Consider the following 70779-nt stretch of genomic DNA (forward strand, 5'->3'; position numbering starts at 1 on the left):
GATCATCTTAAAAAAATTGCTATCACAAAAAAGTCTTTAAGTGCCATGTAATGTTTATAAAATGTCTCCTCTTACTCGGTTTCAGTGTTGTTAGATTTTCTGGCCCTTTTGGACCATATTTACTAAAACAGAATTTTTTCACTTAAGCCAATGCTAAGGTGGCGTAAGATGTGTTTCACACTTCATTACCTCTCATGAACAGACTTGATTCTACTGAGTTTGCTATTTATTTGCTTGGATGTGTTCTTTGCTTCTAAAGGATCTTCGTAAAGTCAATTGCAACATGTTTTCAGCAACTCTGAAGTGTCGTTCAAAAAGCGCTCAGTATTCTCCTAGAAGATTTGAATAGTATCGTGTGATTGTTTTCTTATCAATTTTGTTTTCAAACACTTAATATAATTCACATTCTTGACAGCTTTTTGCAATTTCACAAGTTCAAATCTAAAGATTACTTAAAGTACCTGAATATTTCCTTTTGTTTTTCAGTTTTTGTTCAGTGCTTTTATTCAGCAGTGAATAATTTATTAATAAGCCCATAAATATCTCAATGCATGTTTTTCTCAAACACATAAACAAAATGCTATATTTCTCACGTAAATAACTGCATAGATACACTTCACAATCACACAAAAAAGATAAATATTCCATTATAAAATTTTTTCCATGAAAGGCAGCCCCAAATTGTGACCCTATTAACAGTGTATTGATGTTAGCAAGGATTTATACATAATTAATATAAACAGAATATATACTTAAAATACATAATCAATGTAAAATGTAATTATTGTCAACAGTATTGAAACCATCAAATAAAAGAACATCATAATTAAGAAACTGATATTAGTATAATTAAACTGATAGATGTATTAATTCAAAACGAAGAAGGAATATTGAATATGTAATGAATATTTCAGATGATTTCTTGGTTAACAAAAGTAAAAAAAGAATGTTTGAATTAATACTTTAAAGTTTTAACAAATCAATGATATCATAATATTGATAATAATGATTCAAATTTCTTCCTTTATATTTGTAAATACAGCAACATACAGTGGTTACGTATTTTAAAGCGTAGATATGGAAAAAATCTCATTGCTTGAGAAGTATGGAACTATACTATTTTGTAAAGAGTATTTAATAACTTGATAACTAAATATTCCTCTACTATTTTCTGAGAAAATAACCATACAATAAAACAAGATTACTGGAATGGTAACGTAACATGTGTAAAGTATGTAACAGACAAATTCCTCCTTCAAATAAGTATTTACACTATATTTTCATATGATATAGCTCAAATAACATAAGTTTATTGATTACAGTTTATTGCATCATGTTTTCCAGTTTTAGTTATATCTTGCTTCCAGAGATGTCTGTTTTAGCATAAATGAATGTATGCAATTTGGCTAAAATACCTAATGTAGAAAAAACACTATTCTAGAAAACACTGGGAGACATTAAAACCAGATCAAAATTGTCTGATCTATATTTTCAAAATAACTGATGTAAGAAAAGAAGGTTATTGAAATGGTAACATAACATGTGTAAAGTATGTTACATACTGTAATAGTCAGTCTAGCTGACACTGGTAAATAAGTGTACAATCACAAAACAACTGGGTGAGAAACTATTTCAGACCAAACCAAACATGTACGATACATAAATCATCTTAATAGACCAGTAACTAGTGTGAATTGGTACACAAATGGCAAAGACATGAATTCCGTCAAGATTTGTTATGATCGCGGAAATGCGTTACAATTGCAAATTATGTTTCAACAAACAAACTTACGGCAGCTATTCATAGTCATAGATATTTACCATCATCAACAGAGTTCATGCCAATAACAATCTCGTTCAATAATGTTGACAAATGTATAAACTCTGGATTGCTTACATTTTACTCGTCAAACTTTTGACGGAAACTAGTTCCTTCCATGCCAAACGCTGTGAGAAATTACCAACAAGCAGCACAACTACCGTTAGTAAATATTAAATCCCATAAGACTGCCAATTACAAAGCTGTAACCCTTAAAGGGATCCGTTCCGTGTGGACCTTGTTATCGTGCTTTTACTGGACCTTTGACGGATCTATCTCGCATGACGGCGATTTGATACAGACGATGATCGTGACGCGTAACGATTTCATTGGCTAACTGGAGCCGCTGTGCGCGCTGATTGGACAGCGCTATGTTTGAAACTTTTCTGGCGGGACTATTCACTCTGGGGATATTAGTACGCAAAAGGCTATAAATTAAGCGAATGCTGTCAAGTTTTCAGTTTTTCCACCGTTAAAACGGGTAAATGGTTGAAACCCGTAGGTCATCAGAGATAGGTCTCTAGTCCGTCAAACTTCACTGGTTCCGTCAACCGTCAAGGTATACCGTCAAAAGAGCATTGATAACATTGATTTCTACATGGCAATACTAAACGCCGTCAATTTCGCAAATGCCGTCAAAAGGTGGTTGCCGTCATTACTGTAAAATCCGTCGAAACCTGTGGACGCCGTCAAAATAAACGTAAAAAAAAACGTGTACATCTCCTTTGCCAAAGTGACATTTTCATAACATTTTAACAATCAAGAACCTTGAAATACAGACGTTTACAGCTACAGTGACACTACCAAGGGTTATGAAATATAAAACAGAACACAATAACGTATTAATTACATGATTTAATTCAACATCGTTATAATGATATAGCAAATATTTCAACATCATTAAAAGTAATTGAAACGAATAAATCTTTCTATTGAATTACGTCTCTACCATCAGATATACGTACAGGTTACAAGGTAGTAAAAGCCATCCATTAATAAAAGCTCTGTCGTCCAATAAAAAGGATCTACACAAACCATAGGTTTTGAAGTAGTAAATGCCATCCAATTATATAATTCAGAGATCAGGTTATTACAGTAGTACATTCTAAGAGCCATCCAGTACTAACTGTTATAGCGCCATCCATGACAAAGACCGGGTACGATTACAATACTGATTCCTCCTAAACTACATTTCCAAACAATATAGCTCATATAATTGTTATGTTATTGATAACACTTAATTATATCATTTTATTAAATTTTAGTGGTATCTTGTTTCCTGAGACGTTGGTTGTGGTAGTGGTTAATTTTATGCAAATTATCTAAACATACCTATTTTGGAGTAAAATATTTACCATCAGTGTTACAAAATGCTACTGAGGAAAACAATGAGAGACTTTCAGAACAGAACTGTTTGGTTCATTTAAATTGATTTAAAACTTAGAAAATATTATTTTCTAATACATTTTTGTCATTTTGTAACATTTTCATTAATATTCATGAATATGCAAATTAGTTAATTAACATAAAAATACTGCTATTTTAAGGCCAATGTCTTAGCTCCATTTTGATTTTAATTGTTTTATCACCAAAACTGACCAAGATATGACCGATTATCATCTATATGGTTGTCCTTTCCAAATATGAACGGTTGCCATGGTAACAGTGAAATAACATATAGTTTAGAAATTTTTCATGGGAACATTATTTATTTTGAAAGAGTTGATCCAGCCGAACAATTTTGTACTTATGAAAAAAGTACCCAAACTATGCCGCCTCAAATTTCAACGTTTTGAAACTTTAAGCCTTTTTTCTTCTTACACGCTCGGAATTTAATTCAAGCTCGAAATCAGTTCATTGAGATTTCCATTTTCGACAGATTCGATGTTCAATGCTGGCTCAATAAAGAGCAAGATCCGAACTCGATGCAAACTCGAAATTCTTCTTTTTGAAATTTTGAATTTCGATCCTCAAGCCGTTTAAAATTGACTATTGGCTGAAAACAAAATCATATTATGGAGCGTCCTCTAATTTATAAATCCGTTCATGTGTGCAGTTTAGCGGATGAGAAGAAATCAGTCTTTACCGTTAAGGAGCTTAAATTCCGTAAGAATTGACGGGAATATACGAGAATGTTCGAGTCTTTCCGATAACGAAAAAAAAAAAAATACTATAGTCATCTGCGAAATGCTTAAAAAAGACCATTTTCTTCTTCACCTAGAAAACTGAAGTTAATATGAATCAATAGCTAAATGAATATAGATTACTAAGTCGTTTGCAATGGTCTTCAAGGGCAAATAAGAATCTATTTATTTTTTGTTAAACAGAAGAAATTTCAGCAAATTATCCATATTTTACTATGTATCTAATTGTAGATAGACAGACATTAAGTATACGCAAAAAAAAAGACCATTTTCTTCTAAATTCATTTTAAAAATAAAATATTTATAAGAAAGACAATGCATTGAATATTATCACATTGTTTGCAAAGCTAAAATACCTATAATACTTTTTCCATTAATCTAAATGAAGTAAAGGATTCCTTCTTTGAGCTATATAAAATATATTTACTCGTGCGAAAAATCGATGGGTCTAATTTTCCCATATGCTTATCTCGAGCGATCAACATCTTATCTCGAGCGATCAACATCTTATCTCGTGCGCACGACATCTAATCTCGAGCGATCAACATCTTATCTCGAGCGATCAACATATTTTCTTGAGCGATCAACATCTTATCTTGAGCGATCAACATATTATATTGAGCGATCAACATCTTATCTCGAGCGATCAACATTTTATCTTGAGCGATCAACATATTACCTCGAGCGATCAACATCTTATCTCGAGCGATCAACATATGATCTTGAGCGATCAACATCTTATTTCGGGCGATCAACATTTTATCTTGAGCGATCAATATCTTATCTTGAGCGATCAATATCTTACCTCGTGCGCACGACATTTTATCTTGAGCGGTCAACATATTATCTCGAGCGATCAACATTTTATCGTGAGCGATCAGCATATTATCTTGAGTGATCAACATCTTATCTCGAGCGATCAACATATTATCTTGAGCGATCAACATATTATCTCGAGCGATCAACATTTTTTCTCGAGCGCACGTCACATCAGTATATATTAAGGACCTTTGTTTGAATTCAGATCATTAGTAAAAACATACGGCTGCCACCGTTTTCTTTTTGTTACGATTATACTTATAACCGTTTCACATGTTTGCAGGGTTATAGAGTTAATACGCAAACTGATAAAAAAGCAGCAAAAAGACAGTGATGATCCAAAGAAATAAATTTAAGACCTTGACAAAAAATTAGTATGTAGGCATCGCCCATAAAATAAATTTTTTTCTTGTTTTCCTTTAATTTATGCATGCAAATTTTCTGCGCGAAATTATCTGTCGAACTGAAATTGTTGCTATTCTAACATGCAGAATGCATCACATTGGTTATGTTCATTTGATTTTGAAGATAGGATGACCAATTATATGCACTGCTCTCAAAATAGATGCGATAAAATTGTACATGTACTTGTGGGAAGTTTAAGTAACATCGGAATAGGCGCGACCCTAATTAACAACGTGTCCGTATGTTTTACTGATGACCTGAATACACACATAAAGGGCCTAAATATATATAAATAAGATGCCGTGCGCTCGGGATAAGATGTTGATCACACAAGATAAGATGTCGTGCGCACAAGATAAGATGTTGATCGCCCATGACAAGATGTCGTGTGCACGAAATAAGATGTTGATCGCTCAAGATAATATGCTGATCGCTCAAGATAAGATGTTGATCGCTCAAGATAATATGTTATTCGCTAAAGATAATATGTTGATCGCTCGAGATAAGATGTTGATCGCTCAAGATAATATGTTGTTCGCTCAAGATAATATGTTGATCGCTCGAGATAAGATGTTGATCGCTCAAGATAATATGTTGTTCGCTCAAGATAGGATGTTGATCGCTCAAGATAATATGTTGATTGCTTAAGATGATAATTATGTTGATCTCTCGACAAAGATGTTGATCGCTCGAGATAAGATGGCGTGCGCACGAGACAAGATGTTGATCGCTCGAGATAAGATGTCGATCGCTCAAGATAATATGTTGTTCGCTCAAGATAAGATGTTGATCGCTCAAGATAATATGGTGATCGGTTAAGATGATAATTAGATAATATGTTGATCGCTTAAGATGATAAGTATGTTGATCTCTCGACAAAGATGTTGATCGCCCGAGATAAGATGTCGTGCGCACGAGACAAGATGTTGATCGCTCGAGATAAGATGTCGATCGCTCGAGATAATATGTTGATCGCTCGAGATAAGATGTTGATTGCTCAAGATAATATTTTTATCGCTCAAGATAAGATGTTGATCGCTCAAGATAAAATGTTGATCGCTCGAGATAAGATGTTGATCGCTCGAGATAAGATGTTGATCGCTCAATATATGATGTCCTGCGCACGAGATAAGATGTTGATCGCTCAAGATAATATGTTGATCGCTCAAGATAAGATGTTGATCGCTCAAGATAATATGTTGATCGCTCAAGTTAAGATGTCGTGCGCACGAGATAATTTTACCTTTAAAAAACATATGTCCTAAACATACCACCGTACTTGAGGGAAAATGCTATTTTTTCTTTATAGAACTTCTATAAACATGTTTTCATTAACAAGTATTTTGTTTATGTCAGACACATATTTGGCGTTGCTTCCTTGAACGATATAAAAAAGAGTTAAAAGTAAGTATTATCTACCTTTGTAGTTGTAGTACGTTTTAATTTAAGGGCAATATGGTAATACACATATTCATAGTGTTTGACAATACTGACTCAGTTGCTCAAAACTTTCGTTAATTACGTAATTATTTAACGATGACATTTTAAGGTTCTTTAATCGTTTTGTTAATTTTTACTTTTTTCTGTTTGGTTGTTCAGAATTGTTTACAATATTTTTTTTGTAAAATTAGCCAATGTACTTTAAACTATTTGTTATTTTGTTTCGTTAAAATAACCTGTTGTTGGTGAAATGTTAGAACAATGTATCTCTTAAATCATGCACTTAAACAACGAAACTAACGCAGATTTAATTCACAGGAGGAGATACTTTGAAATATTTATTAAAAGTTAGCGAGGAAATTCAAGGTGGCAAACATGCAAAGTTATTTCAAAGCTAATTTCAAAACATAAGCATTTTACAAAATGTTTTTGAAACACATATATGAAACTTGTTTTGTGAAGTTTCATAAACATTTAATTTTAGTTTTGAAGAACTAACAACACCAATACCAAACCCTTAGTCTTCAGTGTCGAGCATACTGTGAAGTATAAAAAATAAACTGATATAGGATAGGGTTGCAGGAAGAAATATTAGTATTTATAAACACTAAAAAAAGTCACTTCAATTTTACTTCCTGATCTTCGTACTGAACTAAGGTTTAAATTCGAATCATTTTTTTTTGGAAAAGAAAGAGATACTAAATAAGAGAACGACAGGGGATACAACTTCTCATTACTTTAAGGAGACATGTCGATCTTTGTTTGAAAATAATTTGCAACAATATACGCGATCTCCCAAAAAAATCAACAATCAAATTTTGAAGCTTCTCACAATAACAAACAAATAAAAACTATACGCAAATGCAAAATGTCCAGCAACCAACCGTCCTAATCTATTCATAACAATCTCTATAAGTTCAAGTTCACAAGTTTCTTTATTTACTGAAATACATCCGATTTTGACAAATATTTCAGCTTACAACTTATTCAAAGTGAATAGTTAATAAGGCCCGGACAATAGTAATTCAAAAGTTCAATCTTGTACAGTGTTCTTTAATTTGTATAAAACTAACGCATTTCCCAGGTACGATCTTTGTTTAACCTACATTTATCTTGCATAAACTGTTAATACTAATGAAAATGTAGTAGTGTTCGTAGTTTGGAAATATGGTGAACACAACCATATAAAATTTCTTCTGTTTATTCGTTGGACAAAGTACCAGTATAGTACACAAAGAAAACCTATCAAAAAAGTAAAATCAGGAACACGAAACACGAATAAAAATACAACAATAGCAAACATGAAAGTATAGATTTCACAAAATACACCTTTCGCGGTTATTACTAAATTCTAAAAGAACAAATGCTAAATAAAACAGCTTACCAGAAACGTCTGTTAAAGGTACACTTAAATACCAATAGAGAAAGGTGTCCAAAGGTAAGTACGTTTTACCAAAAAGTAAAAAGGTAGTTCTAAAGGAACTTGTGTTCATTAGCAAATGATTCTCAAGAATGACGTATAGAGGGCCGTGCAAATAATAGTTCGCGCCACAAAGTTGTAATTTGTGCAATAGCATAACTGACCAATGCAAACGTCTCCTATATTGCGCGGTCTGGTAAGGATCCATACTGTTCGCTTTCAAACCCTACTGCAGTTAGAAAAACTGTTGATGAACAATAAAGTTCCTGACCAGACTTCGAGGATGCGCAGGCTAGTCTGGATCCATGCTTGTCGCAAATGCACTATGTTTGTTTTCTCATGGTACGGCTCAATTCTGGTTCAAATCGTGAATATATTCTTCTAGGGTGAGTTAGCGATTTATAAAGATGATGATGTTCAAACATAGAGCTAGATGCATCCCAGGAACTAATATGTGCAACCATAGAAAACATAGAACTGAATATCTATATCATATGCATATGAGTTTGTCTTTTGCATTGTTTGGTGCACATGCTCTGTATAAATTGGTTTTTAAGATGTATATTTCTATTCATTTGAATTAAACCATTTGCTTCACAGTGCCTTTTTGAAATGCACTTAAACATCCATTTTATAAGGATTTGTTTTCAATGAAAAAACTAAGAACGATATTATGAATATACTTATATACTTAGGAACGTATATTTCTCTTGAATTGTACATTAAATTAAAAGCAAATCATCGACGTTTTTCAAATATTTATTTATATATATACCTATCACTACCTATTCAAAGTACGTGTGTTTAAATCAATGTTTTGTTAAAATGATCTATCTTGAATGGAAAAATAAAGAAAAAGTAAAGAAAATTATAATTTTTACAGTATTTTTCACAAGTGAAACTTTAACTTTTTGTTAGCTTATGTGAAAATCAAAATGGAACAATTGTTTAGTTAACGATTCGTTTAAGTTAACAAAAGTTTTCAGCAACTGAGCCACTGTTGCTATTATTTTGATTCGTGACAAGCAAGTCTTATGAGGATGCTGCTATTTTCGCCAATGAGAGTAAATTCTTTTTATTTTGTAGCAGTCTAGCTACTATGACTTTGCTTATGATCTTATTACTTGAACTAAGACTTGATCGTTAATGAAAAATATATATTTACCCCTTTTGTTAAGTAAGTTTATTGGATTGTACAGAAAAACTGAAAATAGGATTTTTATGTTGAAATACTTCGAAATGTGGTTTAATTTAGTGTTTGATACTATTGAAGTGTTATTTTCATAAATTGCAAGGTAGGTTTTGAGAAATTATCTTTAAATAATAACTTATATTATCATTATAAGAAATCTATGAAAAAGTCAGAAAAAATAACCAGATAATTAGGTTATAGTTGACGACCCAAATGCTATTATGTGCATGTGCATTTTCTCAGTACGTGGTTATGAATTACACCGTCTCGAAAACTGCTTATTACAAAATGAATTTCCAAATACTTATTACCATTACTTTGAAGCGAAAATGTATTTGAAGACAATTGTCTAATTCCATCAGAGAGCATAAGCTTTACTCAGTCGTCAAATAAACTACTACTGTGACATTGTGTCCTGATGTATAATGTTGCAATGTTCAGATCATTTTAATAGTTTTCGGCTAGATTTATAACAGTGTTATTTAATGTGCTTTCAAACAATCTATTGCTTATTGCAGTTGTTGATGAAAGACCTAATGTCAAAAGAGGCATGGACTGAAACAGACTTGGTATGTTTCCATAAATTAAGAGCGCTAATCAATGAAGGTATTATTATCATTTTCTATGGAGTCTTTTGTATGACCTAGCCATGGATCGAACTCCAACCACCAGCATGCGAGTCAAAGCTAGGGTTGGTTTAGAATTAGGGTGTTTGTACAGTACTCATGTACATACTGAAGAGAATATTGTTCCTGTGTTATACATAAAAACGTAGCCTGCTTCCTTGATTTCTTACCAGTGCTTAGGATAAAGTACGGTGGTTTGCAATCTTAGATAAAATCCACTCTCACCGGGATTCAAGCCTGTTTAATACATAATGGATAATGGCTCGAAGCTCATGAAACGGATACTGGTTAGCTTGTAAAGTGATTTTTTTTTCAATTTTTGTTTTGAGATGTAAATGTAACTTTGAAGAATATGTTTAATTACTTGCTTGTTTTCGTTTTATAGGGAAAAGTTTACAACGTAATGTTTAGTGCAGTCGAGGTACGTATCAGCGTTCCAAATTCTGTCTTTCAATTTAACAAAAGTGTTTTATAAACTTGTACTTTGTGAAGGTGTCGTTTATATTTGTAAAATCACTGTTGTACTTGTGATCGTAAGTTACGCAATTTATTGCATGAAGTATGTTGCGGGTACCAAAAATGTGCATCCACTTATCCACCAGTTTAAAAAAGTTGTAAATGGTTTTTCAGCAGTACCTACTACCATTTTTCCATAAAAGAAATAATGCAATGCATCTATTTTGTAAGATCGATATCTTAACGTTTATAGAAAGCCGGGAGTTTGAGTATGACTATATTTGTTTTACAATAAGAACGGGACAGAAAAGATATTAACGTGTATTATGCTTGAAACATCTATCATAAAGAACGTCTGTGTAAATACCACACATGACCGCTAATTCAATTCTGAAAATGGTTATTTTCAATTAAAACAGTATTTTTGTTAAAATTTGAATCTACCCTTGTTAGAACATATTCTTCATCTTTAATGCAGACTAACTTAACGAAATTTGAGACATATATCAAACATTGCATTTGTGTCAATATCACACAATATCATTAATTCTTCGAGTTATTGTTTACAACAACATGAACTTAACTTCTAACGTGAGTAAGTAAATGTTTAGGTAACTCGAAACCTGATTGACTTAAGTATTTTACTCTTTCTCTTGCGACTTCACGTCTTCAGTAATTATACTTTATTCCAGCTAAACATTCCGCTAGAATTCCGTAAAAGATACAGGAAAGAAGTGACAAAAGTAAGTATGTATTTAAAGGTTACGTAATTTTCATTGATAGTCGATGAAAGTCGATGGCAATCGACGACATTCTCTACTATAAATCTGTTTATCTGGTCTAAGCAGATGTAGCTCCACTGTATCAGATGAAGGTCAGTTTTGCTGGTTTCAGTAATAATGTAAAACTGAACACTTACAAAGGTTTTCATCGAAACCGGAACTTGAATCCGGGCAACTAGTATTGTGGTTTAACCTACAAGGCTTTCAAGTAATTATCTGAATGCGCGCAAGCAGTATGCAGTGCATGTGTATCACGTATTGGGACAGGGTTATACATAACCGGAAGACTAATGCAATATATTAACAACTGTTTGTCATAAACTGCGCATAAATATATATAGTCCTAAGACAAGCTACCTATAAGTAATAAAGAAAATTCAAACAGGCTTTGGAGAGAGGGGTTGGCACATATTGATTTTAATTCAAGTTCATGCAGCAATAACCATAGTTTTTCCTGTAGGACTTATAGAATGAATCTAAAATATACCATCACACAAAGAAACATCGTCTTATATTCGGCTTTTCAAAATCGGCAGACTAATGGATTGAGTAAGTTTTTCTTTGCAATCGAGCAATTTGTGTTCGGAGGTTGGATTTGAAAATTTGATTAGTAAATTGACTATGCTTTTTGCAGGTCTAAAATCCCAATCCATGGGAAACTAATAAGGCATTTTTAGCTCTGATAATTGAAAATTGCAATGCGTGATCAAAATGAATATACATGTATATGAATTTAAGGACTGTTATGGTAAAAATGTATCTTTTTGAAAATTTGAATAACTGGCTTCCTAACTTTGCATTTTCTCAATGTCACTGCAAATCAACATCAAACTTTTTAAAGGGTAAAATGCACAGAGTAAGTAATGTTGGAATCGATGTTCGATGCCATGAAATACAAGGAAGTGTTGTTCAACGACATGAAATGGTAAGGTAGTAAAGATGTTCTGCGACATATTTGATGGATAACATTCTTACTTTTACCCTAAAGTAAGCGGCAAAACGGCTTCGTTTGATCTTTGTTTGTGTTTCATCTTTCAAAGAAATTGTTCATTTAGTGCCAGTTTGAATAACAACAAATAACAGATTCAGATTATAAATGTATAAATGTGATAAACATTTACAGCACTACTTAAGGTGATATTTCTTTGTTATATTTTAGCCATCATTTAGAATATAGTCACATTAAATAAATTATACACTATCACACCCTCCACACACACACACGCATGCATGCACGCCACACACCTCCATACATAAACAAATTCAATCCTAATAATTGATAATCAAATTCATTGTCATGCAAAATTTCGAAAAATGGCAGGTTCACTGACTTTTTCTTCTGTGTTTACCACTATCATTCAGCTAGTTTAAATTGTTTTAATGTATGTTAGGTCAAGTCAGCAGTGCATATATAACCCCAAAAGCTAATAATAAAGGTCAAATTTCAAATTTTGCGACAAATTGCATACATATCTTTTTCACATTATAACTTTATTATTTAATTATGTTTTATCATTAATTTAATAGTAACTGCTTACGATTCATCTTAATGTATTCATATCCCACAAAGTTAGTGATGAAAAGATTGTGCCTAAAATATAACCCTTGACTTTTAACTAAGTTTTTACATGTTTTGACCTTTTGGCCTCGTATTTAATCACATACTATCATTTTAATAGCTTGAACTAGATTTTACAAAGACTTAGAGTCTGATAAGGACTGATGTAGATCATGTTTAAAATATTGCAACTGTAGTGTTGGTGATGTTTTATAAAACATTTTATCTATCTACCTTATTTTATGTCCCCTTTTGAACATGATGGCATTTAGATAAAAGGTAATGGCCAGATATCTATTTTCAGCCTAGCTTTTATAGAGAAAAATATTCTGATATTTACAATTATACTAAAATTAAAATCATCCCTGATGTCATATATTTTGATATGTTTAATATTGTCATCCATTGATTGATGTAAATCTAAAAAAGGAAGCCCCAGTATCCAATTGTAAGTCTCATTTAAATGGAGGTCCGGGGATAAATAGCATCCACAAATTGACCAAAAACGAATCATCCATTTAAGAATATCATCGAATATCATCCAGGTAGAGTGATGTATTTTCTAATGCAGTAATAATGTCTGTCTGCGTATCTGGAGAAAGTCTCTTTTATAACAATACAAAGACTAATCTGCGACAAGGAGTGCACAATTTGTTTTCACTGGAATTCCAACTACTGAAGTAAATGTTGGTCAGTAAAAAGGAAGGGGCTTTACAAACTGCGTCGAAGGTCTACAGTGTATAATTAAGAAATAATATATCATCTCATTTAGTAACTTGTCGTTGAATAAAATTATTGTTTGGGTTTAAATGTGAAAGATTTATATCACGAGGGTGCAGCTGAACGACAAATAATGATTTTATGCATGAGCAAATCTTTGTATGAGATATTTGTTTTCGATTCTACCACGTTATCCATGATTAGTTTGTAGATCCTTTATATTATCAAATAGTTCAATAATGATAAATCAAACAATAATATAAATAGTATATTGGTTTCTTTTCCAGCGTGCCGCTATGTCGTTTGACTTAATAATTGTGACGTTAGAAAAAAAAATTGTTGCACGATAACACGCAATGTTTAGTCATCTTTGTTTAATAGGAAAATAATTGGGTCTTGTTAAATTGTTTAAAAATGCAGCTAGTAAAAAAAGCTATTATCGAAATTGCAAGCGAGAAGTGTAGCATTCTTTCCGGGTCATGTGGAACGTATTTCAATAACGTCAAAATTAAGTACCACATCAAAACCCTTTATGTTAATTTTCCATTCAGACGACGTGTACAAAATTACAGATGTGTTTCTTTTCAAGAGTATATAGCAAAATATTTAGCCATTTGACTTTATCATTAGTCATACTTCTTTTAACATAAGAACTTCACAATTTTGTTGATACTCACATTGGGTTGTACCAACTGCTTTAACAATTATCTTAGCCTGTCCGCATTTACAAATGTAATACATATCTATTTGCAGATTATGTACTATTTTAGGTCACATGTTTTTGTTATATTTTAGTCATCGTTTAGATTATAGTATAGTAACATTAAATACGTTATACCCTTCCCTCTCCCCCACACATGCACACCTTCACACCTTCACACATAAAAAAAATTCAAACAATGGTATCAATTGTTCTTAACGTAATTTCACCAAAAGGCAATTAAGTCTTGGCGAAATCCAGAAGAGGGCTCAGTATATATCTTTAAAGTATATAACTCGATCGATTTGTTATCAAGAAAATAGTTAACAATTACACATCACATTGAACAACGCCCATTTTCGTGCTAATGTTTCTTCGATTTTTCAAATATTTTCTTTTAAATGTTTTATTGTAAAGGATAAAACCTTAATGGAACAGAGATATGTGATCAAAACTAAGTCTTGCAAAGACTAAATATTTCATTGTCATATTAAACATTACATATGGACATACAATGTGAAACAGATGTATTAGATTTGTATTTTCAATTTGAATAAAACGTTTCTTAATTAAACGCAACATTATATTCTAATAAAGGATTTCGAACATATCAGGAAGATGCAGAATTAAACATTTCGTATATCTTTAAAATTTCAATCTACATGCAAACAAGACTTCATCTCAGTGTTGTTATATTTTCTGGTCCTTCGGGATCATTGATTTCAACTCATTTAGATTTGAAGACTGGATACTGCTTAAGCCGGTGCTAGGGGGCGTGGGCAGTGTTGCATTTTCCATTACTGCTCATGAATAGACTCAATCAAACCGAGTCTGCAATTTTCACTGTTTGCCTTGTTCTCGGTGCTTCCAAGGGATCTACTTCCCAGATTTTATATCAAACAAAGGCAAGCTAAGACATTTCGTATTAATTCAGGAACAAAGTAAAAGTTAAAGTTTCATTAATGGTATTCACCAAAACAAAGATAATTAGATATTGTGAATACAGGTTATTTGTTTCACTGCGGAGTAGCATGTGATCGTTGAACATAATTATTATTTGAGATGAATATAGTGTCTGGCAAATTATCGAATAGATTGGTCCGAGAGTCCAAAGACTTTTATTGAAACAATTGGGGCCAAAATAAGTTTATACCTTTGTAAGAATATTTGATATCCTTCATGAAAACGCATTTCGTAAGTGTCCAAGCTGTGTATATCTTTATTTTGTTCAATTATGTTTGTGGTAGGGATGGTTATACTCGCTTGTAAAAATATAAGAGTGTAGGGTAAAGTTTAAATCTATCAGTTGTTTCGCTGGGTTTTTTTTCTGAAGGAGTTTCCATATTAATACTGATTATCGGTTTCCAATAAATGCGCTTGTTTGATACGAAAACGAGGCAATGCTGCCGCAAATTTACGAATTTTCGTAGATAACTAGGTCTGGATTACTATCATGAATAACTGTGACACACATTTAAGTTTATTCTAACATACTTAAATGTTGTAACAACGTACTGGAAAAACATTGGAGGTACAAACTGGTATTTGTCTATGGCCCAGAAATGTTTGGAGACCTTCGTAAGTACACGATTCCGATCTATCTTTTCGTGAGAATTCCGTTTCTACTTTTAGCCATGGGCTATTGCTTTCAGAGGTGATCGTTCTTTATCATTCACCTGCATATTTCGGGTGTAATATAGGTTGCGCTGCAGTCGAAAAACAGGTTTCCCCAGGCTGTCAATTGCAGTTAGAAAATGTTTGAAATTGACAGAGTCGGTTCTCAGGCTAATCAGTTTTTGTAATAATTTTATTGTTTAAAAGTACTTTTTATCATTTTAGTAACTGATCTTAAAGTATTGTTTTTTTTTGTCATTTAAGTAACTAGTTGTTGTTCATTTTGATATATGAATGTCAGCCGATGTCATTCACGAAGACATTGTAATTAAAACACATGTCAAGGTCAAACATGATATTAAAATTCGAAGGCCATGTCTGCATGAATTACTCATTTCTTTATTCGAATATGTCTTTTTTCATAATTTATTTTTCAATCTTCATACATTTACAAATATGATGACATGGAAAATGTTTTTAACAACAGATATACACATGTATTTAATAGTCATCTAAGCAAAACAGACATTGTATTATTAGATGAAAAGAAGATTTTTATGTAGTATTTTAGTGAAAAACTTAGGAAAACAATTAATGTAAGAGAAAAATATATAAAAAAGTAGATTTCTTGGATGTTTAGATCGTCTCCAAGTTCATGTAATTATCTTAAATTGTAATAGTTATTTCTGCTACAATTAAGTAAAAATTTGTAGACACATTTTCTAGAAAATGTATTTTTTATGTAGAGTCAAATATATAAGAAATGTTCTTTTTTATGACCAGCAGCATCTACATTCATACCTAAAAATCAGACAATTTGATATTATGTTGGTTTATTTTGTCATTTGATAATGCATTTTTTCTTCAAGTTTTACACTGATGTTAAGATATTATATGAAACTGTCAAAGCTGAGTGTCTGTTTTCAATTTTTAATTTGAAATATATAAGATTTCATTAGGAATATTATAAAGTTGATCACATTTTTTTCGTTTGACGTTTCGTTCAGCGATACCAAAACTGACTACCTCTAAACTAAATTGTGTTTTGAGATTTTTCTTGTTAAGATAAATATAAAGTTTATTCCATAGCTGTTGTACGCATTTACATTCCAAAAAACAAGTGTTCTAACGTTTCAACATACATGTTGCAGAAATAACATAAATTTGATTATGTTAATTTTTATTTAAGTAATGATTTGTTTGTTGAAAGAATTCTCATCAGATGTTTGTATTGAAAACTTCGTATTTTGTATCTATTGTTGCTATGCGGTTGCGTGTATAAATGACCAACAAGATGGGTTCTGTGATATAATCTCTGACCATTTCATTTCTGACTTAATTATTGATCGTGGTCCGTTTCTTATCTGCGTGTCGTAAAGTTGCTTATTTGGTTCTTTCGACTTTCTTAATTTATGTACAAGTAATTCACTTTGCGTATAAGGAACATTCTCTTGCTCAAATGCCTGTTTAACAGTTAGAGGAATGTTTGATATTAGATTGTAATACTTCAAGAGTTGTTTATTTTCTATATCATTTTCAAAATTGAATTCGTCAAACTTATAGAACGCCTTTGTTCTGTAGTCAGATAAATGTTCCAAATGCTTTATTCTCTTTTCGTATTAGTCATTATAGAAAAAATGTTTTATTTTCAAGTTTTATGCTTTTGTTATTCCATATAACATGTTTACTTATACTCTTATTGTTGTCCAATGTATTAATATTTACCCAGGCCGTTAATATATCTTTTAGGAAACTGTTCGATTTACATATAGTATCAATTTCTTTTTGACAATAATTGCATTCAAATAGAATTTCTCCTCCAACATAGACAATAATGTACTATAGACCTTCCATTGTCCTTGGCTACTTTTATCTATTATCCTTCTGATTCAACACGCTTTTAAAGCATTTATGAAGTAATCTAGATTTATCATCAGCTCGAATTTTCGATGAAAAAGTAGAGCTGTTGCACTCGCCCCGGTGTCGGCAACAATCCCCATAACTCTGATTTGAATTTTGACAGAATAATGCCCGTTTTAAATTGGAATTTTGTTTAAGTTTGTGATAAAGTCAAATATCTCTGTTACTATCAAAGCTATTGAATTAAAACTTAAAATACTTATTAATTATCAAAGTCTACACCATAAGAAATAATCTCCATGACTCTGGTTTGATTTTTGACAGAATTATGCCTCTTTATAGCTTAGAATATTTGGTAAAAGTTTTTGATAAGTGAAATATCTCTGTTACTATTAAAGCTTTTGATTTGAAACTTAAAACATATATTTAATATCAAAGTCAACAGCAGGAGAAACAATCCCCATTACTCTGATTTGAATTTTGACAGAGTTATGTCCCTTTTAAACTTTGCTTTTTTTTACTGGTAAAGCTCTAACTCAGAGTCAAGTACTGAGAAAAGTCGAGCGCGCTGTTGTAAAGACAGCTCTTGTTTTTATTCCACCCACTTTGTAGTGTTATATAATAGTCTTCCTATTAAATGTATCTGGTTTATTATCCCACAAGAATTTAAACAATTGTCTTTTAATCTCTTTCATTACTTCGTTTGATTGGTTTGGTAACACTGTAAGAGAGTAAAATTACTAAATTAGTTTTTATCAATATGTAGCTTAAATTGATATGTACTTGTTGGATGTTTGAAGCAACCCGTCTGAAATATGTTTCTATTACAGCTTCTTTTTGTTGTGAGCCTACTATGTAAATGCGTAGCTCTGGGGCTGTAGTTTTGGTGCTCTGTACTTCCAAGAACTCTACCCTTACCTATTATCTTGATAATGCAAAAGATTTTATAACCGTTACTTCTCCAAGTAGTGTTTGTTTTCTGTGTACCCATTGTTTTAAACAGTTAGTAAAATTTTGAATCTTGAATTGAATCTTTGAATTTTTGAGTCTGCAATTTTCACTGTTTGCGATTGTTCTCGGTGATTCCGAGGGATCTACTTTCCAGATTATATTAGGTATCAGGTTTAATGTTATGTAATCTTTTTTATTATTTGTAAATATCATTCCTAATGTTTGAGCTGACTCGGGTGTCCAATTAAACATCTTATCTTTACAGTAATAATGGTCTTTTAATGATCCTATCCTTTTTTATTAATATTAATCCAGACAGGCACTCGAAGTTCGTAATAACGTCTATTATTGATGAAGGTTGCATCATCTGTAAACAGGGATTGTTTTATTTCAACATTATTAACTGTTATGCCTTTAATAATCTCATCATTATCAATCTAGTTTAAGAGAATTTCAATGCAAATGATAAATAAGGAAGAGGAAAGAGGACAGCCTTGTCTTACCCCACGTAGTACTAAAAAGGGTTCTGATAGATAGCCATTATTTATTACCATGCTAGTTATTTCATCATAAAATAATTTCTTCCACTGATTAACAGAATCACCGAAATTGAAGTGTTTTAAACACTTTATCATAAAGTTATTGTCTAGTGTATCAAAAGCTTTTTCGAATCCTGCGAACAGCAAAAGTCTTGGTATTTTATTTTGTTATGCAAAATCTATTATTCAAAATATCAACCGAACATTTTCCCCTATATATCTACTTTTTATGAATCCTGTCTGTGCATTACTTATGATAGAACTGATAACCTTTTTTTTATCTTATTTGCTATGACTTATATATATCATATTTAAATATATCTTGTCATTAGTTGTCACTGTCATCAATTCTTTTTAATGTATACATGTCAGACAATGTCAGCAATGCACATCAAAATCTGATCAAAAAGCCGTCAAAGTCAAATGTTATATCATCGGTCAAAGGTCAAATTTGTGTTAAAAGTCTCAAAAATATTAGTTTTAAAATAATATTTCTTTGTTGTTTAAGGGCACATTTGTCATTTTTGGCAACTGATCGTTATTTACTTTAATATCTATAAAGCAAGCAATGTCAGTGACGAAGAAACATTAAAAATTACAAACATAATAAAGAAGCAAAAGTAAACATACTAGTTTTCGAATGTTTGCACAAAAAAATGAACTTTGACCTTTAATAATCCTGATTGACCTTGACATTTTGCTGTAAGGTCTGCATTGCTAACTGCCTTATATATACGGATCGCGTAAATAAATATCAGTGACTTATGATAATAAACTATTTTTGAACAATTAAAATATTTCAAATATGCCAATTGTTGTGATATTTACATAAATTTGATATTTGGCCTTGAATATCAGGTTTGACCGTGACGCCATTTTTATGAATTGCTTATTGCTGACATTGTTTAACATAAAATTATTTACTGGCAATCAGACAGTTATTGTAATCAAAGAGTGAAAAAAGGTAAATGAAAGTAAGCGAGTATTCTCACCCTATCACAAACATATTTGATCAAAATACAGACACTAACAACTTTGACACTTAAGAAATGATTTTTATGGAATATATGAAGCATTCTTTCCAAAAAAGAATAAACATTTTTTGGCCTCAATTGCTGCAATAAAGTTTTGTGAGTTCTCTGATTAGATGTTCATATGGTTCTTTAAGTTTGCAATGTTTATATATGTTTGCCCAAACATTTTCGTGTTGATTATAAGTATCTTTTTCAACCATTCCTTTATGAATTCAATAGAGAAGATTGATTGTGTAGAAGATATGGCTCTTGAGTTTTAACAAACTTTGTACATGTTTTAACCTTTGGTCCTCGTATTTGATCACATACTACAATTCTATAACTTAAACTAGATTTTACGCGTTTAAACCCCAAGTTTCCTTTATTTTCAACTGGTTTTCCGTCATGCATTGTCTGTTGCGTATGTTTCTTGTTTGTTGTATGCGTTTTTCTCTCCCCCTTACTCCCCCTATTGCCCCCTCCTTTCCCCTTGCATTTGCTTTACTTTTTTATTCCTCCCCTTTTACTTTCAGTAAGTTTTCGTGGCTCCTCTTTATTCAGTCTGACGGAATTCTAAGGAGGTACACAATTGTTTTATCCTGCTTATATGGGTGCATTTGTGTGATTGAAAGTCTAAGACGGTGCCCTATGTTATCTAGTTGGGCATGGTATGTGTTTGATTTTGGTTCATGAGTGTCTGCGCTTTTGTGGTTTACGGTGTAGTGTTACTGTTATTAAGGAACGTAGCGTTCCCTTTGTATTTTCACCTATGTTCTTCTTTCCCCTTCAAATTCCCCCACCAGACCATTTTACCGCTTTCTCTCCCTCTATCTATATTCACATAAAGTAATATGTCCTTGTTAGATGTTTGAAGCAACCCGTCTGTAATATTTTTCCATTACAGCTTCTTTTTGTTGTTGGCTACTTTGCTAATGCGTGGCTCTGGGGCTGTGTTTTAGGTGCTTTGTGCTTCCGAGAAATCTACCCTTATCTAATATTTTAAAAAAACATTTTATCTATCTGCCTTATCTTATGTCCCACTTTGAACTTTATTACATTTTGATTAAACGTAATTTCCATAAAATCCATTTTCAACCTAGCTTTTAAAGAGACAAATATTCTGACCTGGTACCATGGAAAGCAAGCGGAAAATATGGCTTTGACAGTTTTAACGATGATCTATGATTTGACGTAGAGACCTAAATTAAACGCAAGGTAGTACAACCAATTCTAAAACGTCATATGTTATTGTTCCTTTTGTATGGGCGTTTGTTTAAAGTTTCGTGTAAAAGGCTTTGTGCTAACATTTATATTTAATTGACGTTTAAGATCTCTAAGTAAAGTGTAATTGTTCATTTCAGAACGATACTGTACAACGTTTCACTGAACCAAATGAAATAGAAACAAAGGTATGTATCATTTGCTTTACAAGTTTAAAATTCGTATATTTCATTTTTTTGAAAAACGACCATATGTACCATTTTGCTTAAACACTGTTGAATCAAATTTAGTTTGCAATATTTTCCATCTGTCGTGTTGGTCTGTTGGTTTCCACTTTTCTCTTTTCTTTGTTCTATAACACATTAAGTTTACGTAATATAAGAAAGCATACATTCTGAAAAAAAAATCGACAAAAAAGCTGTTCATTTGCTGGCATAAATCCTCATGAGCTCAATTCTGACCAAGAGTTCGATGTATAAATCAGTACTTTTAACAAATATGTCCTAACGTTTCAACTATACGATTGCGGAAGTATGCCTACATGTAGTGAAAATAACAAGGATGAATATCAAAGAAGGAATGCCACGTTCCAAAAAAAAAAAAAAAACAAAATACAGAAAAAAAAAACACAAGAAAAAAAAAACACACAGCCTCCCAGAACGAAGAGACAGTAAGAAACACAGTGGCACATCCCCCCTTGGAACGGCCAGTGGCAAAACACAGTGTAAATAAAAGTTATCTCCGCCAGGTAAATCTATAACAAACGCAATGGAAACAAAAGGTATGGCATGTAGCATGTATATTCATATATAAAACAAACCTGAAGAATCAACAACGTAAGAATGCTTTCAGAAGACAGTGCATCAATAGAAATACTCTTAAGGGACCAACGAAGCAGTTCAGTCCTAGTTGGATTTAAAAACTGTTTATTACAGAGCCTTCCACCTCTTTCATCAGGCACATTCAAAGATGGACTGAAAACGGGTTTTACACTAAACATGCGTTGTGTTTCAAAACATTTGGGTCGTTACGTCTTTTACCAAATATAGTTGGAAAATTGCCATGACTCAAAGTCATACGAAGCGTGGAAACTGTATCCCCTCAAAAATGTTTTTTTAATTACCATTTTGCAGAAGTGTCTTTAAATTACTACTGAATTTTAAAATAAAAATGTGGAAAACCACAGATCGCCCAACACGACAAAACCTAAAAGGTGACAGAGTCGGATTGATTGAGCCTGTTCATGGACGGTAGTTAAATGCAAACTGAAACCAAATTAAAATTACGATCTTAAAATTTAGAAAATAGGTACGCAATTTGTAATAACGGTATCCTTGTTGAAGACGTTTATTTGTAATATATTAAGTTAATTGAAATCCTCAACGTAACTACAAGCTCTGGCAAACCGAATTTATTGAGAAATATATATCCTATAAGATGTAGCTTGAGGTGCATCCCTATCCAGATGTGGAAATTTACAATACTAAACTTAAAACAATTCCTCTTGTCATAAAATTTGTTATGTTTATTATTGTCATCAGTTGATGAATATAAATTTAAAAGTGAAGCCAAATCCAGTATCCAGATCGTTAGTTTCATTTAAATGGAAGTCAAGGGAGTAAAGAGTATCCACAAATTGACCAAAAAACGGATCATCCATATCAAGAATATCATCGAGAAAGTGTGATGTATTTTTGATGCAGTAATAATGTCTACCTATCCGGAGAAAGGCTCGACTTAAAATGTCGATGTCTCTAAATTGTTTTTTGTACTTTTAGCATGTGTAAATGTTGAGTTCTGCTCAACCCGGGGCTAGAGGGCGTGGAAGGTAGCATGCATTTCCACTACCGTCCATGAACAAGCTCAATCAAACCGAGCCTGCGACATTTTCGTTTTTGTTGTGTTGAGCGACCTGTGGAGTTTCCACTTTTTCTATTTTAAAGTCTCTTTAATAACAGTATAAAAACAAATCTGCGACAAGGGGTGCCCAGTTTGTTACCATGGGTATACCAATTACTTATCTGAAACCTGATGTTTATGTTAGTCAATAAAAAGGAAAGTGCTTTACAAACTTCGTCACATGTCCACATTGTATAATAAAGAAATAACATATATCTCATTTAGTAATTTGCCGTTGAATGAAATCATTGTTTAGGTTTAAATGTGAAAGACTTATATCACGAGGGCGCAGCTGAACGACAAAGAATGATTTTATGTAAGAGCAAATCTTTGTATGAGATATTTGTTTTCGATTCTATCACATTTTCTATGATAATTTTGTAGAATTTTAACATTATACACAAAATATTGTTGGTTTCTTTTCCAGCGCGCCGCTATGTCTTTTGACGCTATCACCTAATAAATGTGACGTTAGAAAAAATCTATTGTTGCACGATAACACACAATTTTAAACCTTCTTTGTGTAAAAGGAAAACAAATCGGGTCTCGTTAAAATTAATGCAGCTAGTAAAATGAAAGCTTTTACCGAAATTGCGTGAAGTGTAGCATTCTTCCTGGTAAAGTCTTTTAAATTAGGTTAGACAGTTAGTTTTTCACGTATTAAATTATATGGAGAAGTGGTACACATAGAAGAAAAATCGTATGTTCTGACTGAGGTTACCGTGCAATTATTAATTTTTGACTTATCCAGAATTTCTCTAGCATTTTAATCGACAAAAATTGATGTTTACCAGAGTTTTCATAAACTGTATTGCAGTATCTTTTTCACATGGGATTTTACGGCAGTCAGACATTAATGGCTTTGAAATATTTGCAGTGGTACAAGAGCTTGAATTAGCGATGAAATGGGCTTTATATAGTTGCTTATAATTTGGTGAAAGCAAGAAGACAACTCAAGTTTACAACGCGTTTCATATTAAAATACTTCTTCAGGCAAACACACAATGTATCAATGTATACAAACATATGTATGACATCATGACGTCAGTTAACATGACATCATAACGTCAAAGTACGACGTTACTTTTGGCGCACTATTTAAATTATATATAGTCCAAAAAAAGCAACAGAACCTATAGTTTTAAGAACAATATTAATGTAAATAAGAACCATACATAATTTTTATGTAATTTTACAAAAAAAAAATAATAATAATAATAATAATAATATTGAATTCAATATGATTACAAAGTGAAAAATGAACTAAAAAACAAACCAATAATTAAATAGTGTGCACAAAAGTATGTCTACAACAGCAAGTCAGGATCAATAAGATACAATAATACTACTGATAAGGACTGCCATTAAAAGCAAACAATACAAAAGTACCAGTAGTAACTGAAATGCTTGTAACACGCGCATTAAACAGCTCAAATAATTAATTGGAGTAAATCATACAATGTCAAATGAGTTACTGTATATCATACATAGTCTTTGTATTGAGGCCTTGTGGATACACAGTACCTAATTTGTGCATCCGAAAGGTTTCCTTCAGCAGAATGTTCATTTTATCATTAACACAGTCAATAGGCATAAAACTAAAATCAGAAAAACTATGGCCAGCAGTATTAAAATGAATTGCTACATTAGTTGAAAAATCTGGATCAACAAAATTTTTGATGTCGAATCTCTGGCTATTCAAGCTAACTGGGCAGTTTCACCAATATACTGTACATCACATTTTCTACATGTTATTAAATATATGACATTGTAACTAGAACAGTCTACATGATGTTTCAATTTGTAAGTAATACAATGTTGTGAACTACTAAACCTGTCACTTTCACAGATTATAGAACAATGTGTACATCTAGGTCTGTTCCATTCACTATACTTGGATGTGGATATGTATTAGTAGACACATATTTTGTTTTAACTAATGTATCTTTCAGATTCCTAGGACGTCTGAATGCCATAACTGGCTTACATTTATACAGTTCTTGAACAGCAGGGTTACTAGATAGACGTAACAAATCCCAGTACTTATTAATTATGTTACCTATATTAGGTAATGACGGATTGTACTCTATAACAAATGGTATAACATTATTGTAATCTCTCTTATTTTTGATAAAAGCATCACTTAGTGTTACACACATTATCTCATTCAGTGCTTTATCAACAACCCTTTTAGGATAATTTCTGTCAAGGAATAAATACTGAAGTTCCCTAATAGATTCCTTGAATTCATTATCATCAGAATAAATACGTCTGTACCTCTTAGCCTGGCTGTATGGAATATTGTCCTTGCATGGTTTAGGATGACATTAATTATAATGTACATATTGGTGAACATTTGTAGGTTTTACATGAACACTGGTTTTAAGATGATTTTGGTTATCAGTAGCAACATTAACATCAAAAAAATGAACACATATTTCAGAAATGTTATAAGTAAACTTAATATGAGGATGAACATTGTTGACATTTTCTAGAAATTCATGTGATTTATCCAAAGAATGAGTCCAGATCATAAAAATGTCATCCAGGAGGCGACAGGCTTACACAATATGCCTGCCTGAGAATCCAAGTGGCAGATTTTCGTCAATTTTTTGTGAGTTTTAGGTTAAACATAAAACTGTGGGATTCTAATATTTACCGGAAAATTGTCAAATTCATCTGTGAAGGACAATTACTTTTTCCTGAATTTATCTACACACTTTAAAATATTACTTTTAACTGTCTCTGACATACATGAATCAACCTTTTCATAATACCTGTCATCTTTCAGCTATCTATGTATCTCGCTTTCATAGTCCGTACGATTCATTATTATTATCGTTTCAGACTTGCCTGCTTTCTTTATTATAATACTACTATCCTGTGTAAGGTTTCTAAGGCTTTGAAGTTCATCTTTGCTGATACTGGTATACCTCTTTCCATTAGGTGCACAGTTTATAATTTCTTGAGTAACTGCCTCAACATACATATCTAAATACAGATCACGACCACTTTTTAGAGTAAACGATGAAGTTTTCTTATTAAAGAAAGGCTTTTGAGGGTAATTTTCACTGTTACATTCATCTGATGTTGCATCTTGATCCTGTTCTTGGTAGAAATATTCTTTAAGTCTAAGTCTGCGAGTAAAGCGAAATGTCTCTTAGATAATTTTAATTTATCATGACATTTTATTTTAGGGCAGAAAGTAAGTCCTTTCCCTAAAAGTCTGTAGTCATTATCAGTTAAAATTCTGTTTGATCAATTTTTAACAGTTGCTTTACATCTCTGGATTTCTTGTTTTATCTTCTTTCGTTGCTTCCAATTGTGTTTGTTTGTGATTCGAACAAAACAGCGGTTCCTTGGACGTTTTGAAGAAATTTGATCAGGGTGTTGATTGAATCTTGAATTTGATTGGTTCTGGTCATCCCCTGTTTTGTGACCTCTGCATATGTTCTCCTGTCTTGCATGCTGCCCAGGGCAGTTGAGATTTTTTTGTTGCTGTTGTTGTGGTAGTGAAGACTGATTTGAATATTTATATAATCTATAGTTTTAAGAAACAACATTAATATAAATAAGAACCATATATAGTTTTTTATGTAGTTGCATATGAAATTTAAGAACCCAGTATATAGTTGGACGTTGGACGTTTATTTGTTGAAACGAATAGAGACTCCAGTGATGTGATCATTGACCAAATTTTGTTCAACAGAAAACTCTATGTATATGCCCAAGGGATATTTAGTTCGTTTTGTAGAACATAAACATAATGTATGCCCCAAATAATATTGCTGGCACTTTGTTGGAACTAATATATACTTAGAATAAAATTCTTGGATTTCCGTAAACGTGGGTTTTGATGGAATTTAGTGTTCATTTATTTGATAAAATTTTATTCGAAAATCGACGTTGTTGAGAATAGTTCGTTTCCAACACGTTGAATCATTGGGATCAGCATTCATAAGACGACACCATTTGATACAAGAGGTTTCGATGGATTCCGCAGTCCGACCACGACAAACATCAAAACTGTAAAAGAAAAAAAAAGATCCAATGTGTTTCCTGTCTATATATTTTTGTTTACATATATGTATATATATATACTCTTTATTTATTGCCATCCAAAGCACACCAAGGAAAACGTACCCTTTTGTTTGGCTAGACTCATTTGCACAATCGTATCAAATGATATAATATTGCATGAACGCATGAAACAACTGCGAGAAACTTTATAAGCGCAAAAGTATCCAAAAAACAAAATAGAAAACGGAATTGATAAAGTCTTGAGATTAGACAAACAGACCCTCCGACATGTCCAAGAGAAAACAAATTCTAAAATAATTCCATTTATAAGTACACACAACCCTTAAAATTTTGAATTTTAAAGTGCAGTTAAGAATAATTGATCCATTCTACAGACAGATCCGAAAATGACAAATATTGTACAGAATTACACCATTATTAAAAGTAAACGCCAGCCTGCTAATCTGAAGAAAATGCTAACAAGGGCCAAATTTGATGAAAACGAATCAGTTCCAAAAGTAACGAAATGTGGTAGATCAAATGGTGGACTTTGTCAACATCTGTTGGAGGGAAACACTTTTAATTTCAAAATCACTTTATCCTGTGATGTTCAAAATTTAATATACGTTGTTAGGTGTTGTGGCTGCCAGAAAAAGTATATTGGTGAGACAGGGGATTTTCTACGCAAACGAACTGTTCACCGACAACCGATAAGAGACAAAAGTACACGAATGATATATGTCAATGAACATATCGACACATGTGCTGGACAAAGACAACCATCATTTATGATTTTTTCATTATATAAAAGAACTATTTTTTATTAATATTTTTAAACCAGAGCTTAATACAAGACATCATTAACTAATACAAATAACTAGTTTAGAGTAACGTTCCTTTATTTTCACTCCTGCCAAAATGTAGTCTTTATTGGGAGGTGGTCTCTATTAACAGGTTAAACTACCCTGTAAATGTTAAAATGGGAAACAAAACATGTGGTATTTAGACCAATGTGGTCTCTGTTCAGCGGTGGTCTATAACAAAGGTCGGACTGTAATGCTTCTTATCTATCTGTATTTATGCAAGTCAAATAAAAATGATGATTGGTATGGTATATAGACATCTCTTTTGAAAGCCTCCTTTCCCTATAGTTAGAAAATGCAAAAGTTAAATCTATATGGAAATCTTTTGAAAGCAAAGATTTGATTTGGTTTGATGAGACTGCGCATGAGAGGTTCAAAAGGGTGAAGACCATGTACTAAATAATAGTATCAATTCTACCAACATCACAATTTATTAAAAGTCAAATAAACTATTTTCAAGAATCATTTTACATAAAACGAAGCGGATTTAAAAAGTACATTTTTTGTAACTGGAATTTCATTTACCTTTTATCAATAGTCGAATGCAATAAATGCGGGTAAATTGTTGCAGCGATAATGAAATATATTCGAAAGGCATTTGATCATGTAGCATGTAGACCATGATATTTTTTGGTTGAAATTAACCATAACGTATGAAATTTCATAAACAAATAAAAACTTACTTCTACCTAAACCAAAGTTTACTTAAAGCCATCTGAAAAATGAAATGTTCTAAGTATGTTTTAGTTCAAACAGACAGGGCGGTCAAAAATATTATCATCATTTTACGCCTACATTATATTAATTGTTTTACAAAACGAATTAAATAGTACTTAACTTTTTACATTGTGTCTTTCTGTTGTAAAATATTCGTTACATCACTGAAGTTTCTAATTTGAAAGTTCGTATAGATGACCAGCAAATTAACCTGCCAACCATTTGGATTCATAAATAACATTAGCAACCACATTAAGCCCGTTTCATCGCTTATTCAATGTCTTGTTCCACTACAGATATTTCTTATTTTTAACATCATGTTTTACTGCTGTAAAAATCCTCGTTAAAATATAACGATAAAGTAAAAGAGGACTATGGTAAAGTTTTGTTAGTAACAAATTCTGGCAAAGTCTCGAATAAATTCAAAATTGATAACTACAAGGTGCAATTAGTCAGTGCATACGACTTTTATGCTCCCTGAAGTGGCAAGAATATAGTCGCCACCTTGTCATTTCGTCAGTCCGTCCGTCACACTTCTTGTCCGGAGGATAATAAACAAACTATTGAATGTACCAAGTTGTAACTTCATTTAATGAAAAGAGCTAATTGAGAAAATGCGAAGTACAATGATCCATAACTCTAAATAGTCCCGTTTTTTTAAATTTGTGTGTATTTTAGGTAAGGAATGCGCGATTGAAATTGGTTAGTATATTTTCCCGTTCTTGACCATGATTCTTATAGCATATCTAGGGGTAGGGTATAACATGTAAAGAGGCATTTTCTTTATGGTCTGGTGCCAGTGGTCCGGGGGATGAAATTTAATACTATGTACGGTATGACTTCATTCTTTACATATTGATAGAGGTCAGTGAGAGGGAGTGCAGTAAGAAGGAACCATAATTCTAGGTGGTCCCATTTTTAATTATCTCCCTTTTTCTGAAAACCTTGTCCGGGGCATAACTGGAATACTAGTATTTTCGGGGAACATCCATCGGTGTTATCCATCGCATAGTTCTAATTATACCCCCACCAAACATGTTTGGGGGTGCGGGGGTGGGGGGGGGGGGGGGCGGGCTATATAGAAGTCAGTTTTGGTCGCGTCGCGTCCCGTCCCGTCGCGTCGCGAAATCTATTATCTCAATTATTACTAAATGGATTTGATTCAAACTTAAAATAGATTTTCCACCTTATTACCAACATCATGTGACATAAAGTGCATAACTCTGACACCAAGTTTTCATGAAATATGTCCCCTTTTACTTAGAATTTAAGGTAAATTTTGTTGTATTTTCACTATATCTCAGTTATCACTAAATGGATTTGATTCAAACTTAAAATAGTTGTTCCACCTCACCACCCACATCATGTGACATAAGGTGCTTAACTCTGACATCAATTTTTTATGAATTATGTCCCCTTTTACTTTAAATTTAAGGTTGATTTTGATGTATTTTCACTATATCTCAGTTATTACAAAATGGATTTGATTCAAACTTAAAATAGATGTTCCACCTCATCACCCACATCATGTGACCAAAGATGCATAACTCTGACACCAATTTGTCATGAATTATACCCCTTTTAACATAGAATTTAAGGTTAATTTTGATGTATTTTCTCTATATCTCAGTTACAACTGAATGGATTTGATTCAAACTTAAAACAGATGTTCCACCTCATCACCCACATCATGTGACACAAGGTGCATAACTCTGACACCAAATGTTCTTGAATTATGTGCCCTTTTACTTAGAATTTAAGGTTAATTTTGATGTATTTTCACTATATCTCATTCTGATTGGCTTAGAGCCAGAGGGAAGTAACCTTTTTTAATTTTTGTACTGGGTTTCCTCCCCTCAAATTCCAGGAATTAGTCTATTTTTAGAAATCCTATTTTTAGATTTTCAATATTTTAGGTATTTTTCTAACTTTTTTATTATAAGTCCTATGTAAAAAGTAAATACATTTTTCTGTGGTAACATGGGCCGGTAAGACATTTTTTTTTGTATTCACTTTTAGTGTATCTCTAATATTAGAGATTTTTTATATTTACTAGTATTACTATACTAGTATTATACTAGTATTACTTATATGTGGAAGCCCAGGATGAAGTACTCCAAAGACGAGTAAAATTCTTTTTAAGTATTAAGCTTTTTTTGACATTTTTATATTATTCTAAGTATTTGTAAGATTTCTTATGGTTGTTCTTCTGTGACAAGACCGTGTGGTCGCTTTCGAGGTGTGGGGTGGCGCATTGTCATAGTGCAGGATGAAATGGTCCAACTTTTCCGGGCGTTTCCGAATCCAACGTGTTGCAATTTTCTCATATTTAACTTTTTCTTCAAGATTGTATGGACAATTTCATATGACAAGTTCAGTTTATTACACAGTTCTCTGACAGTTAACCTTCTATCACTGTTTATGAGATCTTTCACCCTTGTAACGGTCTTACCGTGCGTCGACGTCACTTTCCGACCACTCTGTGGTAAATCATACGCATTTTCCCAACCGTTGTTAAATCAGTCATACCATACATAAATTCTTGTTTTCGACATTGAACGATCATTAAAGGTACCCTGTATTTCTTGCACAACTTCATTTTTACTTCTTCTCTTCAAAACTAAAAAAAAAATTTAGAGCAAACCTTTGATCTTCCGCCATTTTACTACCACGGAACAGTAACACGTGCAGGACGTAACATATGACGTCACAACTCATGCATGACGTCATCATCCGACGGGTTAGTCTTAAGTGACCATAATTGCTAATTTTCACCAATGTACCATTGCTAGAATTAAAACTTTAACGGTTTGAACTTACGTGAAAATGGTGAAAAGTATTCAAAATGACCCGCCTATGCATATTGAGCGTTACCTTAGCAACTGTAGATTTTAGCATTATATTAGTATAAACCTGAAAATTTAGCGATACATTGCTTATATATGCACCTACTTCTGGCTTAAGTGTGAGAAAGATCGATATGATTATAAAAAAGATATGAGCATTTTCCCGTTTTATATTGATCATCCCTCGTACATTTTATAAGATATATATTTCTCAGTTTTTTTCGGACTGCAAGAGCCTGTAGTCATGCTGAGGATTTCAATGAATGTAATCAATATGTTTTTATAAGCTTTTTCAGCAAGGCTAATGTTATTAGTTTGTCACCTTGTTATCAGCTTTTTTTTCTAAGATTATCTTAATCTCTTTTTCCTCCTTTTCCGATGATAAATTAACTATTTTTTTTAAAGATTTATTCATGTACTTAATGCCATAATAACAAATACAATAAGATATTATTATTCTATATCTATTTTATCTATCGAATCGTGAAAGTTCATTTGCAACACGTGACCGTACAATTTATTACCTTACTGGACGCACGTGATACAGAAAACCTTTATTTTTCTGTATTTGGACGGTTCAAAAAGTCCCATGTTAAACATATGTTAAAGCCCGAAACGCGTGAAAATGTTTCGAATGTTAATCGGATTAAGTAGGCGCCCCATGTACAGAGTCTGGTTTTGCGTCTTGAAATCAGGAAGGCAGAAATACAATATACAGTGAATCATTTTCATTTTAAGCTAAAATGAAATAGATATAGAATAAAAAAGTTATTTAACATTGACATGTGCAATACCATATATATTTGGAAAACTATATTGGACGAGCCGCTTTCTCAGCTGGGTACTCGTCCAAATATATCTCCGTATTGTACAGAAAAATGTCAAATAACCTAATGTTAAACTAAGCCATGATGTTATAAATTACACAAATACTTACGCTTAACTTTACTTTCGTAATTCAGATTTGGTACTAAAAGTAAATTAGTACTTTAAAGACCCTTTTGCGGAAAGTTCTATCGAAACCCGATTTTTATGATGATTGATTTACACACTTCGTAAGGTTTTGGTTCATGACAAATTTTAAGCATTTAAAATAGATGTCTTTTGTTGCATTCGTGCATGTTATGGATTCACTAGGTGAGCTTTCGTTTACAAAGTCCTGTGACGCTGAAATATTGTGGGGATTAGAAAGAGGCTAGGTGCACCATTACCCGGTTAAATCCACTGACTGTTCCAAGGAGGTGCCCCACTATGTTCCTTCATTCATTCGTTTTATCCTCGTGTGTTAGTGTATTGGTTGGTCGAGCACATCCGCATGTAAGATTGCGATTTTAAGAGGCTGCGCTTATCATTGCCTTTTTAAAACAGCTATAACAAGGTACTGAATCAAAAATTGGATGATTTTTTTCTTCAATCTTCAAAATCGTCATACAAGTAAATAATAAAGTCTCTCAAGTTACGAAAAGGATTTTGTGTTGTATGCCGTAAGGGTCAATATAAGGATCTCTTCCGATTATCAATTTTATTGATGACGTACATCACACAGTGTTTTATGATATTCAAAATAGCAAGGACATCTTTGGCAATTTTGTGTATGAAATTCATTGAATCTAAACATTTGTTCGCATATTAACTGTTTCTGATGCTTGAGGACATTTAAATTCCCTATATTATTTCAGGAAAACAAGACGCTTGAAAGAAATGTTGGTGTGAGTAAACCTATTGTGTCACATTGTTTTGATATCTGCCTTTAGATTTTTTCCTTTTATATGAAATGAATGATGGTTACTCAAATTGCAACAATCTTTTTCTTTCAAAATCTGTGACACTAATTTCTGTATCGGGGTACAGTATATTCAATGCGGTATAAATTTAGGGTATAGAGGTTAAATCATTTTAGTGTTACTGCGTTTAGTTTAATTTGTATTAACTCCGATATCTTAAATTTTACTCATGCAAACAAACATAGTTATAATATATCAGTTATATAATTCTAATAATGGTAAACGCATATGTGATAAAAAGATTTTGTATTGACAAATATGCAGTCGCGTCTTCGCCGAATTATATTGAACTAATGTTTTGCAATATCTTCCCTGTAGAACTTGAGCATATCTCTCGATACAAAAATTTTCACTTACTGATAATACATTATGTTATGTTATGTCTGACATCGGTCTTTAATACGAGACTGAAAGACAAAGAGCCAGACTGATATCATGGAACAGAGCATTTAAAATAAAGTCAAACATGGTCTTAAACGATATATTTCAAAGTCAGTTTACAATATTTACGCGTTTTGCACCGACCAAACATTCATCTCATCGCATGTACATGATTATGTAGGACTGATAGTGTCATCTTGTATATTATTGACGGTTAGATTTTACGCAATAATGACTATACTAAAACTACCACAGTTTGGCGTGGTAATTAACAAAATAAGATATTTACTAATTCCTATCACCAATTATAGCATAAAAACGAATGTGGTTCTTAGTTTATATTATTTCATTTAGCGTATTACATTGGATTTTGGACTTTGGTGGATTTTACTACGTTAATTACCTGTTAGAGGTTTGTATTTTAGTTACGGTGCCTCCTAATGTGTAAACAATTTTATTACAATTTGCACGTTTACCAGGCTAAGTTTACTTTTCATTTCAATAAAATTTCTTACATACTTATCTTTCTACATACGACCTTTCACTGTGCCATGTTGATATCATATCTTATTTCAAATATCTTGGTAACTGACTATTAATACTATTCCACATTTAAGCGAAACATGTTTAAGGAGAATAAGATTCTTTAAATGAAATCGAAAGTAGCAATTTTCTATTACAGGATCAGCGGTTCTTCGACAAAATAAGAGTAAGTGAATTACTTTTTTCCGTTGTTTTGTCAATCAGTTAGTTTAGTCAAGCAATTAAAGATACGAGCGTTTTTGTCTTTTCTTTGAACTGAAACTTGACACTTGAAATAACTTAGTACCCTTGCGATTCGTTATATTCTACCAACTCCACAGCTGAGATTGACAGTGGCTCGGAGTCAGAGAATAAATGACTCGAATATGAAGGCCCTAAGAGACAAAAGCGGTTCATTTCAAATATTATTGTGGAAATGAATGGTATTACCTGAATCAGCGGTTTAGTGTTTAATTAGTATTTAGCTGGAACTTGGTTGTCCCTGTTGGATATTTATCCTTACTTTTAAAATCATGTGGCAAAATTATTTGGTGAGTACAATCTTCGTTGAAACGACAATTTAAATTATGCTATATTACAGAAAGCTCAAGAAAGACAACGAAAGGGTGTAAGTACATTTACTTTTTCCATCTTTTTAAATCTTATCATATGACAAACTTATCTTATGTGTTTAAACGGTATTATTGTAGGATAATGATTTTGTTTTATTTCGACATATTTCTAGAGACATGAATTTAGACGTATATAATACAGGCAAAAGAGAATTTTATTTGTTTCGTTTTATTTTTTTTTTTGGGGGGGGGGGGGGGGGGGGGGGGGGGGGGGGGGGAGGGGGGGGATGGGGTTGTTTTGCCACCTTCAACATAGTTTAGCTTATGAAATTTTGTCGGTTTTAACTTATTTTAAGAGTTCGTCTCTTTCCTTGATCAATTTCACTAATTCACAATTTCCATAGGGAATTTTTACATATGATCATTTACAGTTTTCTTTTCGTGTCATTAATTAATTAATTGCTTTACTCAAACCCATCAGGAAAAATTATACAAGATGTTCCCCCATGCCTATTTATATGATTAGCGGTACATAAAAACTACTTAGTAATTGAAACCTACAAAATATTCAGGATGTGTTTTCGTCTCAAATAACTCATTTTCAAAAGTGATTACTTTTTATTAGATTGTAAATAACTGTGTTTTTAATGTTAAAACACAATTATTTACTTCAGGGTTCTGTGGAGTTTCCACTTTTTGTTATTTTATTATCACAGCAGCGTTGTTTGTGCCCCGTACCTTCAATCGGGGCTGTTATATTTCGGTCTTCTCAGATCGCTCAGCACGACTTTTATGTAGTGTTATTGTTACTGCTTAGTTTCTCAGCATGACCGTTTCGGCCTGAGTGGTTCCAATGCTCCCGCTTTCATAGAAAAGTCCTGAAGGACATTGTTTTTCACAATATTGCTAGTTTTGAGTTCAAATCTTACCTAAATATTTTCAATGTTTATAAATACAGAGTTACTTTAACCAGACTTCGATTATCTTCACATAGTATAGAAGTCGAAACTGGACGTTGAAAGACCTAATATAATTTTCAATGAACGTAAATGCAATATATGTAATGCTCTTGAAGATGAATATCATTTCGTATGTTAATGTGTACTTTACAAAGATGTTAGAAAATAATACACTAAAAACTATTTCTGAATTCATCCAAATTTTGTTAAATTCATAGAACTAATAACTATTTAAGATCTAAGATCGCTAGCTGCTTATGTACAAAGCATTTGAAGAAGAAAGCAACTATTGAATAATTTTACATGATATTAAATAGTTCATTATTTTTTTCGCTCCCTGTAAAGTTATGTATAATGTTCTGATGCTTTGCAGTATCTTGTATGTGCATCTGTTCGCCATCTGACCTTCCTGTCAAACTAATATTTATTGTACATGTTAACATGTTTTTAAATATTCATGGGCCAGAAATTGCTTATTACGGAAATAAAAGTTCAAAAATAAAATCAGGATATACAATAGAAGCATAGAATACAACTAAGCAAAATAATAACCATCTTGGATTGAGTTTGTTCCTGAGAGGTGATTGAAAGTGCAACATCCTTCACACTACTAGCACCGGCATTGGTGCTGCTAAACTTACATATACCTAAACTAAGTAGAGTCTCCTTACAAAATTTAGCTTTGACTGACATGTGGTAGTATGTGTTTTCTGGTTCTATGGGATCATGGCGTCTATCCTGTATAATTCTGTAAAACAGATTTCTACTTATACCGGTACGAGCGTGTATGAAAGGTATGGCATATTTCATTTCTTCTCATAAAAAAACCTTAATACATACTAGTTTGCTATTACTTAACTTGTTTCCTTTATTCTTTGAATGCTTATATCTTCCCATCCATCTTGTGCAAGAATCAGAAGTCATTTTCATTTGTATCAAACATCTCTCTTAATAGGACGAATAAATCCGCTTATGTCCTATGGTGTTTGAGCATCTTTTCAGACTTTGTTTTTGCATCTTTTCAGACTTTGAACCGCAACAATGATTCCATTCGTGCACAAACAGCTGGAACAGACAAAGGTAACAACAAGTAACCTTTATATTTCAGCTCATTATTTCTTACCGTTTAAACACTTCGTTAATCGCATGTAACAGTATTTTATGAAGTTAAACTTTTCGGCTGCTAGTCTAGGGCTTGAACGATATTTTCACGGTATTCAATATATTTCGTGATTTCAACCAGACATCCATCCATTAATTAAAGTTCAAAATGTCCTTAACTTACTTTACATTGAAATACTTTCATCTGTTGATTAGTCCCGGATGAGATTGATGATGACCCTTACACTAGACGTCTCTATACAAAAGCTCTACAAGATGGGAAAGAAACTGACCGTGGTATTCGAATAAATGTTGTCGGCAATTTTTCACAAGGAAAAACATCACTTATAAGACGACTGGTTGGACAAAGTATCGATGGAGTTGAAACGACAAATGGAATAGACATTGATAGGTACATATGCAAAAAGTCACCTGATGGCAATATACATTGTGTAAAATCTATCAGAGATGATGATACAAGCGCTCTTCGTCGGCTTTTCATGATAGCGAACTCAATAGAATCTGACGAGGTGGAAAGTATCGGTCAAGAAGCGGAAAATATCGGTCAAAGCTCAAAAATTGATGAAACTATATATGAAAATGAAACAGAAGGTGCTGAATTAGTACAGTCGCCTATTTACTTTGAAATCAATGAAGAGTTTCTGTACTTTCTAAACCTGATGAAATCTAAAACAAGAGATGAAGTTGCCCAGACCGAAAAAGAATTACCCGCAACGTTTGACATATGGGACTTTGGTGGTCAATACATATTTTATGCAACACATACAATGTTTCATAGCAGAAATGCGATATATCTTCTTGTGATGGATCTTACGCTCGGCATGGAACACATTATTTTGGACGAGGATTTTCCTGCAGAGACTGGTGACAGAAATATGGAATACTTTATCAAATTCTGGATGAATTCCATCCATTCATTTGTTGGCACACAGAATGGTCCCGAACCACACGTTATTCTTGTTGGAACACACAAAGATAAAATACCTGGAGATGAAAATACCAAACTGAGTTGTATTGAAAAATATTTTGAGAATGTAAGAATGCTCTTTGACAATAGGGAGGTAATCAAACATATACATTCAAAAGACTTTGCCGTTGATAATACGTCATCAGAAGATACTGGCATCGAGTTGTTAGGAAAGGAGATTATAAGGTTAGGCACAGAAAAGTCAACAGAAGTCCAAATACCGGCAAAATGGATACCTCTAGAAGAGTCCCTGAAAAAGAGAAAAAACGAGAATATAATTTCATTTTATGAACTTAAGAAAATTGATGCTGAAAATAGTTTTTCGCTGGATGACGAAGAACAAATCAAGCTGTTCCTGAAGTACCACCATTCAAAGGGCACATTGTTCTATTTTGACGAAGAACCAGTCTCAGAATACGTCGTGATCAATCCACAATACCTTATAAATGCATTTAAGTGCATCATTACATCAGAAAGGTTTTGTAAAAAAGACCCAAATATTCGCCCATTATGGAGCCGGTGTAATGAAGTATTTCGACCCCCATAGAATAATGACCCCCCGGTCATTATTCTATAGAAAAAGTGACTCCCCGGTCATAGTATTATGACCTCCGGATCATAGTACTATGACTCCCCCACGTGAAGTAAACTGAACCTCACGAAGAATATTGACTCCCATAAAAAAACGACCCCCGGTCATTTGGTCAAATTTAGTGATAAACTCATGTATCTAAGGCCTAATTGCTGCATTTTATGTCCCCACTCGGGGGAGGGGAGCATATAGATTTGCCCTTGTCCGTCCGTCCGTCCTTCCGTTTGACCATTAGCCCCAGATACCATAACTTGACACAGAAATCAGAGCATTCCGCAACGGGAAAATGGATTCTATTTCTGGACGCTGTATCTTGGTGTATACATTTTTTTTCAGGAAAATAACAATTCACAATACGTTCACCCAGTGTCAATAATCCCTGCAAACTTCGGTATGAAGTAATTCTTCAGAAGAAAACTGCACAAGAAACAACTGCTAGCATAGAACTTAGTATTAATAGAAGTTGCAATCTTAGCAGTGTCAGTAAAGTACGATAGCGGCAACAATAGAAAGTAGTAGTAGCAGTAGTAGTAGTAGTAGTAGTAGTAGTAGTAGTAGTAGTGGCAGTGGTAGTGGCAGTTGCAGTAGCAGCAGCAGGAGCAGAGGAATAAGTGACAGCAACAACAGCAGCAGGAAAAGAAGAGGTAGATGTACAAGACGTATTAGTGGAAGCAGGTATAGTAGTATCAGTAGTAGCAGTTGTAGTAGTAGTAGTAGAAGTAGTAGTAGTAGTAGTAGAAGAAGAAGAAGTACATGTAGTAATAGCAATAGAAGTAGCGGCACCAGTAGTAGTAGTACAATCAAAATGTTAACTATTGGCAGGGTATTAGAGTTGCAGATCTAGTAAAATTGTCAGTTAGGTTTGGTGGGGATCACTTTTTAATAGATATTATCGTCGAAAGTCTTTTTAGGAGCCGGTGTTTTTCACGGTAAGAGTAACTTTTTTAAATAGAATAATGTCCGGGAATCGATATTGTATGAGAGTTCGAATGTAGTAATTTCGGCAGTGAGTATTTTACATGGAAGGAGTCACTTTTTCTATAGAATAATAACCGGGTCGTTATTCAACGAGATTCGAAGGGAGTCATCTTTCGGGAGTCAGTTTTTTACTTGGAGGGGTCAGTTTTTTTATAGAATAATGACCGGGGGTCGTTATTCTATAGAGTTTTTAAAGGGAGTCTGTTTTTTATAAGGGGAGTCAATATTTTACAGGAAAGGAGTCACATTTTCTATAGAATAATGACCGGGGGGTCGTTATTTTATGGGGGGTCGAAATACTTCATTACACCGGCTTGTGAAAGAAGCAAGACTTGAAAATGACCTGATAGACTTTCAGTGGAGGAGGAATGACGACCAACATTTCATGGCAAATAGAAATGTATTACTTTCCCTGCTGAAGAAACACCACATCATATCAGAGGTTATGACTTTCGATGAGCAATGTCAGGAGGCTGAAGGGCTTGGTTGGTACTTAGTTCCTAGCTTATTGAAGAACAGAATAACAAATACGAAGATCGATGATTTTTTCCAGGGAAAGAGACAAACTATTATAAGGATTGCGCTGCTGTTCGAGAATTCAGCTATACTACCGACGATCTGTCATCGACTGTTTGCTGCAGCTCTTGGCAAATGGTGTGCTGCTTCCTACCACAACCAAATATTATTGTTTGAGGACTTTTCTGTCTTCAGACTTGACATGTATCAAGTAGGAATAATCAGAATGAATTTGAGAGACAGAGTTATAGAACTTCAAGTTTTAGGTCTTGGATGCTCCGCATATTTGGGTGACAGTTTCCGACGATTTATGGAAGCAATTGTAAATCATGAGTTTAGGAAATTTAACACAAGCAGTCAACACCAGCCGTACAAACTGAGCTACAGATGCAATCACAAAAGCCATGGAATCGATGGCAGTGAACTCGTTGAACTGTCACACATGAGAGGGAAACACAACGTTCCCTGTCCGAATCTGGAGAATCATACTATATCTATAGCAGAGGCAAAGTCAGAATGGTTCCTGGAAGACAAAATAAGAATGAATGACATTCCAAAAACAATACCATCTGTGAAACAGCTCAGTAAATTTTCCAGATCGATTGGGGAAAATTGGGAGATACTTGGAGCTGAATTGGGATTAAGCAAGGTAGAAATAGACCTTTTGAATGAGGACAATCGAACGGCTGTCATGAAAAGATTTGGAATGCTTATGGAATGGCAAAAACACCAAGCAGATAGAGCAACTATGGACGTTTTGGTTGAAGCAGTAAAGAAAACCCCACAAGTTCGAATCGACTGGGACATTATTCGAAACATTATTGATGAAATAAAAGAGCAAAAGTAAGTATGATCGGTATGCTTACTTCCGATTCATATCAAGGGTATTAAAGATAGAACTACTGGCATGCCGATAAATAATTTTGAACGTGCAGTACTTCAATAAATCAAAAACTATAATCAGTATGAAATGTGTTTCCATAATACATTTCATGTAATGCAAATTGCCATTCAACATTTCTCTTTTGATTTATATATAATGTCAAATCAATGTTTGCACTAATATCATTGCAAGTTCCATTATAATTTGATACTTTTATAGACAAGGATACGCCGCACAGACAACTGAACGCAGCGAATGCCTGAAATAAAATCAGAACTGCGACAAGAAAAGTGTATTGAAACGTTCACTTGATAACTCTGAGACACATTTCAAAGACGACGACGGTTGTGATAGTTTTATACTTCGTCCAAAGTCTGACAAGGCTGTCATGAAAGAAATTATATATTACATTCTACATTCTATAAACTACTTTGTAACTTTAAGATAATCGTTCATACATAACGGCTATAAACAGGTGAAGTTTTTTAAGCAGTATCGATGCTCAACTAGATAGATTCTATTTGGGAAACTAACATTCTACGATAGAATATATTATTATTGTCTCAGCCAATGTGAATGTGAAATAAAGTGTTGTGAAATATATGCATGTAAATATTTGCATTCACATTAAAAGATCACCTTGTGAAAAAAAGTTTAATCTAGTTTAAAAGGATACACAGGTAAATGTGTAAAATGAAAATTAAATTTATATCATTGTGGAAACGACATTTCTCACATTTTACTGACATGCTTAGTTAAAATAGATGTATGTTATATTTTGATGATATGGGTGCAAAATTGCCATGCTTTTGATAACCTTACATGGTAAGGTTTATGTCTAAAATGCTTAAAGATGCAACATTCCGTTTTACATTTTTGATCTTTCTAATTTTTACCATGGACAAAGTAAGGTAATTAGATTTTAATTGTCAAATTCCTGATTGGACGATTTGTCATATGTTTTTGCGTCTTCACATATAGTATATAGTCATATGGTGACTGCTACAGCTTGCATTATTTATGTAAATAAGTAAACTAGCATAAATCTATTCCTTGCAAGAAAATATTTAAGACAGTACAATATTCATGTGTGCATTAAATTATCAAAAATGTTGAATGCGCAGACTCTAAATAAAGTTCGTAGTATGTTTTGCTTTGTTAGGCCAATGCTGGTGATAAGTATCGCTCAAACTATATTTTCACAGAGCGAAAACAAGATACACTATTTTCTAGGGTGACATAGCTTCGAGTGAAAATGAGGTGTTCAAAAATAGAATTTGTTAATTATGTGGAAACCTGTTTTAGTGACATTATATAATTAATCTAAACAAAATAATTTTTATTGTTTGTGCAGAAACTACAAATTTTTACATTTTAATTCAGTAATGCTAGACAAAAGAAAGAAATTCTAAAAGTCTTAGAAAATATTAATTGTTTTTGTCTTTGCAACAAAAATTAAGAACGCCCATGCGCCATGAGAAGACAATAGTATAAAGTGAACAGTCCTTGACGGAACAAAAAAAAACACATAGATTTTTTTTCAAATATTGTTCTCAAACAGTCCCAATATTAAAATATACGTTGTCAAATAAGTGATTTACATTTGTCATATATATATAAATGACATAAAACAATGAACACGACAGGCGCGACAACGTCAACATGCTTTTATATGTCACGTTTCTACACTGTTTTGATGACTTGCTTATTAAAAGCATGTCTTGAAATGGTTAAGATAACTTCTTCAAACTTACAGAAGAAGAAGAAATCGCTTCGTGAATACTTTATATCTTAATAATGTATTTTCGTATGGATGACGCATGTTTTTCCGTTATTTCTTTTATCACATTGACGTTATTTATTTTTGAATTATTGGCTATGGGCTTTATAAGGTTTAAGCTTTGCCTCGGAACGCGCACATGTAACAAGTTATGTTAACAACGTGCGGGCGCATGAACGTCTCTGTTCACACACATTTACTCCCCATTTGAAAGACCCCCAAGAAAACGGCAAAAGTGGTAGTTTTATGCTAGAATTGTCATTAAAACGGGTTTTCAAATGGAATGCTTCACATATATAACACTGCTTGCGAAACACTTTTTAGTTAAAGTCTTTTCAATGATTTAAACCAGCTTCGTTCTATTGGCGTCCTCAGTAAATGCCAAACATTATATAATATTTACCATTCTGAAATAACAAAATTTATTATATACCTTTATAAATTCTGTCAAAACTTCACACATTTCTATTTTAACATCGGCAAACATTGAAGATTTTGTTCAATAAAAAAGCAACAAACAAAATGATGGAGGTATATTAATACAAGAGGGCCATGATGGCCCTATATCGCTCACCTGAGTTAAGTTGCTTGGTTGCTTGCTTGAACACATTTCTATGCTAAAGCTTCAAAAACAAGAAAGTAGGTCAGTAGGTCATATTCATGGTCACTAAAAGTCAGTTTTAAGATCGATGTGCAAAACTGTACATGTCATCCAAATTTCATTGCTGTATCTTAAAAAACAAGAAAGTAGGTCAGTAGGTCACATTTATGGTCATGGAAAGTCAGTTTTAAAAAATCGATGTGCAAAACTGTACAAGTCATCCAAATTTTAAGGCTGTATCTTAAAAAAGCAAGAAAGTAGGACAGTAGGTCAAGGTCACAGTCGGGTGACCCCTTATCACTTGGGGTCATCAGGTAAATATAATTAAACAGTCTAGGAAATATGATCTTATAATATTTGAAGTATTGTTTCCTATATAACTGATATATCAAATGACCCCTTGGGCTGGGCCTCTTTTCACCCTAGGGGCATAATTCGAACAATCTTGTTAGAGATCAACTAGGCAATGATACAAACAAAATATCAAATGCAAAGGCCTTGAAATTTCAGACAAGAAGATTTTTAAATTTTTTTCCCAATCGGTGCATATAAGTCCATGTAAAACTTGGGACCCCAGGGCAGGGCCTTTTTTCACCCCAGGGGAATAATTTGAACAATCTTCGTAGAGGACCACAAGGCAATGCTACAAACCAAAACTAATATCAAAAGCCTAGGTCTTGTGGTTTTAGACAAGAAAATTTTAAAAGAATTTTTCCTATACAAATCTATATAAACCACGTGACCCCCTGGGCGGGGCCATATTTCATCCTAGTGGGGGTGGGGGGGGGGGAGATCATTTGAACAATCTAGGTAGAGGCCCACTATATGATGCTACATACTAAATATCAAAACCCTAGGCTTTGGACAAGAAGAATTTCAAAGTGTTTCCCTATATAAGTCTATAGAAACAATGTGACCCCCCTGGGACAGGGCTGTATTATATCTTAGGGGGATAATTTGAACAATCTTTGTAGAGGCCCACTAGATGATGCTACATACTAAATATCAAAGCCCTACCCCTTATGGCTTTGGACAAGAAGATTTTCAAAATATTTCCCTATATAAGTCTATATAAACCATGTGACCCCCTGGGTGGGGCCATATTTGAACCGGGAGAATAATTTGAACAGTCTTGTTAAAGACGTACTAGATGATTCTACAAACCAATTATCAAAGCCATAGACCTTGTGGTTTTGGACAAGAAGATTTAAAAAAAATCGATTCGGTTGCCATTGCAACCAGAGTTCTGTACGGAATTCTATTCTTTGAAAATTTTTAAAGAAGACCATCCAAGGATTATCCCTGTGAGGTTTCATCAAAATTGCCGTGGTGGTTTAAGAGGAGATGTTTAAAGAAAAGTGTGGACGGATGGACGGATGGACGCCGGACGGTGAGCGATCACAATAGCTCACTCTGAGCCTTTGACTCAGGTGAGCTAAAAAGGGTCATTATAATAGTATAGTAGCTAGATCTTGGATTTTGTATTCGGTTCTCGTGGATTTTGCAAGGACGGATCACTCTTGGCGCTTGCGTGAGATCGAATCTGGCAAAATCCACTCTAGACGAAAGCAGCATCCCAGATCGAGCTACTTTTACAATGACCATATTGTATTTTACCATTATGTTTCATCACTTCAGCAGATTAAGACTATCCTTTTCATATTGTCCTTAGTTATTTCTGTACAGAATACTGAAAAATTATATAGAAAATGTTACAATATTTATTATATTTTTGTTTTACTTGTAAGGAATGCATGTTCTTGTAAACAAAAATAGTCATGATACTTGATTTGTAATATTGTATTTCTAAATGTTTTGTTAAACATTAAGTGAAAATAACAGAGATTTTGTGAGTTTTATTCTTCACGTGTACGCGTGTGAAACAAAATATGTCTGATGAAAGCTACCCGATACATTTAATTCATCAGCTCGCTACACATCTAAAACTTCAAACTAAAGGTTTTACAGTTTGAACATGTATGAACTAAATTTTGTGATACTACAAACAACAAATGCTTTTTGAAATAATGAAATCCCACGCGTACGCATATCTGTGTTAAATCGCAACATCTCTTTTGTCTTTAGGAAAACCCGATTTATGTTCTGTTATGTATGCCACTTACGTCAATAAAAGTTCAATTTATGGTTAGTATGCATGTTTGAGATATCAAAAGTAATTGTGAAACGTCATCCGTATAATATAAAATAAAGCCTGGATCTGACATACAAAAACATAAAACATACAATGAGTCATTTATAACACTTATGTTAATTGATAAAATCGGGGACGTTATTATTTTTGTAAAGATTAAATAATAGTGATAAAATTTTTGACGCGTAAAAATCTATCATGTCATAAAATGTTCTTGAAAGTGTTCAAGGTATAGCACACATTTTATTTGACCATATGATAGAAAATGATTTTGTAAATTGACAAGTTTATTGAAAAGTTAATTGTACTTAATTGTACATTTTGTAACCTTTTTTTCCAAAATGTCATATGTTATTTGCTTAATATACTCAGTCTAATATTTTTTAATATATATTATGAAAACTGTTAATTCGATGCCTAAGAAATGTTTTGATAAAGAGAACTGAGTAAGATGCTTTATTCTATATCTATTCTATCTATCCAATTGTGAACGTTCATTTGCAACATGTGACCGTACAAGATATTACCTTATTGGACGCTCGTGCATACAAAAAAACATGTATTTTTTTATTCCGCATTTGGACAGTTCAAAAAGTCCCATGTTAAACATACGATAAAGCCCGAATCGCGTGAAAATGTTCCGAATGTAAATAAGGTGAAGAAGGCGCTCTATGTAGGCAGAAAAAATTCAGTGAATCATTTTAATTCAAACTAAAATTGAATAGATATAAAATAAAAAGGTTTTTTAACATTGAACTGTACAGTACGAGATATATTTGGACTCGTACCCAGCTGTGAAAATCACAGCGGCTCGTCCAATATGGTTTTTTTCTGCTGTGTAATCGTCCAAATATATCTCCGTATTGTACAGAACAATGTTAAATAACCTAAAAAGTACTTAAGCATACTGATTATGTATATGATATTTAGGACAAATATAATATGTATAAACCCTCATTTTGAAATTGAAGGCTCGTGTATCTAGCCAGCTAGCAAAAGTTGACAGTTTGGTTTAAGATTGTATATCCTATCATGGTAACCTGATTTTAATGACCAAGGCAAAATAATTTTTTGACTTTTAGTAAAATAGAGATTCAAATATTGCAAAGTCAATTCCCATAATTATGTTCTTTTTATTATAGTTTTGATTAAATATTATCAGATAATAAGATGCATCTCCGAAGAGTATAAGAATGTTTAGCTTATTTCATATTAAAAAAAACAAAAACATTTAAATTATTTTAGACATTGTAATTCATATGTACATGTACATGTAAATATATTTTTAAGTAAGATTCTGATTACTGCCAAAATGATACCTCTTTTTAAACTTTGATGTTTTGCATTATGCATAGAGTATGTGCAAAATTAATTTTAAATCAGTATGTTCCTTTTCAGTTGCACATTGCAAAATGTAATGCCACAAAACGTATATTGTATGTTTTCAAGATTTTTTTTTACTCGGTGTCGCATTTTAACTTATATATGCTATCTATTTAACAAATAAATACAGCATGAATAACTCTTCGTGAAACAAGTATTTTTGATAATAACGAGTTCTTTAAGTGTTGCGTTACAAAAAGAAGTTGCAAAGTATTAAAATGCATTCATATTTAGATACAGCTTATACCAATAAAATCGTTAGCAAAACAAAGAAGATGAGAAACGATCTTCTGTTTATTGTTGATATAATGATACCCGCGAAATCGGACATTGTGTCGTCATTGTTTCAGCTAATACTTGTGTTTTGATCTTTAATAAAGACTCTTAACTAATGACCAATGTCTATTATCATGTACATAGACATATTTTGTTTTTATTTCCACGTGTATTTTACTGTTTTGAATAAAAACTAAACAGATTTCAGTTGTTAAACTTCGTTGTCTTTTAATTGCTCTTCGCTAAATTTCCTGCGAGGAAAAGAAAATTAATGTCATAGTACCCAGAGGATCTGCCTCTACTGTAAACACTTCTATTTCTGTTTTCATTTTAGAACCTCTGCCTGGCTAGTTTAAGAAGCTACCATAATCCTGTGATAAAATATTTATAGAATATTACATACGTGTGTTTTTATTTTGAATTTATTAAATGAGTTTTTTGAAACATCGTCAACCCAAATGTGTATTGTTTCAATAAAGTCTTGATTGTTTTCTAAACGTGTTACGAACTACAACATTTTTTTGTAAGACCTGCAACAAATATGTGTTTGGACGTATTAAAGTGAAGTATCATATCAAACCTAAAATGATGAAGACATGTCTAACTTACACGTGTAGAAGACGTAGAAATAACCCAAATATATTACCTTTCAAGAAGTTCGTTTTTACGAAACCATATATTATAGAAATTTCCAGTACATACAAATATGAGTTTTGGACTAATTGAAAGAAAGAATCATACATACCAAGAACGTGTTGAAGATGTTGCCGTCCCAACTAATGTGTAACATTTCAAGAAAGTCTCGTTTAGTTTCTAAACGTGCTACAGATCACATAAATCCTTGAAAAGATCTTTTTCCAAGGCCGATAAATATTGTTTTGCCATATTGAAAGGTGGTATAGTAGGTAACTGAAACTGAATAATTTGAGTAAACGCCTATTTTTATACAATGATATATTCAATGGCGTTGTGCATAATAATAATAAAAATAGTTATTATAACAATATTAATAATGACAACTATAATAATAACAGCCTCATTGTACCAAACAGTCATGACCGCACCCCTCTCCTTGAGGTCATTTTACCCTTATTGCCAATACCAGTGCTTTAAGCGAGTTTTGAATATAGAGGTTCAAATAACCCGGTTAATGGTGCAATCATATGCTATTTAAGAAAGAAATACTACACACTACCTTACCCATAGAGCCTTACCAACAAGTGCGTTTATTAAACAAACCTTGGACATATAAAAGTTGAAATGTAAAACCTTTTACAAAAATTTAAGAACTATCACCTGCTGTTTTCGCATGATAAACAGTTATCATAAATTTAAAACAATGTCGCGAAATCTCTAAAATACAGTGTCTCAAGATTTTTTAACGTGTCAAGCGATTTACTTTTGCGTAGTTTTATGGCACTTCATTCCAACGTTTTGGACCAATAGTAAAGAATCATTGAATGTTTTGAACTTTTGGTATGGAACAACATAACGACCTTCAGAATTTTCAGACGATCTCAAATCTTTTCTACTAGGAATATACTCTGTTAGCAGTTATGTTATATACAGAGGTGCTTTGCCAGTGTGACAGCTATATATGAATGAAAGTATCCTGAAAGTATCACCGGCAACCAATAAAAGTGATACAATGCTTGTTTAGAACTGTCAAATTTCCATAAAGGACAAGTTTTGCGCACATGTTTTGAATACGTTGAATCTTACGCACCTCACAGTTAGCTCCACCATTCAGTATGACATTGCAATAATCCAGATGTGAAATAACTAGAGACAAAACTAAAATTTCAGTGGCTGCTTTTGTTAAGTATTTTCTGATGTTCTTAATTCGTAGGTAATTCAACATGGCTGTCCGACATTTGCGATTTACATTATCTTTAAAGTTCAAGGTTTCGTCCAGAACGTGATGGAGACGTGTTCAACTAAAACATGTTGAATACTTTAGAATTACTACAAACATTTCAAGCACTGTTGGTTTCTTTTCAAAACGCGTTGAAAACTACACAAAACCTTAAAATCATTTACACATTAGGTAAGGCCATTTATGAAAATAGGGGAAAATATTCGCAAATTGATTTTTGTTGAAAGCATTATACAAGATGTATGTAACAGCATACTAAAAGTATAGAAAAGTATCATAGTGCAAAATGCATTTTTGGGGGATAAAAAGTTTTTAAAAGTTTAAAATATAATTGAAACTGTGAATTTCTGGAATCGACCCATAGTAATGTGATTATTGTTGTTAAGAAAGCGAAATTTTGCATGGTAGTAGAAAATTATAACACAATCAATTTAAGCTCATGACTATTTTCAATAAATCAAAATGGCCGCCATTAAACTCTCTTTGTACAGGAAAACCGTTTAAGTATTTCAAAAATCTCAAATAGTGTGAAAGATGACCAGCATCATAGAAGATACACACATCTTATTTTAAAACACACAAAAAACAAAGAAAAATATCAAACAGGGAATGCCACGCACCAAAAACGTAGCCTCCTCAAAACGAAACCCCCAGCACGCAGACGCGTGCACCACACACACATACACACACACACACACACACACACACACACACCCAAAGCCAACACATAAGGACAAAACGAACAACACACACGCACACAAAGCCAACACATAAGACGAAACGAACAAACAAAGGAACACAGTGGGGCACCGCCTTGGAACGGTCAGTGGCAAAAACACCACTGGGGAGCTTAAACCGGTTTATGGTGCACCTAACCTCACTCTTACCCCCACCATGTTCCAAAGACATGGGACAGTGTAAATAAAAGTAATCCCCTCCAGGTGAATCTCTTACACACGTAACGGAAACAAAAAGGCATGGCATGTAAACCACAAAAATGCTCGTGTATAAATACAGTTGAATATCGTTACCTCGATATCGGTTAGCTCGATACTCCGGTTAGCACGATGTGTTTCATTCGGTCCCGATTTTTCCCTATTTATCTTAATGTAATTATTTATCATTACCTCGATATGATTAACTCGATATTTTGTTTAGCTCGATGAGATTTTTCAGTCCCGTCAACTTACCTGTACTGTTTTTACACCTGGATGCGTCGATATCACAGCTTGTAAAAAAATATCTTTGTAAGGTGTGAAAATCAACCTATTGTTGTCGGGAGATGTATTAATCATATTCAAGTTAGTTTGTAAGTATGCTTTGTTTGTTATTGAATCTTTAATCCAATTTAAATGTCAGGAAGTTTGCATTTAATTCCCAATAATTAGTGTTATAAAACACCGTGCAAGCAGGAAAGCTGTTTTCAAATATAACAACTAATTTGGATGAAATATATTTTCAGTTTGACGGAGTAAAATCTGCCATTTAGGACTGAGTAACAATATATAACTGGCAAAGTTTCGTTATTTAAACACAGTCAAAATGACTACTTACTCAACTAGGAACGTTATCGCTGCATTCAGACTTGTTTAGGGAAGGAATAAAATGCTAATGTTTAAATGTATATTTTGAAAAATTAAAAGTTGTATGTATTTAATTAAATGTTTTATTTGTAAATAAAATTAAAATCGTATTTATGTTTTATAATATTTCTTTCCCCTTTCAAGCCCTCTGAAAAAAAGCATTGGATGTAATGACAATATAGACGTCCGACACAAGTACAAAGTAGTCCCAGATAGTCGATATCGTTACGTCGAACTTCGGATACGTCGATGCAATTTTTACAGTCCCTTGAATATCGAGGTAACGGTATTCGACTGTATATAAAAAACAAACCTTAAGAACCAAAAACGTATGTACTCAATGCCTTTAACTTCAGTCTTAAACAAATTCAAGATGGCTTCCCATTTCCAAAATGGCCGCCATAAGGAAATTTATGCATACAGACACTGAATAGGAAAATGGCGTGAAATATTTTTACTTGCATCAAAATGATCCCCACTTTTCTTCTCATTTTTATTCAACACTGACAATATTTTTCAAGAAAATGTAAGTTACAAACATTTAAAATTGGTCCTGATGACAATTTTATTCTGGCTACCTCGCCTAATTGATTTGTATACCAATAATTCATAAATGATTTCAATTATGAGCTAGATAATTTCAGGGATCAATATGATTGCCCTGACTCCTGGATGTTCAATGCTTATATGCTATAACATATAGCATTAAACCACCATATAGGTATGGCCCGAATGCCTTGATTGTAGTTCGCCAATACCGTTGGACCTAATCTGTAAGCTGGAACTCTCATAATGACCCAGACGATTACCAAACGAAACGTCTCTGTCTCAGTTTTTCGATGCTCAGTCTCTATTTGCTATCGTCTATCCCGTAAAGGTTTAATTTCTATGAGCTGGCCCTAAAGCTTGAAACCTAGTTAAAGTACTGTAACTCTTCCTTAGTCTCAAACGTCTTTTATATAATTTATCTGCCCTGACAGTGTAGCTGCAATAGCTCATTTAACAAAGTACTGGGATAAATTATAAGTCAAATCCTCGATGTGACTTCATTGTCATCAAACTACTCATCTATACCCTGGAAGAGATGTCCTTTGATTGGGGCTATTTATGGAACTTGTTTCTGATTTGTCCAAATTTGAACATATTTTACAATGAGTACTTGCTCTAACATATAGATTGTTCCGTTTTACTATTGTATATAATTCAATGTGTGATGCTGAGAGGTTACTATCATTGTTATTAATTCAAGTAGTCCATAAGGTAACAACAAACTAAATAGCTGTTCTTCTTTAATCTATATAAAATTCACACCTTTCCAATGGCCGCAGCCCACATCAGGACCAATCTTAAATATCTGTACTTCCATGTTCTTGAAGAATATTGTCAGTGCTGAATAAAAATTAAAAGAAATGTGGGGGTCATGTTTATTGCAAGAAAAATATTTTCAGTCAAACACACAAACTGCAAAATCAGCTAAAAGATGAGACCCAAAATTGTAGTGGTGGTGTATGAGCTAAGTTTCCGCGACAAATTCTGTCATGTTATTATTTCATTGTGAAAATGCTACCTGCATGTCAAGCATAGATCTGTTATGTCATTTTAGCAAAGAAAATGCGAAGAAAATAAGGAAAAAAGCTCTATAGAGCAAAGGAAACGAAACTGAGGACTATTTGAATCCGCCATTATGCCATTTTTCGCGCCATTTTCCTATTGAGTGAAAAAGAAAAAAAAAACTGAAAACACCATTGCCCCTTACTGAATCTGCTGGAAGTCGGGTGAAACACAATATAGGGAGCATTTAGAATATCACATTGATATACATGGTTTTCATAAATTTCCTAACCCTTTATTGTAATTTAACAGTTACACTTCATAACACTAAATATGAAGAAGTTCTGTGCTAAATTTTATTGATCTAGCTCAAATAGTTTTCAAGCAGCGGCTAAAAAACGGATCTAAAAAAAGTCATTTTTGAAGTGTTATGTTGTTGCACTTAGAATTTTCCATATTTTTCAAATAAAATAACGGTATGATATTACATATTTCCATGTAAATGTGTGTAATCAGCATAAAGACAATTTTTGAAGGATTATTTTGGTGTTTGATTTGTCATGATTGGATGAAAATTGTTGAAGCTGTCGAGAAAAATGTGAAATGGGTAAGATGTTATGCAGTTTTTCACTGAAATTCCTTCCTTTTGTTATAATGAATAATTGCAATGTTAACTTTATCATTTCTTTAATATTTTGGTCCAGAATCATTTCTCTGTTGTTATAGTACTTAAAGAAAATAAATCAAAATTATGTATTTCTGAAATTTAATTGTATGAATTTTTAAAATTGAAAATCAGGTTTTTCTGAAAAGATGTAGAGTCCGTACGTAACCAATTGTATTTTGTAGATTTGTAAGATATTATGAGAGTCTTTATTGATTTTTTCTTATCAAATTTAACTGTTGACATTAAATTTTTATGCTATTCCCTTTATCGTTAACTACATTTTTGCTGTAGCACCACTAATATGGTTACGGACACTACAAAAAATCTGTAGTGTCCGTAACCTGGCTTTCAATGGTGTAAATAAACAATTTTTTAAAATTTTATTTATAGTTGTTCTTATGAAAGTAATAACTGATTTCACAAGTTAATTAATCAACATTATTTTTCATCAACTTGTTGATGTTGCAACCACATTGGAAAACCCTTATTGTGGCATCTTTATGTACAGCATCATTTTCTGTTGCTGCACCATGACATTGAAAGATGTCATAGCAAACATGGAAGCGACGAGAGATAAAGAATCACTATTTTTTCAATATGGAAGCTTCACTGATGACAAATTTAACAAAGTCTATTAATAAATTCAATACAAAAGGTAAATTTTGTCTATTTAATAATGTTACTTGAAACTGTAGTGTCCATAACCAGAGCTGTAAAAATTAAAACTTGCATCTTTTTACAGAAAAATGAAACATTATCATTGCAAAGTTTATTATTATTGAGAAAAAAAACAACAATTATATGTATTTGTTGACAAATATTTTCATATATAAAAATATAGATACAGTACAAAAGTGCTAAAAATCATGTTTATCATCTAAATTGCACAGATTTTTATTAAAAATGTAAAGATGTGATAAAGATAATTAACAGTTATTCACTAAGACAAATTTCTTCAGGAGCATCATTGTTAAGATAATTCAAATTTATGTAGCTTACAATAATGTTTCTTTTCAAAATGTTTCAGTGGGCGGTGCTATCTGGTTATGGACACTACAGAAATTAAAACAATGTAACCCCCCCCCCCCCCCCCCCCCACCACCACCCCTAATTACTGAAATTTTTGTATAAGTATAAATTATTATACATCTTACAGTTCAAGTGAATAAATTTTTACAAGTATTAATGATTAAAAGTAATATCTTAAAACTTGCAAATGAAAGAAAAATATCTTCAAGAAGTACAAAGTACAAACCATGTGATGACAGGTACATGTATATTCATTTAGATGAGATTTTATATTTATGTGATGGGCATATAGTGTTGCTGCTCTATGTATGAACATCCGTCAGTTCGTTCAACATCTTGTGTGTCCAACTCCTCCCACCATTAGATTGCTCTGCTTCAAACTTTCATAGATGAACAACCTTGATGTGTAGATAACCATAAAAGAAGGAGTTTCTCAGTGACTATTTTAACCACAGTTATGATACTATGATATTTTTATATAGAAATATAGAATATATCTAGAAAAATCTTGTGTGTCCGACTCCTCCCACACTATAAGCCTGATTTGATTAAAACTTTTCACAGATGAACAAGCTCAAGATGTGTATATTACAATAAAGCAAAGATTTTTTTCTGTGACTATTTTACTACAGTTATGGCCCTTTGATAGTTTCTGTTTTAATGGAATATAGAGAAACATTTTTATGTGTCCAAGTCCTCAAACACTAGTAGCCTGATTTGTTTCAGACTTTCACAGATGAACAAGCTTGATGTGCAGATGACCGTAAAGAGAGAAATTCTTTCTGTGACTGTTTTTACTTTAGTTATGGCCCTTTGATAAATTTTTTATATGGAATATAGTATGATAGGGGAAAATCCTGTGTGTCCAACGATTCCCAAACATTTTTTTAGCCTGATTTGCTTCAAACTTTAACAGATGAACAAGCTTTATGTGCAGATGTATGACCATAGGGGAAGGAATCGTCTCTGAGTATATTTTTACTGGCGGCAGTTATGATCATTTTTGCTTTATAATGAATGGCACAGTATGTGTGCGCATCCATGTCGTATGGTTATAATATCTAGTTTTATATTGCAATTTAATTGCTTTATACGTAGAAGTATGTCTGATTCATTGTGCATTTGTGATTCAGATATAGAGTTTTGATCTGATGAGGCAGCTGCAATGCTGAAACTTAAAATGCATAAAAATGCTGAATAGGTTAGAAGAGGTTAAATGGCAAGAAAGGCAGAAACTCAGTCCAGGCCAGTGTGAAAATTAAAAGAAAAATGAGAGAGAAAGAAAGAAGGACTGTAGAATGAGACAGTGACAAGACATAGAGAAGAGTAACTCAAAACTATATTAGTTAAGAAAGCAGAACTAATATCAAAATGACATGATGAAGGAAAAAGAGTGGAAAGAAATTTATATGTCCGCACAAACAGGATCTGTCATAGGAGATAAGTACGAAAGACCCGTGGTGACATTTCACCTTCATTATTTCACGATTTCTGCTTCATGATTTCACGATTTCCACTTCATGAATTCACGAATTCACGATTTCTGCTTTCTGATTTCACGATTTCCACTTTATGAATTCACGATTTCACGATTTCTACTTCATGAATTCACGATTTCACGAAAAAACTTCACGATTTCTTGATTTCACGATTTCACGATTTCTTGATTTCACGATTTCCACTTCATGAATTCACGATTTCATGATTTCTGCTTCCTGAATTCATGATTTCCACTTCATGAATTCACGATTTCACGATTTCCACTTCATGAATTCACGATTTCACGATTTCACGAAAAAACTTCACGATTTCCACTTCATGAATTCACGATTTCACGATTTCTGCTTCCTGAATTCACGATTTCCACTTCATGAATTCACGATTTCACGATTTCCACTTCATGAATTCACGAATTCAAGATTTCACGAAAAAACTTCACGATTTCTTGATTTCACGATTTCATGATTTCACGATTTCTTGATTTCACGATTTCTTGATTTCTCGATTTCCACTTCTTGAATTCACGATTTCACAATTAAACTTCGCGATTTCATGATTTCTTGATTTCACTTGTTCTGTTTGGCCTATCCATTCCGTTACTCTCCATTCAATGAAGTGTAAACATAATGAATGGTCTGGGTTAAAGAGGATGAGTTTATACTCCTACATACGTCTGTGTGGAGGTTGGGGAGGGATATTGGTGCCTGTACCAACACAGTATTGGGAATTTTCAACACTAAAACATGTATGAACAAAATAAGATGCCCAAGTAACTTTACTGTTTTAGACAATTCCAAAATATATAAGTATGTTTATTATGCCCACGCCATGTATGGCGACGGAGCATTAAGCCTTGCAGTTGTCCGTCCGTCAGTCCGTTATTTTGGAATCCGTCTTTCCGTCTATAGACACATTGGTTTCTGTTCATTTAAAAGAGAATGCTTGCATGGATTGAATTTATATTTTGTATGTATATCCTTTCCACGCCTGTAACGTCTAAGCCGCTTTTTTACATTTTAAACGGCCCTACTCTTGATCAACTCAGTTTGCATACCATTTATACAGCAGGTGGCAATAGCTTACATGTGAATAAGATGCATCGCTTTTCATTTAATAGCACAAAGATGAGGAGCTTACTAAAACCGAAAAAAGGGACTGGAACAATTTCACATTTTAAGCAATAATGCATTCTAAAAGTATTGTTTGTAAGTCTGTTTCATTAGTTGAGGCATTTTCGGCCAGTTTTCACTTTCAGTACCTAAACCTGGTTATACAGTTATATAACACGCCATCTTACATGTAGCGAATATCACCCGCGGTTTTCTACGTCATACATCAGTCATGTGACTAATAAAATCGCGAAAAAATGAAATTGTACTATAATTATGAAATCGTGAAATCGAGAAATCGTGAATTCTTGAAGTAGAAATCGTGAATTCGTGAAATCGTGAATTCGTGAATTCATGAAGATAAAATCGTGAAATCGTGAATTCATGAAGTGGAAATCGTGAAATCAGGAAGCAGAAATCGTGAATTCGTGAATTCATGAAGTGGAAATCGTGAAATCATGAAGCAGAAATCGTGAAATAATGAAGTTGAAATGTCACCACGGGTCTTTCGTAGATAAGAGATAATGTTGTTGCATTTATAGATGAAAATTTCAACACCAAGATATCTGAAAATTTGAAAAAAAAGTTACAAAAAGATTATAGATATGTGTACTTTCGTTAGATAATTCATAGTGTAGTGGCCATAGCCATGAACTTAATTTCTTTTTTCTGGTTAGTGACATTCTTGAGTAAAAATGTGTAAGTGTTAGTTGTGTGATATGAATACAAAGTATTGATAATAATGTATCGCTTAGAGAACTTAATATTGCTTATTAAGTTACAAGATTTCATGAAAACAGGAAGTTTTCAGATTTTGTTGTTCTGTTTTCTTTTTCATTGGTTTTAATTTGGCAAGTTGTATATTTTTGTTTGAAGAATATTAAATTTAAATACACTTTCCATTCAGATATCATTTTAACATTATACCAAATAATTCATGAGTGGGTTTAATTTTTTTAACATAATCTAATGCAAAACCATTCTTGAGGCTTATTTGTAGTGTCCGTAACCATTTACTGGTATCTATCAATATTTAGGATTTTTTTTTGAAAATTAATCACTTTCCCTTTAATCTAAGTCATCTTGTTTCAACAAAGACAGAATTCGTGTTGATTTTTCATTAAGTTTTCATCATTAACACTGAAATTGAAGATGTCAGATGATTTGAAATATACATGTTTTTTAGCAACAAAGTAATATCCAACAATATGTTTCTTTTTTCAGTATCCATACCTTTCCCAGTCCTATTTTTGCCTTGCATTATGTATTTCCATGTGTTTGTCCTACAAAACAGTAAAAATAGTTCAAGTTTATCGTAAATTTGAAGCTTTATTTTAAAAAATGTACCACCTGTAGTGTCCGTAACCAGCAAAAATATGCATTTTATCAGCCTTTAAAAATTACATTTCCGATGCAAGTACCAGCAAACCACTTAAGTTGCTTATACTTCAAGCACTCTACTATGTAGAAAAATACTTTTTTTGCCAAAATTAAGAACTTGTTTTTTCAACACTACTGTTCCCTATATTGTGTTTCACCCGAGTATGTTTTCCATCCTAGGTAAACTGCATACTGTTACTAACAATAACCAGCTTAACATATGTAAAAGCAATGATATGAGACAATTTGACATAAAATCCATGATAATTTTGGTTTATATGTCGTTTTTATGAAGGCCATATTGGATTTAGGACGCTATTTTGTTTTTTCTATATTTCTAATTATTTTACATTCTGCATATAATATTAATCTAATATTGTGCCAAACTGGGACCTCTTTAGATGTATAAGTCTGTTGATATGGGTCGATTCCAGAAATCCGCAGTTTCATTTGAATTTTTAACATTTTGCCCCCAAAAAATAGACATTTTGCATCATGATAATTTTCTATACTTTTTATATATTGCTACATACATCTTGTATAATACTTACACAAAAAATTAATTCTTTGCGATTTTTCCCCTTTATCTGGCATTTTGGCCATAATTGGCCTTTACTACATACCAGTGGCGAAGCTTCTATAAGGCACTGCAGACCTGGGCCTGCAGATTATCCGAGAAAGCGAAAAAATAAAAATGCAAAATATGCAGTAAAAATCGAAGGGTAAGTGGGGGTTAGGCTTTAGGAGCTAATGATAATCTAAAAATCAATATTGAACATGTAATTAGAGCTTCTTAATTATATTTCCATGATTGAAAAAATAAAACAGATACCAGTAGTTTAATTTTATTTTCTCGCTCGTACACCACAGCCCCGCAAAATATCCCCCGCAACTTTGTTAATGTCGGCAAATAGACATTGCTCTGATAGACAGCTTGTAGTTTACATTTTATAAGTGCTTTTGTAAACCTGCGCTAAGTATTTTGGCACCAAATTTGAAAATGGCATCATCTGTTCTGCCTTTTCCTGACCCAGGAGATAAGAGATATATGATTAATTACGATGCATCTGAACGAAAAAATGTGTTTTTTTATTTGCCAACAAAGCACGCAAATTTAAAATATATTTCCATTCTAACACGTTCGAAAAACATCAGGAAGGGATTCTGATCTGGAAGCGTAAATGGACGCATTACTAAAAGTAGGCCATTTTTGAAACCTGTTTTAATGATCGGCTAGACAATACAAAATCCCTTTTTGTTTATAAAAATAGAAAATCTGTTAAGTGTTAGAATGATACTTAAAGCAGCATGCCTGCAGATTTGGCTCATAGTATGAACATTAGAATATGAATTTTTGTTTCTAGCATATTTTAAAAGTTCCAAATCAAGAAAAAAAGATGACCGCGTGGGGAATCGAACCCCGGACCGCCGTGGCTTTAAAGACATTTTCCCGTCGTCGTAACCAATAGCGCTATAGCTGAAGTAGTGAATAATGATTATAAATAATTAATATTTATAATCGAGACAGTTTACCTGGTCCAGGAGTAAAAGCGTGACAAATGCTTGACAAATGCTTTTCAATTTTCGTCGTAAAAAGTAGTAAAAATAGCAAATTCTCAAGTGTTTCCGTAGCATAAAGTTTGTCAGTAATTAAGTTTTAAAGCCCTCTTAAGAAATATAGCATTTATTTCAAGAAAACTAAAAAAAAAAATTGTTGTTGTTGTCGAACAATCTGGAGGCATGCTGCTTTAAATCGCTTAAACTAGAATTTGTATAATTTGATTTGATACAAAGAAAGGCTAATTATGTATGGGTCGGGGCATTTCAGCGGCACATCTGTACCACAACGAATGTAGGAACCCCCGTCCGCCCGGACACACAAGTCTGTGGATCAATGGCTTCACATCTAAGGTACTAGATACTTGCTATGTTTAAGGAAAGTTTCATAAACATAGCACGATGTTCATCCGAGCCATTTCTCACCGTCTACATTCCATCTTCATTTGGACTTTATAACTGATAAAACAAATGTAACGATAAAATATCAAGGGTATATAGCTACGTCTTCCTGTGGTTCATATGTTTTTATGCACAAACTTTTGTTCAGGACGAAAATTTCGATTTTCCGAGCTCCCTGACACAGCGGTGACGTTGGAGTTCATTGTTTACCATACAGAAGGTCCTGTGCGCGAACAGAGAGGGTACCGTTTTTCTTGTGTTTTTTTTTTCCATTTATCACAGAGAAGGATCTGATATGCATACACACCGTGTAGGTTGTCCCTCTATGTATTTATATATAATTTTATGTGACGGGTCGTGTTAGAATAATAATAAAATGTTTGAAACAGGTACTATGTGATACAATTAACGGCGAAAAGGCCTCAGTCTGGTCAATGGCTTAAAGCTAGAGATGTCACCTCTTTGTAAATGAATTAATGTTGGGTCAATCACTTAGTTACATATATATTGCCTTTGTCGCAAACTGAATTTTGATAGTCACGTGTGTGTTTTTATTGGCCTGAACTGCTCCGCTAAGCATCGGTTTTAATCCGCCAGAATGTCTCAGATTGCACCACAGACACTCTAATTTTTCAAAAAATTTTGGGGGACGATACCCCCATGCCCCCCTACCAAACTCGTCCCTTCGGCACTCAATCTAACGGGCCTGCAACTTATAAAATGCCAGCTAAGCCCCTGCATGCAAATACGTCTTTTGCGCGTATTGGAAGAAGTAACATAGATTAACAGAACGGCGTAATGAAGACTTATTCAACAAATACGTGCTGAAGATGTTGCCGCCATCACACATGTATTACATTTCAATAACATTTTGGTTTATATTCGTAACATGTTAATTACAGTCATTCTTTTCCGAAGATTTCAGACGGATACATCTCTTGGACGTTTTGAAGTTAACTATTGTACGCCATTTAAATGCACTGTGTCCTAACAACACGTGTTGAAGATGTTGCCGTTAACCCTTAGATGTTACATTTCAAGAACCGTGTTTAGTTGGTGTCAGATCGTGTCTATCACAAACACCAAGCCTTGAAAATATTTTTGCATGACTTAATGGACACGTTTTAGGACGTATAAGATTGTAATGAAGTATCTATCTTTGCCTATGACGAGGGACTTCTTACGTCCAACTGACGCATTTTAAATAAGCCCATCGTCATCCTACATCTATTACATTTCAAGAACCCCATGTTTTTTTTTGGACGTATCCCTCTTATCCGTCTTTTAATCCCTTAACCAAGACTTGCAATGAGCATGTTTAGGACGTATTGAATAAAATTTTCATTAATAAAACGCTTTAAAGACTTTTGAAATGTGCCACCGTATGCATATGCCAAGACGACTTGAGTAAAACGCTCCAACATCCTTTACCGTTTATAATTTGTACGGTAATGTTTATTTATAAAATACTTGTCGGTAAATATTAACTGAGGTAATTCATTTTGCAATCGATGTGTTGTTGTCAAACACACCTAAGATGGCGACGACAGAATGACTTTACGTTATATTTAAGCCATTTTCCCCTGCTTTTAGGGGCGCGTTTGTGTGCTTGTGAGTCTAAATCGGTGCCCTACTGTGTTCTTGTATCTTTATCTTACTTGCCTGTTTTTTTCTATGTTAGTTAGTTGGGTGTGGTTGTGTGTTTATCTTTGGTACATGAGTGGTTTACGTTGTAGTGTAACTGTGATTAAGGAACGTAACATTCCTTTTGTACATGTATATTCATCCTTGTTCTAATTTCCCCTTCAACTCTCTCTCTCTCTCTCTCTCCCTCCCCTTTCCCCCTCTATCTATATTTGGCATAAATATATATGTACTTATTAGAGTTTTGAAGCAACCCGTCTGTAATATTTTTCCATTACAGCTTCTTTTTGATGTGGGTCTACTTTGCAAATGTGTGGCTCTGAGGCTGTTTTGGTACCCTTACCTATTATCATTTGAACAATAAAGATTTTTTCAACGTCTACAATTAGAGTTTATGTCACCTATGGTACCATACGATTTTGAGATGTCTTTATAACGTTTTATGCACCCTTATTGCTGTAATACGTCTCAAAGAAGTGCCAAAGAATCTAAAACTTATGATCTGTTGTTTCCACTTAATGCTTATATTACCCTTTGTACCACTACGATTTTGAGATCTCTTCCGGGCGTTTTCAACACCCAATATTGCCGCTGAACACCAGAAATAAGTCTCACAGATTTATTTCATACCAACACTCCTAAAAGAGGGCATCGTCACCAGGACGAGTTGTTTACTGGGTATGAAAGTTTTACTATAATAATGTTCATTTTGTTTTCTATGGAAGAATGTTAAAATTAGGTGACGTAATAGTACTTTGTGTTGTCAAACATATTTATAAACCTATGCAATTACATTGTTCAGGAAGTGTCTATTGCTATTTCATATGTAAATATTGTCTAAGAAGTGTTTACATGCATGCTGTAATCAGACAAAAACGATTCTTCATATGTTAATGTTTGATTGAATATATGTTAAGCTTTCAGTATTGAAGATGTTCTGAAATTACTCAATGTGGGTTTTACAGAATACGATTTACAATGGCTGTTTTTCACTTATTACCACGCTCAGTAATCTGATAGAGAGTTTGAGATTTCAACCTTCGCCTTCCCCTTCAACGTCTCTTGCGAAGTTAAAGTATGAAGTTGAAGTTCGATTAAAATTCCTTGAGATTTCAAACTTTAGAATTAACCTTACTTCGTTTAATCCACCCTTTCAATTTATCCGTAATTATAGTCGTTTTTTTTTTCGTGCATCATAAAACTGAATCATATCAACGTATTTTAATGTTGATGGTGTTCTTGAAAGATGATGCAGTTAATATTTTTTTTTAAATATATAAACGACAGATTCATCCGTCATGCTATGGACTAGTATTTCATATTTTTTTTTTTAGTTTTTTTTTCACTTTAAATCGGTACTTAGTACACCGAATTCCTTAAAAGACGCGTTTTACTTGTAGATACTCATATAATGTACCTGATGAAAATTTAACCTTTCAAAACAAAAGATATGTTGATAACATTAGCCAATATACACAAGTTATGAATAAATTTAACAAGTGATTTGAAACAAATGTAAGATACTCTCGTGATGTGATATATTTTGACATCATGACACTCTGCATGACTCTGTATAATGCCAAAATCTCAGACAGCACAATATAATCGTGCCAAGTCACCATGTGTCTAGCGAAACAGTCAAGAAATGTTAGGTGGAGACAGAAATTATCGCACAAAATAACATATGGGCATATAACATGTACTTGTTTGAATATATTATTTTATAAGAAAAGCATGTGCAGATCAAGGAATTTCGGTTAGGGAAACAACTTTAAAGAGGGGGTAAAATGTAGGAATCAAAGGGGGATTGACCCACAGTGCCCCTCTGCCAGGCTCTGGGACCGTGCATGTAAAGAATGAAGTTAACCCATACGGCTAACAGCAAACGTAGAAAAACTATGAAATACATTTACTAATCCACAGCATGACGGATGAATCTGTTCTTTAAACTTTATGGTCCTGCCTTTTGTGTTTGCTTTATCGCATATATTTAACTTAATTTCAAAGTATTTCGACAAAAGCATTTGTAATAGTTGGTGTTTCATGTTGTTTGTTTGTTGTTGTTTTTTGAAAAATGTTAACTGCATCATCTTTCAAGAACACCATCAACAATAAAAAACGTTGATATGATTATCATTTTTATGATGCACGAAAAAAATAAATAGAAAGGGCGGATTAAAGGAAGTAAGCTTCAGTCTAAAGTTTGAAATCTCAAGGAATTTTAATCGAACTTCATCTTCATACATTAACTTCGCAAGAGACGTTGAAGGGGAAGGCGAAGGTTGAAATCTCAAACTCTCTATTATCCCCACTTTGTCGTCTTTTTGTGCAGTTAGATTACCTATTTCATTTTCAATGTCATCAAAATATTGTATTGAACTGTAATTTGTTTATTGAATTTGTTGTATATATATATATAGCAACAGTTTGATAAAAAAGATAGACTAGTGACAGACAAAAATTGAGTATTTAAAAGGTATATTGTGAGGTGTTAAGAACTAAAAAATTAAGATGGATAATTTGAATTTGTAAAGTATTACGTGCTAAAAATTGCTGATCTATTAAAATCAAAAAAAAAAAATCAAAAAGTGTTCATTTTATTTCGGTGTGGTAACGACAATTTCAGTCTGATATAAAAACAAATGTGTAGTTCACCACATTGAAAATGGCGTCTGAACCCGGGAACCTAAGGAAAAAGAGGAAGGAATAAAAATGAAGTGTAATCATTTTTGTGATTAATTGATTTGATTCGGAAAATCTATTAATTAAAGTGAACCGAAAAAATGGCCAGTGTTTCATCAATGAAAGCAGTGCGGACCAAATACCGGAATAAACTAGATAAGGAGCTCACAAATGCAAAGGTAATCCTTTCTTCTGATATTAGTAAAAGTGATAAGAAAACACTATTACTAGGAGCAAACATGTGTCTGAATATTTTACAGACTTATTGTAGCAAACTCGAAATAATTGTCAATTAATTGTGAATTACTCTTCAGTTACATGTAGCAAACTGTCACAAACAATTGGCAAAAATACCGGTTATTGTGCAGTAGCTGTTACCACCTGGGGGTATAAATTTCACACTTGCTGGTCATCTAAAGGGGTATTAATGTAATCTGGATATGTTACTGAAACTGTTGCTAGACCATTGATGAATATTAAGTCATTGAATTACAATAGTAGTATAATTAGCCTGAAGGAAGAGAATTTGATGTCATCAATGATCAATTGTACAGAGTCGGTAAGTAAGAAGTGTTCATAAGCTCTGTGTTCAATGTAGGGTATAAAACAGACAGAGTAGGGCACTAACAGACAGTAACTTTGAAGCATTGATGCTTTTGAAATGCAATAAGGACTTATAAACAAGCTACTGCGTCATAAATCTGTGAATAGTGTTCACTGACAGACTGTAACTTGAGGTGTTTAGGTTTTTGAAATTCAATAAGCTCTTATAAATACGCATCATTAATGTCTTTAATAGTAACATCATGATTCTATTTCTGAATATATTGCCAAATAATTAATTATAATTAATTATTTTCCTTAGAATAATTGTAATTAATTAATTACTTCTGTAAAAAGCAAGTAATTATAATTGTAATTTAATTGAAGCGTTTCTATTTTAATTGTAAATAATTAATTACTTTTGAAAATAATTAAACCCAGGTCTGGGAGAAACAGAGATTTTTTTGAGAAACAAGAGAAAATGAGGGCGCAAATAAGGATTCAGTCAAGTTACGTAAAGTCGATTTGTCGTCCTTCAACGGCAATAAATTAAACTGGGCTACGTTCTGGGATACTTTTGAGTGCACAGTGCATCAGAACAAGAAGCTCTCTAATATTGAAAAATTCAGTTATTTGCTGAATAAACTGTATGGAGAAGCTAAACGTGCTGTAGCTGGTATAGCATTATCGGATGAAAACTATTATCTGGTTATAGATATACTGAAAGAGAGGTTTGGAAACGAACAAGAAATAATAGATATCCATTATAATGAACTCATGAATACTTCCCCAGCAAATAATAATGTGGAGAGTCTTAGAGCCTTTCTTGATTCCACTGAAAAGCAACTTAGGAGCCTAGAAGTTCTTAAGCAGAATATAAACCAGCAAGTATTTGTATCCTTGATACAGTCGAAGTTACCAAAAGACGTTTTACGTCAACTTGAGCTAAAAAAGGGAACCAAAACAAATTGGACAGTTTTGAATCTTCGGGACGAATTGAAGGAATATGTGTATGCTTGTTAACATTCTGAAATACAGATGAAGAGACCGAAAATGAACAGAGGTATCAACGTCATGTTAAACTTCCACCTTACAACGACAAACAAAGAAATAACAATACAAAACCATACACACTACGTCATATCTATCAAAAACCATCAGTACATACCCCGAAACATCCATCGGAATCAGTATTAAAAGCCTACCTTCCGTACCCGGGGGAAATGGTTATCACCTTAGCATGATCCATAATATTTTCTAATTAACACCTAATTATCAAATTATTAATTGTAGCTTATGGTAAACAGAACTCTAGTATACATTATCAAAAGCAAAAACATATGGCCTTTGCCTACCAACCGCCACTATCCGATATCTAATTACAACAGGAGGGCCATTATGGCCAAATAATTTAAGTTTTGTACAAAACATGGGTAAGTAAGGTGAATAATCATAAAATCATAAAATATTTTCAACGAAATAGTAAGGGTAAAGTAAATAATTTCAAAATTAAAGGGATGTCCTTGTAACAGTTGTGACACATATGAGTTCTTACAGAATGAAATTTAAAAATAAGTACATTATTCAGATACTCGTACAAAATGTTCAGGAGTACTGCTCTGTGTGTCTACTTCAGTTCGTCCAAACACAAATATGTGTGGTCGCATTAATGAAGCCACACTAATTTTCTGTATCCGATTTGTTCGATAACTTATTTTTCCAAGAAAAAAGAACCACTTACAAGAGTTTCCAGCATTTAACATTGTCAAATGAAATTATAGATGCATACTATACTTAAGCAGTGCATTTCTTAGTACATGTATTGACATTTATATCAGATAATAAATAATGTTGCTATATTTTATCAGTGAATAAAATATAGGCAGGAGTTCGGACGAACAGTAATTAGATCATGAGTAAATAGTACGTAGCATGAGTGATTTAATAAATCGCATCCAAACGATTGCCTGATAAAATATATGAACATATTTATTATTTCGATCCTAAAACATTTTTTAGAAATATCTTGAATTATGTTGAACGCATCATTTCATTGTAATTTCCAAATACAGACTGTGATTGGACGCGCTTGTTTACATAAGTTTGGTTTGTCAAAAGTCATATTTACCGATCGCATTACCCGTGGAGAAGCTAGGTATATTTTATCGTAGAATAAAATATGGGTGGTTTCCCTATATGTTTGTATAGAAATCACAATGTTGCAGCTCGTGTTAGAACATAGACAAAACATTTTTTTCTGAATGCTGGATCAAATGTAAGAGCTAGGGTAACCACATTAACAAATTCTGGACATTAGGCGAATACTGATGTTTTTACAAAGATATATTTTTTATTATGTTGTTTTATTTTAGCAAATTGTTTAGTGTTGAATACACATGTGTATGTAATGTGGTTCAAAGTTATATTCAACTATCAACAGCTGAGAGCAGGGCCCATGCGACAAACTGTGTTAAATTGTGCTTTTGACAAAATTAGGTTTCAACAATATTTCCAGAAATTTTAAAGAGATACTGACTTTAAAAATGTTATTTTAGAATCGAAGTAATAAATATGTTCCTATATTTTATTAATAAATAAAATATGGCAAATCGTTTGGATGCAATTTATTATTTTTTATCTTAAATTATTTATTTTATATCTGTTGTAGAGTTAAGTTCTTACAAGTCAAATCATTATATAAACTACTCCCGATGACTGCTTCCTGGAGTTCTGACCAGTATTTGTGCCAAAAGAATGGATTGTGAAGGTCACGGTCAAATTCCGCAGACGGGATTCGAACATGCGACCAATGGGTTAGGAGTCCGACGCTCTACCCCTACACCACGGTACCTCCCGGTTAAATCACTCGTGCTACGTACTCAAGATTTTATTACTACCCATCCGATAAAGTATAGGAACGTATTTATTATCTGTTAGTGATATAAATGTCAATAGTATCCATACATAATTTCAAGTTTCACAATGACACTGTTAAAAGCTGGAAACTCCTTTCTTGGAAAAAATTCATCGAACAAATCAGATGAAGAATTTAAGTTATCACATTAGTTTTCATTTATGTGTCCATGCATATTTGTGTTTTGAAGAACTAGTATGCAAACAGACAATTCTCCTGAACACTTTGTACTTATTCTTAAACTTCATTCTATATTAGAAGTCATATGTGTCACTTTATTTTGAAATAAATATTCTAACTTTTACTATTTCGTTGACAATGTTTTATATCCCATTATTCACATAACTCACCTATATTATGTACAAAAATATATAGTCATCTGGTCATGATGAACCTCCTGTTGTGCTGAGATATCTGATAGTGGTCGTTTGTAGGCAAAAGACATATGTTTTTGCTCTTGATAATGTATGCTAGAGGTCTGTTTACCATAAGCGACAATCAATAACTTGATAATTAGGTGACAATAAGAAAATATTATGGATCATGCTAAAGTGATAACCATTTCCCCCGAGTACGGAAGGTAGGCCTTTAAGCAATAATTCTGCTAGCTCTAAAGGAGCAACTGTGAAGAGAGATCAGTGCAGATACTGTGACAGGAACCATTATAGTGATGAATGTCCTAAATATCGAACTATAGAGGAGAGGAAGAAACAAATAAAAGGCAGCTGCTTTAAGTGTTTGAGATATAACCATATCATCAGTGAGTGTAAATGGAACGGAACATGTGTACATTGTGGGCAGCAAAATAGACATCATCGTAGTTTATGTCCGAAAAAATTCAAATACAGTACACAAACAGAAAGTGTTAATCTCTCTGAAAATGCACGTGATAATGTAGATAAACATACTACAGAAACGGAGAATGCAATGGTGTCATCTTTCGAAATGGTCCTAATGCAAACAGCAAGTACGGAGGTGAAAAATCCGAAAGGTAAGATGTCCCAACAAGTGCGAGTCCTTTTGGATTGTCTCAACGGACTTATATCAGTGCAGATACTGTGACAGGAACCATTAAATGGTATAAATGATATAAATCTGGTATAATAATAATATCACACAAAAGTTAGCGAATGAATTAGGACTGAGAGGAGAAAGGGAAGAAGAGATAAAGACGATTTAATTTGGTAGAGAAAAACCTACAGTGATAAAAACAAAATCAACCAAATTGTGTGATAAGTGGCAGTATTCTTAGGAAACAAATTAACATAGCAACAAGCACAAACATGAATCATCTTGTGAAAAGTTTAGACTTAGATGATACAATTCCCACTGAAAGTGAATATGGAAGTATCGAACTACTGATAGGTAACGATTACTAACTAGACATAATTCTACCCCAAAGGATTGAAATTCATCCAGGACTTTACCTGTTAGGATCGAAGCTAGGCAGGATTCTAACCGGGAGAACAAAGGATGAAACAGATATTAGGGAAAGTGCAAACATGTTGATTCCGACGTATGGAACTAGTGTTACAGAAAGTGGTGTATTTCAATGCGCAGATGAAACAATAAGACCAAAACCTGACATAAAAGACTTCTGGAACATAAAAGCTATTGGTGTCACAGATAACCCATCACGTTCACAAGACGAAAAGGCTATGGGAGAGTTTAAGGATAATTTAATATTTCAAAACGGCAGGTATCAAGTAACATGGCCCTGGAAAGATGAAGATCCCACCTTACCATTGAATAGAGAACCAGCATTCGGTAGATTGAAATCATGTGTAAACAGAATGAAGACTAAACCTGAACTCATGAAGAAATACGACATGGTTATAAAAGATCAGTTAGACCATGGCCCGGGAACCTAAGGAAAAAGAGGAAGGAGAAAAAATGAAGTGTAATCATTTTTGTGATTAACTGATTTGATTCGGAAAATCTATTAAAGTGAACCATAAAAATGGCCAGTGTTTCATCAATGAAAGCAGTGCGGACCAAATACCAGAATACACTAGATAAGGAGCTTACAAATGCGAAGGTAATCCTTTCTTCTGATATTAGTAAAAGTGATAAAAAACACTATTACTAGGAGCAAACATGTGTCTGAATATTTTACAGACTTATTGTAGCAAACTTGAGGCACAAAAGGGAAAAATTGAGTGCTGCATTAATGGAAACTGATACCGAGTTGGCAGAAAAGGTAGTTGACGATGATTGTTACTTGATTCTTGAAGTTGAGAAATATACATTTGAGTTGGAGCAATTCATTGATTCATTGACTCATGATATAGACCATGGTAGTAATAACGTAGCGAAAGTTTCAGATAAAGAAGTTGAGAGTAATACAAACATGCAAGAAGAAAATGAACAGAGGTATCGACGTCATGTTAAACTTCCACCTTACAACGACAAACAAAGAAATAACAATACAAAACCACATTGAAAATGTGCAGACCCAAAATGCACACTCTGCTGTGCCCTCAACAAAATCAATTCTCTGTTGACGAGTTTCACCAATATTATTTTAAATATTTTGTGAAGTACTGTTGTAATATCTATACTTAAAACAATTGTTTTTATCATCGAAATTACACGGTTCGCGACAACTTGTAGCATCACACTTCTGAAAAGAAATGTTTTTATCATCAAAATTACACGATTTACAAAAACTTAGACCATCGCACTTCTTGTTGCATAGTTCCCGGTTACCGATACTTGCTGCTGAGATATCTAGGTTTGAACTTACAACTTTTGTATCCTTACCTTGCACAATAAGGTCACTCGGATGGAAATCATTACATATAGATAAACTGGTTACGTCACGTCGGAGCAGTATCCAATACGTTTACTAATTTCTCGTTAGCAGAGCGGTAACGTACTCCGTTTCGTACTTTCTCACCGTGAGTTTAATTCTTTAATCCGTACAATTTGAATTTTTAACAAAGTTTCTATTTACTTATTTTTCAATAACGTTCAAAGAATGAAAATCTCCTTTGATATTTCAGAACACATTGAGTTAGTTCTATAAATTCTATGATAATCTTATACGTCACTTTAAATAGTCCGTCCATTATTTCAAAAAATACTGCCGATTTTTATACGAAAATAATAACACAAGCTTAAACAAAATATGTAATGCAAAATAATAAAAAAAAATTGTACGGCTAGAAGATTCGAACCGATAAAAGTATCACTCTGAACTATATCGCATTTCCATCCAATCATCCTCTGCGCCATCAAGCCAGCTGTT

General features: G+C 33.1%; 2 protein-coding genes across 2 annotated transcripts; both read left to right on the top strand.

The window, feature by feature from the left end:
- The first annotated feature begins 7990 nt into the window (after positions 1-7990).
- Positions 7991-39353, top strand: LOC128553402 (probable serine/threonine-protein kinase qkgA). The gene is made up of 11 exons (XM_053534545.1): positions 7991-8065; positions 9758-9808; positions 10251-10286; positions 11014-11064; positions 21420-21467; positions 33304-33333; positions 34472-34498; positions 34913-34939; positions 36868-36922; positions 37160-38452; positions 39346-39353. Exons 1-11 carry the CDS (start codon positions 7991-7993, stop codon positions 39351-39353), a joined length of 1701 nt encoding a protein of 566 aa, XP_053390520.1.
- Positions 39354-39825: 472 nt separating this feature from the next.
- LOC128553401 (uncharacterized) lies at positions 39826-47308 on the top strand. Its single transcript, XM_053534544.1, has 2 exons — positions 39826-40860; positions 41120-47308. The coding sequence occupies exons 1-2, from the start codon at positions 39887-39889 to the stop codon at positions 41166-41168; spliced, it is 1023 nt and encodes a 340-aa protein (XP_053390519.1). The 5' UTR covers positions 39826-39886; the 3' UTR covers positions 41169-47308.
- Positions 47309-70779: the final 23471 nt, after the last annotated feature.

This window comes from Mercenaria mercenaria, unplaced genomic scaffold (assembly GCF_021730395.1).
Source record: "Mercenaria mercenaria strain notata unplaced genomic scaffold, MADL_Memer_1 contig_3789, whole genome shotgun sequence".
NCBI lineage: Eukaryota > Metazoa > Mollusca > Bivalvia > Venerida > Veneridae > Mercenaria > Mercenaria mercenaria.

What these genes read in the sequence shown, in the direction of transcription:
- LOC128553402 (XM_053534545.1), top strand. Translation starts at nt 7,991, where the DNA reads ATGCTAAATAAAACAGCTTACCAGAAACGTCTGTTAAAGGTACACTTA. An exon ending in TAATGTTTAGTGCAGTCGAG is followed by an intron (nt 10,287 to 11,013) that starts GTACGTATCAGC and finishes ACTTTATTCCAG; the next exon opens with CTAAACATTCCGCTAGAATT. An exon ending in CGCTTGAAAGAAATGTTGGT is followed by an intron (nt 33,334 to 34,471) that starts GTGAGTAAACCT and finishes TTTCTATTACAG; the next exon opens with GATCAGCGGTTCTTCGACAA.
- LOC128553401 (XM_053534544.1), top strand. Translation starts at nt 39,887, where the DNA reads ATGGCAAATAGAAATGTATTACTTTCCCTGCTGAAGAAACACCACATC. An exon ending in GATGAAATAAAAGAGCAAAA is followed by an intron (nt 40,861 to 41,119) that starts GTAAGTATGATC and finishes ATACTTTTATAG; the next exon opens with ACAAGGATACGCCGCACAGA.